General features: G+C 35.3%; 1 protein-coding gene and 4 long non-coding RNA genes across 11 annotated transcripts in view; 3 read left to right on the forward strand and 2 right to left on the reverse strand.

Annotated features, from left to right (window-relative positions):
• The first annotated feature begins 1241 nt into the window (after positions 1–1241).
• Positions 1242–2474, forward strand: LOC140021365 (uncharacterized). The gene is made up of 2 exons (XR_011825149.1): positions 1242–1377; positions 2236–2474. It is a non-coding gene; the product is annotated as an uncharacterized lncRNA (long non-coding RNA).
• Positions 2475–11699: 9225 nt separating this feature from the next.
• Positions 11700–16618, reverse strand: LOC140008936 (uncharacterized). The gene is made up of 3 exons (XR_011816268.1): positions 15877–16618; positions 14805–14846; positions 11700–12318 (listed from the first exon to the last, which is right to left on the reverse strand). It is a non-coding gene; the product is annotated as an uncharacterized lncRNA (long non-coding RNA).
• Positions 16619–20377: 3759 nt separating this feature from the next.
• On the reverse strand, positions 20378–23932 carry LOC140008937 (uncharacterized). 2 transcript variants are annotated; one of them, XR_011816270.1, is made up of 4 exons: positions 23422–23932; positions 22880–22955; positions 22416–22447; positions 20378–22336 (listed from the first exon to the last, which is right to left on the reverse strand). It is a non-coding gene; the product is annotated as an uncharacterized lncRNA (long non-coding RNA). The 2 variants fall into 2 exon arrangements; XR_011816269.1 differs by having other exon boundaries at positions 20378–22447.
• Positions 23933–24204: 272 nt separating this feature from the next.
• LOC113701645 (uncharacterized) lies at positions 24205–41800 on the forward strand. Of its 6 annotated transcripts, none has more exons than XR_011816280.1 (8): positions 24205–24515; positions 25343–25427; positions 26057–26341; positions 30110–30374; positions 33616–33926; positions 37447–40491; positions 41043–41100; positions 41515–41800. It is a non-coding gene; the product is annotated as an uncharacterized lncRNA (long non-coding RNA). The 6 variants fall into 6 exon arrangements; XR_011816278.1 differs by having other exon boundaries at positions 26106–26341; XR_011816272.1 differs by lacking the exon at positions 26057–26341 and having other exon boundaries at positions 33616–33674; positions 33787–33926.
• Positions 41801–67389: 25589 nt separating this feature from the next.
• Positions 67390–72089, forward strand: part of LOC113692636 (uncharacterized) — a 6056-nt gene continuing 1356 nt past the window's right edge. Inside the window, exons 1-2 of the mRNA XM_027211102.2 lie at positions 67390–69381; positions 69503–69859. Coding sequence (XP_027066903.2) covers positions 67506–69098 — 1593 coding nt within the window. The 5' untranslated portion in view covers positions 67390–67505 and the 3' untranslated portion in view covers positions 69099–69381; positions 69503–69859. The remainder of the gene's footprint in view (positions 69382–69502; positions 69860–72089) is intronic.

Below are 72089 nucleotides of genomic sequence, written 5' to 3' on the forward strand. Positions count from 1 at the left end.
TCAAGGCAAGAAAAGAAAGAAAACTCTTCAATTTTTTGGCTTCAATGTTGCTCAAGTTCAACAATCTAACCATTTAATCTTGCAATCTCTCCATAAAACCTCTTCACTTAGTGTTTGTGAATTGATTTGTGGAGTTATTTGGAAAGCTAAGAGGACCTATTGCTCCCTCTCTCTTGTTTCTAAGGTGAGTTGTGAAGAACCACCCTCCTCCCTTAATTGATGCTTAAATCATGGTTAGTGGTAGTATGAGATGCAAGTTTATGGATTATTTCTTGATTTGTGGTTGAAGTGATGAAGTTTTATAATTTTTGGGGATTTTTCTGTTTTAATATGAACATGTTTGTGTGGCTATCTATGATGATTGGAAATGGTATATAATGACTCTAGGAGGTGGGAAAAGTGGTTAATTGCAACCAATTTCTGTTTTGGAAGAAATTTTGAAAGTTAGGGTTATGATGAATACATTCTGCCCGAATTTATAGCTCCCAGTCAGAAGCCGAATTGGCCTTGGATTAAAACATGAAAGTTGTAGGGAATGACATTTTAGAGGTGCCTACAAAATTTCAGGTCAATCGGAGTAGCGTAGAATGAGAAAATTCGAAATTACCTTGCTGTCCTGGTTTTACCCGAATGTAAGAATTGCGCCTGTAATTGGTTGTTTTGGCTGGAATTGCTTCCGAATTGGTTGTTGAGGTCTTCTGATGAAATGTATCCCTGTTTATTAGCTTTCAGATGGTTTTGGAATTTCTGGATTTGGACTTAGGTAGCCTGATTTATGATGTTTCCGCTAGAATGCATTCTGTGAATCTATTTTTGCGGTTCTGGTGTAGTATCTTGTATTTTTTACCTGGTTACACTCGAAAATGGGTTGAGTGACCTTCTGCAATATTGTAGCCCTATCTCTTAGCTTCGAAACGGTGCATCTTGCACCTTCATCCGACAATCGTAGCGCCTTTGGTGCCATTACCGCAAAATGACGTCAAAAACTGTTTTTTTCAGGGTTAAAGCTAAATCATTTCCGGATTTTTCCTGGTTTACTCTAGTGCTTATACATTCTTATGGAGCCCTATTTTGGTGGTATTTGGAATTGGTTTATGACTTGTAATCGAGTCTTATTGTGCTTGATGGGATATTTTAGAGCTTGAATTGTACTTGTACTATTGGGAGCTATTGAACGGCCGTTGTGAAGAATTTATATTTCGTGTGACTTTGGGACTGGCTGAGGAAATAATGAAGCCATGATGGCTGAAAAAGTTAGCAAATTCAGGGGAAGTGCTGTCCGAACTTTGAAGGGATTTGTTTGCATTGAGTTTGTGATCTAAGACTTGGATTTGAGCAAGGCAATGTTATATGATGGATGATTTCTGAGCCATGGAGGTGAGTGACCTCAAACTATTCCTAAAGTTATTTATGAACCGTTTCCTGCATTATTTACTTTTGAACTGTTTCCAAAGTTACTTTTGAACTGTTTTCCTGCATTATTTACTTTTGAACTGTTTTCTTGCATATCATGCGTGCTTGCATGTGAGTGTTCCTGGTTTGTTATATTTCCTTGACTTATTGGCTTGTTATTATTGATTGATAATGTGTTAAGTGCTTTCAATGATTGTTAAAACGAGTTTTCTAGGCGAGTGTGTACTTTATCGCACTCGACCTAAATAAAAGTGAAATTTTCAATGATTAATGATTAAATGCTAGTTGCGCATGAATGTAAGCCTTTTGGTTGAACTGGCCACTGCCCCTTGTCACCGATCGACTCGAGCCAGAAGCGGACTCGGTCGGGGGATATGGTGACCTGGGTGAACGTTTTGGTATACTCGAGTATTACCTTTGTAGGTTGGTGGTGGTTGGTGAAGCCTGGACAATGTCCAGGAAAGGGTGAATGAAATGAACAAATGAACGAACAAACGAGGGTTTATTCACAAAATGAAATTTTCAAATAATTGGAGGAATAAGGGGAAATGACAGGAGAACGAGCGAGCGCGCGAATATTTGGCTCCATGTGGGCCCGTATCCTTTTAATGAATGTTACTATTGCTTTCCATTGTAAATGTTTCTTGAATTATTGATACTCCATATTTAATGTTTTGTAAATGTTGTAATTGTTTCTGGACTTATCATTTGAATTATGACATCATTGAAATGAACTATTGTTAAACCGATTTGATTACTGATTTTACTGGTTACTCGCTGAGCTTCTAGCTCACCCCAAAAATATTTTATTCCCCTCCACAGGGCTCAAGGCGAAGAAAGGCTTGTAATACTTATTCCTGTGATCGGATGAATTATCTCATGTGTACTTTGAATTTGGACTTCCTCTTGTATAATAGTTGGATCATGGATCAGAGTGGCGCAGTGGAAGCATGGACGCTTCGCTTTTGATATGTAATTATTTATTGGAGAATTTGATGTAATATTTGAGATTTATCTTGTAATTCATTTGAGTTATATTGAGATTTATCTTATATTTGTTTGAGGACTGTAGTGAGCGACTGAGTCCCGGCGAGAGCTGGGCAGGCGGCCCGCCGAACCCTCGGGTTCGCCTTAGGGGGAGGTGGGGCTATCACAGTTGGTATCAGAGCTTAGCCTTCAGATCTCTGTAGTGTATCCTAGGCTTGAAGTTTAGGATGCCGGACTGTGGGTTTGATTTGACTCTTAGTGTTTACTTGGAATGCTTGAGTGATTTTTGCGGGATGTCTTGACTTGATTGGTACAAGAGGGAATGTCGAGGACGACATTCTTTTAAGGAGGGGAGATTGTGACGCCCCGAAAAGTATAAGTGTGAGAGCCTGTAATTTTGTTTTAAAGTACTCGGTTTTATTTTTTTTTATAATTGCATGTTTTTCCACATTTTATTGATGTGAGAATTTGGGAAAATAATTTTTATGAGTAAATATAGTTTTTGGATGATTTTTCTAGTATCGGATAGTTTTTGAGAAATTAAGAGCATATACCGGACGTGGGACCCACTAGTGCGAAAAGTTCGGAAAAATTCGGCCAACTAGGTTAAGTTTTGGATACTGGAATTAATTTATCGGGTGTTAAGAGATAGGTAGAGGATGCTAAGTGGATTGGTATGAGAGAGACAAAAGTTAGGCAAGCATTAAATTAAGTGACAAGTGTCACTTGGCTATTGGGTGGACCATTTGACTACTATTCCATGTCTTACCAATTGACTTAAATAACTAAAAATTCACCAAAATTCCTCATTTTTGTCTTCCTCTTGGTCGACTTCTTCAAGGCAAGAAAAGAAAGAAAACTCTTCAATTTTTTGGCTTCAATGTTGCTCAAGTTCAACAATCTAACCATTTAATCTTGCAATCTCTCCATAAAACCTCTTCACTTAATGTTTGTGAGTTGATTTGTGGAGTTATTTGAAAAGCTAAGAGGACCTATTGCTCCCTCTCTCTTGTTTCTAAGGTGAGTTGTGAAGAATCACCCTCCTCCCTTAATTGATGCTTAAATCATGGTTAGTGGTAGTATGAGATGCAAGTTTATGGATTATTTCTTGATTTGTGGTTGAAGTGATGAAGTTTTATAATTTTTGGGGATTTTTCTGTTTTAATATGAACATGTTTGTGTGGCTATCTATGATGATTGGAAATGGTATATAATGACTCTAGGAGGTGGGAAAAGTGGTTAATTGCAACCAATTTCTGTTTTGGAAGAAATTTTGGAAAGTTAGGGTTATGATGAATACATTCTGCCCGAATTTATAGCTCCCAGTCAGAAGCCGAATTGGCCTTGGATTAAAACATGAAAGTTGTAGGGAATGACATTTTAGAGGTGCCTACAAAATTTCAGGTCAATCGGAGTAGCGTAAAATGAGAAAATTCGAAATTACCCTTGCTGTCCTGGTTTTACCCGAATGTAAGAATTGCGCCTGTAATTGGTTGTTTTGGCTGGAATTGCTTCCGAATTGGTTGTTGAGGTCTTCTGATGAAATGTATCCCTGTTTATTAGCTTTCAGATGGTTTTGGAATTTCTGGATTTGGACTTAGGTAGCCTGATTTATGATGTTTCCGCTAGAATGCATTCTGTGAATCTATTTTTGCGGTTCTGGTGTAGTATCTTGCAATTTTTACCTGGTTACACTCGAAAATGGGTTGAGTGACCTTCTGCAATATTGTAGCCCTATCTCTTAGCTTCGAAACGGTGTATCTTGCACCTTCATCCGACAATCGTAGCGCCTTTGGTGCCATTACCGTAAAATGACGTCAAAAACTGTTTTTTTCAGGGTTAAAGCTAAATCATTTCCGGATTTTTCCTGGTTTACTCTAGTGCTTATACATTCTTATGGAGCCCTATTTTGGTGGTATTTGGAATTGGTTTATGACTTGTAATCGAGTCTTATTGTGCTTGATGGGATATTTTAGAGCTTGAATTGTACTTGTACTATTGGGAGCCTATTGAACGGCCGTTGTGAAGAATTTATATTTCGTGTGACTTTGGGACTGGCTGAGGAAATAATGAAGCCATGATGGCTGGAAAAGTTAGCAAATTCAGGGGAAGTGCTGTCCGAACTTTGAAGGGATTTGTTTGCATTGAGTTTGTGATCTAAGACTTGGATTTGAGCAAGGCAATGTTATATGATGGATGATTTCTGAGCCATGGAGGTGAGTGACCTCAAACTATTCCTAAAGTTATTTATGAACCGTTTCCTGCATTATTTACTTTTGAACTGTTTCCAAAGTTACTTTTGAACTGTTTTCCTGCATTATTTACTTTTGAACTGTTTTCTTGCATATCATGCGTGCTTGCATGTAAGTGTTCCTAGTTTGTTATATTTCCTTGACTTATTGGCTTGTTATTATTGATTGATAATGTGTTAAGTGCTTTCAATGATTGTTAAAACGAGTTTTCTAGGCGAGTATGTACTTTATCGCACTCGACCTAAATAAATGTGAAATTTTCAATGATTAATGATTAAATGCTAGTTGCGCATGAATGTAAGCCTTTTGGCTGAACTGGCCACTGCCCCTTGTCACCGATCGACTCGAGCCAGAATCGGACTCGGTCGGGCGATATGGTGACCTGGGTGAACGTTTTGGTATACTCGAGTATTACCTTTGTAGGTTGGTGGAGGTTGGTGGAGCCTGGACAATGTCCAGGAAAGGGTGAATGAAATGAACAAATGATCGAACAAACGAGGGTTTATTCACAAAATGAAATTTTCAAATAATTGGAGGAATAAAGGGAAATGACAGGAGAACGAGCGAGCGCGCGAATATTTGGCTCCATGTGGGCCCGTATCCTTTTAATGAATGTTACTATTGCTTTCCATTGTAAATGTTTCTTGAATTATTGATACTCCATATTTAATATTTTGTAAATGTTGTAATTGTTTCTGGACTTATCATTTGAATTATGACATCATTGATTTATGACATCATTGAAATGAACTATTGTTAAACCGATTTGATTACTGATTTTACTGGTTACTCGCTGAGCTTCTAGCTCACCCCAAAAATATTTTATTCCCCTCCACAGGGCTCAAGGCGAAGAAAGGCTTGTAGTACTTATTCCTGTGATCGGATGAATTATCTCATGTGTACTTTGAATTTGGACTTCCTCTTGTATAATAGTTGGATCATGGATCAGAGTGGCGCAGTGGAAGCATGGACGCTTCGCTTTTGATATGTAATTATTTATTGGAGAATTTGATGTAATATTTGAGATTTATCTTGTAATTCATTTGAGTTATATTGAGATTTATCTTATATTTGTTTGAGGACTGTAGTGAGCGACTGAATCCCGGCGAGAGTTGGGCAGGCGGCCCGCCGAACCCTCGGGTTCGCCTTAAGGGGAGGTGGGGCTATCACAATGGCTAACTTGACAAGGGATGTCTTGAGATGCTATTCGACTAGGCAAATGCACTAATTCAAACTTACTGCGTACCCCTTCTGGAATCCCTTCATATTTCTTTTCCAATTCTATGTTCTGATGCAGTAGTTCAATTTTCTCCAAGTATTCTTGCTCCCTTGGTCCTTCCCAGTGCTCCTTTAATCCCTTTTGAAACTCTACTTCCTTTCGAATAATCTCTATTTTCTTATACAGATCAGTCACATTTATCGTCTCGTCGATTCACTTAACTCGATGATAGTTTGCCAGGCAAATCAAAGGAGCAGAATATGTAACTAATTGCAATTGAAAACTCTAGTCATATAACTTTTAAGTTCATTCTCTTCCAGTCCAATTACGAGGAATTAAACTTAGCTGTTCTCAAATGAGATAGACGCGAAAGTAGAGCACATGTGGGGCAATACTTCAAGATACTATGTCACTTATTCCTATTATGGGATCTTAACACAAGAAGTACCATTGCCATTTGTGTAGATAGTGAAACCCTAAAGCATACTTTATTTATCAAAAGTTCCACACCCTATCTCAAGTTTTTGCATACAGGTATAGAACCCAATTCTTTTCTCCAATCCCCATACATAATTTCAAAACTCTCGATCTCAACACTGTAATAATCAAGCCAAGTCCAGACTTTGACATTAGTGGATAGGTGTCAAGGAAATATAGGAAAGAATATCACAAGAGGGGTTGAAATATCCATATAGTTGCAATCAAACCGCCTCACATTCGAAATAAACACTTATCAAGTCTTCACAGTCATAGCAGAAGGAAATAGGTCTTCAGTGCAAATTTCTCGACGTACACTACAATCTAGCCACCGTTTATAGAAACCTTAACAGACTATTTCTAGGTTAATCCATGATAACTTCCGAGATCCATTCCTTCAATCAGTCCAATAACTAGGTCAAATGTTAGAATCTTCCGTGCCTTGACTTTTGCCATTTATACTTATCTCAAGTGCAATCAAGATACAGACCCTTATTCTAGGGCTCTCCACTTTTTGGTACTCAAGTACAGGAATCCACAATAAGGTAATTCACAACTCGAGCCGGCCGGTCCCAAGAGTAAATCACCCATATTAGAGATTCCTACCCGACGTACATATCTATTTCTCCCAAGTACCGTGATAAAGGGTTTATGCTTATAATAGTCATGATTCATAGCTTACGCCCAAAAACATCACTCGATCCCAAACTCACTCCGCGCAGAGACCACGCGAAACAACAAAAATATCTTCCATTCATTCAAACCAATTCTCGACAGCTTTGGGATCTGGTCCTCTAAGAAATTTAAGAGGAGCGAACTTTTGGATCTATTTCAGGGCCCTATCTTCATCTATTTCGGGGTCCTTTTGCTGGTTACCTGGTACTTGACCTTGCTGATCAACCAAACGGGCCAGTAAATCAGTCATACGATTGATAGCTGTAGCTACCTAGTCCCCTTCTCCACATTCGGGTCCTTGGTTCTAATTGACTACAACCCTTATTCCTCCTCTTAGTCCTGGACCTACCTAGATCCACACCCATGGCCCCAACCACATTTTCGTCTAGTCTCCATTATTACTCACTGGTCTAGGGCCCAAGTATTATAAGTAACGGGTAAGTATGTGTTGGTACATGACAGATACTTATTCGTTTTCAAAAGTCAAATAAAAATGAAATCGGAGTCACGATAAGTGAGTGAAAATGCAAAGCAGTTAAATGCCAATGACGAAATAAAGCCAAAGTCGAAGTCCATGCCAAGGTCAAAGTCAAAGTCAAAATCAAAGTCACAGTCACCGTCAAAGTCACAGTCACCGTCAAAGTCATAGTCACTGTCACAGTCAAAGTATTATACATTCAAAGGCTCATAGCAGTTGTTTACAAAATAACAAGACCAAAAGTATCAAGTACGAGCCTCAAAAATACCGATACAGCCCAACAGTCATATCAAGCAAAACCTTGTGTAAGTGGTCAAAAGAAAGCAATACAACTACCGAGTCACTACATCCTCTATCCTTTCTATGTATAGTAGGCAAAATCACCCAAAATAGTAGCCTAGAAGTGAAGGCTTAATCCGCCGCGAGACTAGCTGACCCCTCAGCCTGGGCAGGTTCTGCTCCTAACTCGCCTCCAATGTGGGAAGCCTCATCGCTCACATCTCCAAGTAAGTCATCACAAATGTTCAGAATCGATTCAACTCTATTCCACACTTTCATTGCCCCCTTAACCATACGCTCCTGAGTTTCTCCAAACTACGCACACAGATCATCAATCCTTTCATGGCCTTCAACCATATCATACTCGTGCTCCTTAATTCGATCGACTCGCATTTTAATAGTTTCCTTCAGTTGATTCACTTCAGCTTCAAGCCAAGCGTTGTCCCTTATGGCAACCTTCCGCCCCTTCACCACGGCCAACACTACTTCATCAGGGTAGATATAAGTATGACGGCACTTGCAACGCCTGTAGCGGTTAGATGGGCTTTAATAGGCTCTAACTTCTCCTGGCCTGATTTGATACTTAATCATCGGTAAGTCCCCACAGGAGGTCTCGCCAACCGGTCTATTGCTAAGGCCACTAGATCCGTCCACCCTACACAAAGTGTAAAGGAAACTTAAATACTCTTAAGGGGAAATTGTCAAATATAATCCTCAAATCAAAAATTTCTAATTCACTCCGGCCAATTCCAATCTAGGCCCTAATTTTTTTATCCCTACCAGCGGTCACTCAACTTTCAAACCAATCACGCAGTCCGGCATCCTAAACATTTAAGTTTAGGATACACTACAAAGATCTGAAACCTAAACTCTGATACGAACTGTGACAGCCCCACCTCTCCCTAGGGCGAACCCTAGGGTATCAGCGGATTGTCTGCCCAGCTCTCGCCGGGACTCAGTCGTTCAAAGTACTAATAACACAAATGAAACAGACGAGATATCTTCCAAGCAAGGGAATGAAACCCTGATTGAAACATAATCACTAATCCAACGTTCAGGCTTAGTATTTAGTTAACTAATTGTCTACTACCACTCCATACTCAAAATTACATAGTAGAAGTCGAACTTACGGATACAAGCTTACCAATCTGCATAAACAAAAGTTACAACCTCAAAACACAAGTACAAGTAAAATAAAGCTAAGAAAGCTCTTGATCAAGTTCCTTCCCGATCTGTTAAGGAAAACAAAGGGAGTGGAGTGAGCTAAAACCCAGTGAGGTTCCAAATAAAGCAAATAAACACATAGCCACATAAGGTCACAAAATAACCAAATAAACACCGGATAGTAGAATAACAGTTTAATCATAGTTCAATTCAAGGATACGGGTGACTTTCAAAAGCCAAAGATCCACTTGAGCTTGATCATAATTGCCTCCTGTTGACACTCCGTCAACACTTGTATGCACAGTATATAGGGTCCTTAGAACACCACTTTCACCAATTTCCATCCACCAATCAACCCCCTACCGGCCCTACCGGGCCCACACTCCATAAACAGTAGTTTGGTAATACTCGAGTATACCGATTTCCAGTGTACAGTAAACAGTCCTCAAGGTTTATCGGCCTTCTCGACCAAGCGCTTGCTGGCTCGATACAACCAACTCATCTATGAGGTTGGGTACCCAAACAGTAGCAGTAGTTGATGGGATATCGCCCAAACAACTCAATCATAGGCATTCATGGAGATATCACATCTCATAATAACATTATATAGAGCTCCAGTGAAAACAAGGGAGATCGAGTGCGATAAAGTACACACACGTCCCCATTTTATCAAAACAGTGTTTGGTTTAAACAGTAACAAATCAGGCATTTCAAGTATTCAAGTATATCACATAACAAGTGGTAGCAGGTAGTGGAACACTCACCTGACAAGCAAAGTAGTAATCAAACGTCAAGTGGCCTGGTTACGACCACCTTCGTTTCCCAATTCTAGGGCAACGAGTGAAATCGTTAACATTCAAGGTTCATTTCCACTCAAATGTAGGCTCATTAAGAGAGCAAGTGAGTGGTTAAAGTCATACAATTCATCATGTAAAGTTGGCCCAAAATACAGTAAAAGTTCATGAGAAACAAGTTTAACAAGTACAAGAAAGTTGGCCAAAAGAGAAATTTCATTTGAGCTTAAGAGTTCTTCACGGGTTGAACAGTCTTGCCCAAGCAGTCTCAGTAAAACAGTCATAACTCACTGTAGAAAAGTCAGAATTAGGTGCCGTCGGTGGCATTGGAAACTAGACTCAAAGGGCTTTCCAACGGTACCAAGCGCACACCATGGTTCGTCCCCCATCAAAAACAGTAGCTCAGACAAGTTGGCTATTTTTCCAACCCTGGATCAGTCTTGACCTTATTCCAAACTACTCTAGTTCTAGGTGCTAACTTCATTGGTTTTGATCCAAATTCACCCAAATCAGTCCTCAAATGTTTATATTCAAGAATTCAAGTCACCTAGGACCATAGGAGTTCAAGGTGTAACACATAAACATGATTAAGGGAACCATAACAATCCAATAATGAAAGGAACCCGAAAACAGTCCATACTTTTCCATGTTTGTTCAACCTTCATCCTTGCATGATTTTAACTTAACCCACATACCAAGTGTTAAATTGTACTCAAAAGAGGTTTAAAACATGTTAATACCTCATAAACAACTATGAACAAAGTGCAAACATTTCATCAAACACTTGGTAGGCATGCTAACCCAACTCATGCAAACATTTCATCAAACACTTGGTAGACATGCCAACCCAACTCATCTACTACTTGTTCTGATCCAAGAGATCAACCTCAAATTCAACCAAATCAACTTGTAGTTTGCCCAAAAGCTTAAGGCACATGTTAAAACACCATAAAATTATCTTTTAAAGTGTACTTACCTCTCTTGTAAGATGCTTGAACCACCAAGTCAACCCACCAAAATGAAGACTTCAAGCTTGAATCAAGCACCTATGTTGGAGTAAAATTTCTCACCAGTCCTAGATCTTTCTCCTTTGGTGTTTACTCTTACTCAACTAGGGTTGGAAGGCAAGACTATGGAGTTCTCTCTCTCCCTTACCAAGCCTCAAGAATTTCGGCCATAAGGAGGAAGAAAAAGGCCAAGTCTAATTTAAATTTGTCTCTCAACTCTTAGTCAACAAGATACTTGGCTAGGGTTTTGCCACACGGCCTCTTCTTGTCCACAATTTCTCTTCATTCTTTGAGTAGTGATATTTCAACCCTTCCAAATATACCAATACGTATTTAACCCCACCAACCTCTCACATAAAGTCCCTACCATAAATAAAAACCCCTTGGAAAAATGTAAGTGGTAGAAAAATGAAACTAACTCAAGAAAAAAACGTTTTACTTCAAATCAAAGGAAATGAAATGTAATGCATGGAAATTATTATAACACATAGGGAATATAATGTAAGAGCATATTATAAGTGATCTAAGTCTTAGAATAAGGCATGTAAATAAGGAAAAATTGTGTTTTTAAGTGAGGGTCAATACAAGGAAATTGTTGTAACACATGTAAAATACAATGCTCGGGCATATAATCATTGGTTTAAATCTTAAGACAAGTCATGTAGTTTAGAGAAATTATATTTTAAAGTGAGGGTTCTCACACAGTTTATTCTCAATTGAGGTTCTCTTTTCTTTCTTTTTTCCTTTTGCCTTTTGTCATTCCATTCATTTTTTGAAATTCTCCAAAATTTGTCGTAGTTTATTTTTAACTGAGACTTTCTTTTGTTCATTTCCTTTTCCTTCGGCCTTCCTTCAAACATTAAATTTGCCCCAATGTGAGGTTTTTCTATTTTCTTTTTCACAACTAAATTTGCCCTAATGTGGGATTTGCGATTCTCAGGGATTGACAAGCGAAATGATCCATTCTGCAAGTTCAAAAGGGATAACTAGGGATAGAATGTTTAATTGGAAAGGAAAAGGGCCTGACTTACATTCCATTCCTCGCATTAACCCTGAAAGAAAACTTTCATTTATCATATGATGAATTTCTTACGCTTATCCGATTTGATCGGTTGAGGAAAAACTTGTCCATCCATTTTTGCGAGAATAAGTGCTCCACCAGGCAATACCTTCTTAACAACAAAAGAACCTTGCCAATTTGGGACAAACTTTTTTTTTTGACCTCATCTTGCACCAACAGAAACTACCTTAACGCTTTGTCTTCTCGTCTGAATAGTCATGATTTGACCCTTTGATGGTAAGCATTGACCAATCCCTTTGATAATATTGACCATGACAGACTACATCTGCTTCTTATCAAGTGACCACTAATTTTTATTTCCTTAATCTTGATCCCAGTTCAACTTGAGTTTCTCTTTATACCATTCGGGTCTCTTTGAAACATTTTCGGATGTCTCTTTGCTGTTACTCTCATTTTAAAATCCAAATTCATATTCGTGAGATATCGAGATTGTTGCCATCAAATTTCGGAACAGTGATATCCAAGGGGTCAGAGGATTTTATTCTTGGCCATCTGAAAAGAATGCGTAAGTAACACAGTATATATAAAACTGTACAGTTTATTGAATTTCAAAATAAAGACCAAACTTAATAGCATGTTACTTGTTAAACAAGACGTGTTTTCAAAAGCCACTTGATTCAAAACTATTTACAAAAACATAGTTAAACAAAAGACACACGCATGAATGATTTTTATGAATTTTAACCAAAGAAAACTCCCCAAGGTTATCGAAACTCCCTTCAAGAGGGAGGGATCTCACTAGTTCGGGATTTTCAAATTTTCTCATTGGGGGTAAATGCCTCAAAGGTGCCCTTGTGTTCGGGAAAGAGATTCGTACTTATGCTCGGTCCTTGTTCTCCCCTTTTCCTTAACACTATATCTCCTGCTTCGATCATATCCTGAATTTTATGTTTCAACGCCCGGCAATTATTGATGGGATGCTTAGGAGCTCCAGAATGATAAGCGCAGACGGCTTGAGAGTCATAGTTAGAGGGAACATCCTTAGTATAGATCTTGGGAGGGATTACACCAATTTTTCCGGCAGTTTTGAGTTGTTCGTACAATTGATTGATGAATTGGCCCAAGTTGGTGAAGGTTCGATATGGTGGTTTTCGGATTTTACTATTTAGAGGATAAGCTTGGTTGTTTGGTTGAACAGATCTTGGATTATAAGGAGGACGAAGTTCTAGGGTGGCTATCCCCCCCCCTCAAGATGCAAGCGCGATAAACATAAACGAATGAAAGAAAATCACATACATTATCACATAAATGGATATCGAGACGATTATGTGTGTTAGATGCAAGAAACCCTAAAATAGGAAAAATGCAACCTAAATCCTCCAAATGTAATATATAAAAAGGTTAAAAGAAAAAAAATGTTTGATTAAATCAAATACTCGAACTCTCTAAGTCCCCAGTAGAGTAGCCAAGCAGTCGCGCCCCATTTTTAATGAAAAATAATAAAATTGCAGGTTTATCAAAATGAATTTTTGATTAAAAATGAGTGAAAATGAGTTTTTGATTTTTTTTAGAAAATAAATAAAGAAATGGGCCTAAATGGAACTTAAAGTGCGACGATTTTAACCCAAAAATAATAGTTTAAGAAAGGATTTTAATGAAAAAATAGGAGTCGCCACTTGGTATTGAGTTAAGGTGTACCAAGTCATCTAAAATGAATTTTTAAAGAAAAAATAGAGAAAACCCTTTTTAAACGACTCCAAATCTGCGAAAATCAAAAGAAAAGGGGTCGGGAGTTACATTTGAAAAAAGGAAAGATAAGAATAAAATCCAAGGCACCCTTTCAATCTAACCAAGGCTAGTTGCGTGATTTAGTAAAAAATTTTCTTAATTTAACCTAAGAATTTATCACATTTGGATGTCATTATATGGATGCAAAACCTAAATCTAGGAGGATATCGGAGGGTCGAAATATCTTTTCAAAATTTAATTGGTGCAAATCACATTAATTGTGATGCCCAAGAGTGACTCTTTGAAGAGGTCACGAATATGTAAAAATATGAGACTCGAAAAAAAGAAGAAGATAATAATTATACAAATATACATAATCTAAAGGAATGCATCATAACGGGTGCGGGGGACTAAGATTCATGACTCTATTTTCCTTTTTATAAAGGGAATACGAGCGTGCTAAGGTTAAGAAACCATATTCGTCCATATCCCATTTTTAAAGGGTTAATTCTCCTAATTTGTGGTCAAGCAAATGATCTAACCTATCTCTAATTTTTCTAAATGAGATGCAACTCTAACTGTTATATTTTATACATAAGGATAGGGGATATATAGGGAAATATTATGCAAAAGTGATAAGGATCCTAAAAAATGAAAAAATATGCATGAAATGTAATGATTTGACATACAAATATGATCTAACGTATGAACGGTTCCTAAGGGTTTAACATTGGACTAACCCTATGTCTATAAGGTCTCACTAGCATTGGACTAGTGAGAAATCGAAAAAAAACCCACAATTAGCGTTGGACTAGTGTGGTGGCGTCACACATTTATTACAATCAAATAAAACTTATAAAACATAATAAAGCAAAATAAATACATAAATCACATAAAACGCATAACACATAAGCATGATATCTAGATGCAAAATCCTAAGAAAACGAGTAACACGTAAACACACAAGCATGCAAAACACACAAAGCAAATAAAGCAAATAAAACCCTAACTATTACATTTGGGGGCCCTAACTACAATCTAAAGGGGGAAGGAATAAAATAAATAAATAAAATAAATACCTAACTATTACATTTTCTATTTAAATACATATCTTGAACCCCCCTAATTATTACAATTTGGCATTTAAATACCTTCCAAATAATTAAAAATTAAAATAATTATACAAAATTAAAACAAGTAAGGTGACTAAATAAATAAATGAAATAGCATAAAAACATTCAAAAAGCATGCAATTACACACATAGGAGCACATAAGTTCAAGTAAAATCAAAATAAAGAGTAAAGCATACCTCCCTTGAATTGGCGACCTAATGAAATGAAATTTCTCCTTTCTACCCTCCAACACACAAAACAAAATGATTAAGATACCACTTTAAATAACAAATAATCATAAGAGATGAAAATAAACATGAAATTGAACAATTAAACATTTAAATGAAAGTAAACAACCCATATTCAAAAAATTAAAACAAGCAAGGACCTAATTGAAACAATTAAAGAAGTGTGAGGGGTCAAATTATTATTACAAACATTAGAGGTCAAAAATTAAAATAAAAATTAAGGGTTTAAGATGAAGCCTATCAAAACTAAATGCTAAAATTCACAAAAATAAATCAAAACCCTCTCACCAAACCCCAATAAAAAAATATTACCCAAATCTAAACTATTTTTACAAAAATCCAAATAAAAAAACCATAAATCTATCAAAATTATTAAACCTTCAAATTTCATTCTAAAATTCAGAAATATTCTGTCCAAAGATCAAATTAAAGTCTGCCAAGGAAAAACAACATTTTAAAAGGGCAATATTGATTGATTTTTCTAATTTTTTGGGCCATAGTAGCATTAGGCAATAATTCGAGGGTCAAAATGTAATTTTTTGAAGATATTTCATGCAGCCTTTGAAGCTTCATCTTCTTTGTTAGGTTCTTTCTGTTGCAACTTTCTACCGCAACTTTGCGGCTTATCCAATTCAGATATCCAAAAACGAAATCAGCAAAACTCATCAATCAAAACCCACAATCACATTCCTACCATGAACGCGTAGCCATTGATGGACAAAGAAAATCATACGGAAACTGGCAAGGAAAAAAAAGAAAACACAAATCAGCTTCTGATGGAACCAACGATGGAACCATCAGGAGTCAAAACTTTCCAACTACGTCACCTAAACCACCAAACATCAAACCATTTCCAATCCCTGTGGGTAAGCTCGAACCATCACAGGCCAAAATTTTTTAACAACAGAGCTCACAAAAGAATAACTAGCAAACCCATATACAACCTAAGAAAATTCATGCGTTGGCTCAATAAAATCTCATAAAAAGTGTTAGATTAGCAAGTTTAAAAGGTATTCATTACCTGCAAGCAGTTACAGACTGAATTAACGTGAGGAAAATGAGGAGCTTGGGCCTGGAGTGTTGGATATGAAGCGGAAAATTTCGTCCGCAGTTCCTCTAGTCTGGTGAAGCAGGCAAGTTGAGGTCTCAATTTGAGGGTGCTACAATGTCTTTCTCTGAAAATTTATACCATGAAACTTCCTACCCAAACACCATAGATTATCCAGGAAAAGAAATTTTCCCAATAAAAGCACTATTGAGACCAGAAATAAGCAAGAAATAGGGCTCAATAATCAGCCCAGACACCGTAGATTATCCAGGAAAAGAAATTTTCCCAAAAAAAAACACTATTGAGACCAGAAATGAGCAAGAAATAGGGCTCAATAATCAGCCTTGGCTCACCAATTTTGCAGAAATTTTTCTACACTTTTCCTCTCTTCTCCCGCGATTTTCCTTTTGTATTTCTTCCTCTTTTCTTTTGTTTTTCTTCTTGTTTTTCCCTCTGATCTTCCCCAGACTTTCCCCCTCTCTCTTTCCTTTCTTTTTTTCCTCCTTTTTTCCTTCCTCTCTTTTTCTCTTTTCTTCTTCCCCGAAACCCTCTTTTCCTCCTCTGCCCGAAGCCTCTCTCTTTTCTCTCTCACCAGAATCTCTTCCTTGTTTCCCTTGCTTTTCCCTTTTTTTTTTGCCCATGACCTTTTCCCTTAGTTTTCTTCCTCCCCTCCTTTGTTTCTTTCCCCGATTTCCCCTTGTTGCCCGTAGCTTTTTTCTTGCTTATTTTCTTTTTTTCACCGCCAGCCCCTTTTTCCATTTTCTTTTGTTTGTTTTTTTCTTCAAATTTTCCTAGGCTCAACACTTGTCTTGCCACCTACCCCCCTCTTGCATGTGTTGTCAAAAGAAAGAGGCACTTGTCTCATGCTCCCCTAACACACTTGTCTAATGCTCCTCTAACACACTTGTCTACCATGCATACCCTCCACCTATCTTCTTATTTTTATTTATTTATTATATTTTTTTTTTAAAATCAATTTAGGTAAACAAAAATGTTAATTCTTAATTGCAAATGCATTGCAAAATTTTCATTTATTTTAAAGAAATTGAATCTAAAACAAATTTTTTTGAATTTTTGTGAGAATTTTTCCTTTTCAGAAATTTAATGCAAAAATATCTTAAAAATAAAAATGATGAATCTAATTTATAAAAATAAGCAAAAATTCACTAACAATCATTTTGCAAACTTAATTAATTAAAATAAAATAAAATAAAAATAGAATGAAAACAAGAATAAATAATAAGAAATAAAGCTAAAATTTAAATTAAATAAAATTGAAATTTTGGTGTCTACAGTACAAAAAACTGGATAAGAACCTCTATGAAGAGCTAACAAATTGAGAAGGACCGAACATAAGGACGATATTGGTAAGCTACCAGAATAGCTTAGTTCCTCATTTCTCTCCTCTCTATTACTCTCCTAAGCAAAGCTGCAATAACAGGAAAACTTATGCAGACACACAAACTAATATTGATAATACCCTGTATACTACTCCAAAACCGCCGCCTCCTATTCTGTTTTGAGGGGCGAAAGTGTCTTGTTGTTGACCTCAAAGAGTTGTATGAGAATAGCCTGACATTGCTGGTAGCAAGCTCCAACCATGCAGAAGCAGATAGAAAACCAGAGAATCAGAAGTGATCAAATACAAAATCATGGAAAAGAGTTGTAGATCAGTATACGCACTATTCAGATAAAACCAAAACGCCCATCCTAAAATATGCAGCAGGTTATAAATCTCGTAAAACAAATTTAGGTTCTTATATCTTTGAACTGAAACTGTTATCTAAGTTGTGAGGAGCTAAAGGCACTTATGTCCCGCTTAGATTAAGCTCAAACTGAAACCTGACTTTGGAGCTTTATTTCTTACCATGTATGCTAACTTTTTTCTGAACCAAACAACTCTAAACTGGGTAACATAGCTATCTTAAGAATACATGGATCGGCTCCACTTATCAAGTTAAAAAAAACAGATGTTTCCTAAAGACGCATAGTTATGATGAGAAGCTTGAAGGTTACGATTGCCTGGGGAATATCTAGAGTTGAAAATTGGAAATCAGGAAAGATAAATTCAAGTTCGATTGCTTATTCGTAAATTGTTAAAGTTTTGAGCATGATATTAACAGCCTAATTTGTAGTTCAAGTTTGGAGACATTTGCTTTAGAAGATGATAACTAATGAAAATTTTCATGGCAAATCCCTTTTCACTCATTAATACCTCTCCTTTTCATGCGGACAACACGAAAATCCCTGAAGAAAACAGAAATGGCCTATAGAGTATTTCACTTTCAACAAGAATGTTAAATCCAATCAACAAAATTATCACCATGCTCAAATTCAGCAATATTTGGAAAGAACCTCCATTCAAGCCTAAACCAAAAATTGAAATATTCTTGGTTCTTACCTCGTGGCACATGTGCTTTATTTGTTTCCTTGCAAGAACCAAATGCACTGAAACAGCTACTAAACCCCATCCCTCCGTTTACTCATCTGATGACAAGACCCCACCAAGAAAAATCTTACAATCATTGATGCACCTGCTTCAAATCCAGACCCATTACTTCGTAAGATAAGACAACAGAGTAGGAAAACCCCATTGAGGAAAAAAAAAATGGGCAAACCTTCACCCAACTTCCCGTAGGTTGTCTTGGACGGCAAAGGAGGATTTTACTAGAATTTGGGTGTTGGTGAATAAAGAATTGAACTATACCTAGGAAGATGGGATAGGGAAATGAAAGGGCAGAGAAGGGAGAGGAAGTGTGAGGAAGAGTGGCGGGGATGAAAGGCGGGTCAGCTTAGGGTTAGAAAAAAGGGAAAAGGAAGAGTGCTTTAATTGTTCCCTTTCTCTGTTTCCTCCAAGCAAGGATGGTCCGGAGATCTAGAGGAGTCGAGGCTATGAAGGGCGAGGGTCTGGGTCCGGACGGTTTGGAGATCTAGGGAGGAAAGGCAGTGAGAGATGCTGATGATAGCGAGGATCTTGCTACGGAATTGAAAGGCCTCCCAATGGCTGAGAGATAAACGAGAGGAAGAAGGTGTGGCGGTGGAGGAGAAATGGAGAAAAGAAAAGAAACAGCGAGGAAGACAAATGCAATGGAAAGTGAAGGATGCAAGGGTTGGAGGGTGATCTAACGAGGCTGAACTTGAAGCAGAAGGAGGCGAAAGAGGAATCCCAGGGCTGGTGGGAGAAAGCGGACCTGTGATGCTGGGTAGAAAAGGAGCCGATAGAGGAGAGGGAGACAGTCTGTTGGCGGAGGAGGAGGAGGAGCGAATAGACAAAGTATGAGGATGTATGTAACCCTAGAGGAAAGGACAGAGAAATGGAGAGAGGAGAAAAAGCTTGCCACGGAATAGGGAGGAGAGGAGGGAAAAACGGGAATGGAAGAGAAGAGAGGAAAGAAAGAAAGAGTCTGACCCATGCAATGCGCCAAAAAAAAAAAGGAACGAAATATGAGGTCACGTGAGGACGACGAAATCACGTGCAGAACGACCAGAGCTTGGCTCTTTTATTACTTACTAGGAGGGGATCACTGCGCGATGCGCGGTGTTAATTTCATGCTGCCCAGAAAATGCCCAGATTTTCAAGTGGAGATATCATAAATCGTATGCATTGCATTTAAGTTATTTGGTTATAAAATGATTAAGCTTTTAAATAAGCAATGTTGTAAGAAAATGTGAGTAAATAAAGGTTTGCATCTAACATGGTGTCAAGAAAAAGAGCGAAAAGAAAATAATTGAGGCGAATAAAATTGAAGCTCATAGTATGATTTTGCTTCATGTAGAGATGGGATGAAGTGTTGGGAGAAGTAAATGGGAGATTCAAAAATATTAAACAATGAGTAAACACTATTAATTTTTTCTATTATTCTGTGGAGGATTGATTATCCGTGGTGTTTTTAAATTTACAACGAGCATTAATATTGATGTTGTTCAATCGTTTCTATATTGTTTATCCAATTCTTTGCATGTAACATGAAAATCGGAACAACTAACGCAACAACTCTAGTCAGGAGAATGGAAGTGTGACACATGGTATGACGTAGGTGTACACTGAGAATGAAGGGGGTTCATATTTTTGAAAATGGATCCTCCGTGCAACAATCTATCTTCACAGTCAATAGAAACGTTCCCTAACCGAAGTTTATTGTTGGGAGAATGAAATAACCAGTTGACAAATAAAAAGGCGGAATTCTTGGCGCACTTGAGTTTCATGCCATAACAGGCCATTTATATGAAATTAATTACTGATTATGCGGAAAAAGGTAGCAGGAAAACGATGAAAGCATGCAAATTGCCCAATCCTAGCCATCTAACTTGCAAATTGTTGTGATGACAGATGTTGAATTATTTGAGGCCATACAATTAGGAGGCATATAATTAGTAAAAAGAATTATTGAATTAAAGAGGTAAGTGAAAATTGCAATTCAGTGTCATTGAGAATACAACACACCGTAATTGGACAAAATTAGGAAGTACATAATAGGTCCAATATACACAATATGATGCATTGAAACAAAAGTTGGTCACTATCTTTACAAACAAAACCTCTTATTTAAAATGTAAAAGGTACATAATGTCTACAATAATATGTATCCAAAAATGAGGCTAATAAATAATCACTGTAGATCCATGCAGGGCAGACATAGAAATAATTCCAATCTTGATTCTAGGGGTGCATGACACTTCAATCATGATAATGCAAGGGAAACGGTAAGAGTTCTTCCACTCTTCGGGCTTTGACTCATTGCTAAGCAAAACAAGCCAAACAAATCATTAAGCATTCTCTCAAATAATTTACTTAATTTGAACTCAAGCCACACAATCAAATAACAGTAAGTATAAAGATATCTGATTGGGCCTAGAACAACAAAGCCTAAAGAAGTGTCAGATGTTTTAAATGAGGTCCTTTAATCTCCATATCTTGACTAATAACCTGCACATAGAGCAGCAGAAACATATTCCAAGGAAAGTGAAGAAAATTCTCTTAACAAATTTAGCAAGTCAGCAAAATGTTGAACACAAAGTCATAGCTCAGGAAATCCTCATCAATCCATTTTAGCTGTGAGGAGTAAAGACAAGTTACATTAAATAGCTATCAATGATACAGTCAACCAAACACAGTAGCTCTAGTATGGTAAAAGAATATTGAAATGGTCAAATAATAGTGAATTTCCCAAAGAATAGGAAACTTAAATGACCAATGCCTATCTTAGGGCCAAGTAACCCAAGGGTCTTTTCTTGAAACTCAATCTCTAGCTTTTTCTTAACATTTTAATCATTACAGTAATGACCATAATGATTTCAGTATCAGTATTTCAACTTGCACTTCTTTGCACACCTTTCTTCTTTTCTTTTACGTCCCTGCTCATACTACCAATGCCTCTCATCCTTTTTTCAACAAGTTTATACCCATAAATATTGAAGTTCAAGAAATGAACCCAAAAGTTAAAGATGAAATATACAAATTTATTACCAAGTAAAACTTACTCTAACAACAAAAGTGTAATCAATCTATAAAATTCATCAATGAAAAGAAACTAATGATTCGTTATTCAAAAGCCCACCAAAAGAAGATGACATTTTCACACTACAAAATAGTCTATCTAGATTGCCAAATAAGGAAGCTGACATGCTATGGAGTTCCAAATATGGATGTGCATAATATCTGCTCAACCAACTCACCTAGTTTAAGATATTCTCACCTATCAATTAAATAGAAACTCAATTAATTTGAACTTATACTATCATTAAAACCCAAAAAAGGAAAAACAACAATAAAAGGTGAACAAACACCTACTTAAAGGCTATCTTCACCATTTGTTTATTCCTGGACCATAAATAAAGATTGCTTCTTCCTGTAGTGGATACTAGAAAAAGAAGAAAGAAGAAAGAAAAGGCCAGAGATAAAAATCTGATGGGGAAAAATTTATCCCTGAGAAATTTCAATGGCAAAGTACCTTCGGTTGTGTAGACAATCATCTCTCTAGTCTTACTCTCAAACATATACTACTTTAGAAATATTGACTTGTCCTAAAAGATGCAGAGACAGAAATTGCATGAAGACCAGGTCCCATAATCAATGAAAAAACAAGAAAAGAACAAAAGGATTCAACTTTTAACCATTGCAAAAAATGATTCCTGAACCAGCTTAGAGGTTTCTTCGGAAAATCTTTAAACTTCTCTGCAAAAGTGAAAGTGAAAAGTCTTAACCTCGACCCTTTTGTTCCATATTAGTTAATGTTATTTATCATTTAACTTCTGATTTAACAAATGCACTTGGTATAATTTTGGCAGATTTCATTTTGATAGGTAAAAGGATTCACTCAAAGCTAGTATTTAAAAGAAGAATATTAAAATCTAAAAAAAAAAGGCCCAAAGTACCGTGAAAAAAATAGGAGCAAGAGCTTTACCACAATTTTTTGCCATCCTCCACAAACCTCTGTCATAGAGGGAAAGGTCACAAATTGAAAAGGGAAACAAACCAAAGCAAAAAACTTGTGGGCTAAAAAGTTTCTTACCACAGAGGTTGTTCTTCCTTTTCTTCCTCACTCTGTAAAAATGCAAATTGTAATATGAGAGTATAAACGAAGTAAAAAGATGGGAAAAATCACAGATGAATGTGCGCCAAGAAAAGAAGCAATCAGTGTTTCTATAACAGGGGCTCTACAATGCATAGGTGTTTTAGGGATTAAATGCTTCTAGAATGCTTTAAGAAAACACTATAACTCGTACTTTCTGTCAAACAGCACTAGAAAAAATGTTTACAGAGGAAAATAGGAAATGTTCATGCCTATTTTTTAGTTAAAACCCAATAAATTCATCTTCCTTTCTATAAAAATAATAGTATAATCCAATAAAATAAAAAGACAAAATAAAAACTTCAAGTGATTTGAGAGTAGAGACCGAAATTAAAAGGACAAAGTTTTTATCGGCAAAAAATAAATAAACAAATAAATCAATAGATAAATAAAGTAGAACAGACCTTTGGAGGACAAAAAAGGATGGAATATATCCACAAGTACTTGCATTTGCATCCCATAAAACTTGTCATCTTTTTCCTGCAAAGATAATACTATAAAAATTAGGAAATCAGATAATAAAACATAAGACACATAAAATAAAATAAACAATCTTAAGATATAAAGATTAGAAGATCAAAGTTCTTATCGCTAAGAAAATAATTGAGTAACAGAGATATTAAACCAAGCGTTATTAATTTTTAAGCAAATAAAAACCATTGGAAGAACAGAGAAAAGTTGAGTAAATCTACAGGTTATTTGTAGCTCATCTCATCTAAAAAGATCAGAAACAAAAGCCAGAAAATTGAAGGTCATTTGTGGTTGTTGTTGACCTTAATTTTTTATTAAAAGAAACTTTAAATGGGGATTTGATAAGGAATCAAGAAAAAGCATTAGTACATCCGTTAGGAGAGGGTGTTAGCAAAACACCCTGACAAATAGTTGATGGCAATAAATAGAACGGGAAGTTGATGACAAATAGTTGAGCAAGCGAAAGGGAGATCACCTCTGACAGAGCAGGGACAGAAGAAATGGGGTGAATGGTTTTCCGATGAAAGGAAAGTGAAAGTGAAGATGAATAACCAAAGTTGGCATGCTTGTTCAGGTATCCAAGAAAACGAATTTCTGGTCTACTCCGGGCAGCAGCAGGTCTTGTTGTCGGAGCTTGGCACCAAAAACCGGTACTGGTATGCTCGTCTCTCGGACTCTGATTCTCCACCTATACAAGTAGCTTCGCGGATGAAGCTGCCAGAGTCTCATGCGTTTAGGAGCTTCATATCCAAACCAACTCTAACAAGGGAAAAAAATCAGTTAGAATCATATAATTGAAAAAAAAAAAAGGAAAGAGAAGAAAGGGAAAAGGTGGGAGGGGGGAAACGGGAAGGAAAAACAGAGGAAAAAGGACCAAATAAAAAACAACAAAAAGGAACAAAGGAACAAAGAAAAGAAAAGAAAAATGGAAGGGGAGAGGAGAGGAGCTCTGGAGAGCAACGAAGCGACGGAAATGAATGAGGGGAAAGAAAACAAGGGAAGCCCTAAAACAAAATTTTTGGCACGTGAGAAACACATGATGGACGACCACTATCCAGCCAATAAAACTTGGCCACGTCAGCACAACAACCACCATTTTTAAAAGATTCATTCGCGCTTTTACTATATAGGTTGATAATAATAATAATAATTAATGTAGATAAAATTACTATTTTTTATTAGCCAAAAAAAATTGAGGAACAGTGTTTTTAGGCCGGTTATAGTGCGATTGTTAGCAAGTTTTGGGGTGTTTCGGCCATTTGGCTGTAGGACTAATTGGGGTTTATGGCCTCTAGATTGGGGCCGGTACCCAGTCTAGACTCCACAGGCTGGATACCGATGCAGAGTTCTAATCTTCTCTCTGAATAGCCTGCGATCATTTTGTTCCTTACCCTGTTACCCATGCCCCTAGCCCTCCTTGCCCCTGCCCGGCTCCTCTCTTTCCCGACAAGGGCCAATCCCTTCTCCTCTCCCACAGACCAAGAAGAAGGCCAAAAATTGGCAAATGCAGCAAGTAAAGGGAGATTCAGACAAAGAAACCTCGCCACCATCAACACCTTCATATTCTAGGTTTTCTCTTTTCTTTTTTGGGTTTTAACCATCTTTCTGAATCCTTTTTTTCCCTTGTGCCGTTTAATTTCGATGTTGAAAATCAATTGCTCTCTCTCTCTCTCTCTCTCTCTCTCTCTCTCTGTCTGTCTCTCTAATAATTTCCTGCAATTTTCTATTTTTTCGTTTGTGCTCATTTGCTTAAATTAAGTGGTTAATTAGCTTCTGTAAATTTAATAATTACCATGGAACTTAACGTTTGTTAGTATTATGTGGTTGAATAGTTGGAGATTTTCTTGTAAGTTTGGAAATCAGGGAGGGGAATGCCCCCTTTCTTGCCTAAGATGCACTGGATTAGGCTTTTCAGAATTGGTCACTTAAGAGAAAGATTGAACTGGGTTGGGTGATGGGGAGTGCCTTGTATAAGATGTCACCCACTGAAGTAGCCTTCAACCCACTGAATTCGTTTAAGCGGATTCCATTACTTAACAATTTTCATTGCTTGACTGCTCATTGCTCCTGCTTTTTGTTGAATGACTTGGTGGTTTAATAGTTTTTTTCTAATCTAAAACTTAACACCCTAAAAAAGGCCAAATAAAAGGCTCAGGCACTAAAGATGGCTAAGTTTGTCAAATATGTGAGGACTGTCAGGAAGAAAGCCAAGAAGGTTCATACACAAATGACCTTCCAGGGTCCTAAGACATTGAAAAAGGATGAGAACCCAGAGTATCCATGCATTTGCGCTACTCAAAGGAATAAATTGGACCATTATCAGATTCTCTAATATCTTTTGACTTCAGAATTTGCCAAGAAGAAGATTGAAGATAACACTACATTGGTTTTGATAGTTGACATGCGTGCTAATGGGGAGATTAAAGATGCACTGAAGAAGATGTATGACATTTAGACCAAGGAATTGAACCCTTTGATCAGGTAACGATTGCAGGTCACAATGGCATTTTAGCTTGTTCCTTTTCAGAATGCTAAAAATAGTTTGTTGATTGGTCTTAAAATGGTGTGTTTGCACAGTGTTGCCCTTCTTATCTTGAAGACATTGTATTTAGCAATGTTTTGGCTATCCATTTTGAATATACAACCAAAGTGAAAATGTTTATGCCACGCTTATGTGCTTTAGAAGAACTAAAGCTCTAAACTAAGATCGCCAAACATTTTAGATATTGAGAGATTGAGCAGTGGAGTGTTATTGCGTGATACCTTTTGCCTGCACATGCCCCATCCGAGCCATTATATTTGCAACCCAAGCACGAATTAAGTTATGCCACTAAGGCTATTTTGAGGATTGTGTTTAAAAGTAGAAGTTATCAAATTGGAAGCCATTAAAGTCTCTCACACATATTTTAGGCATCAATTCAATTATATCTGCTTCATTTAAGTGCATTCTGTTCAAGTTTTGCTTCAAATTTCATGTAAATTATTTTTTGTAAATTGGAAAGTGAATATTGAGTTTTTAGTGCTCATTTCGTTTGCATTTTCAAGGTATAGAAGAGTTACAAGAAACCTTGACACATGATTAATTATCTTTTTGTGTTAGTACTTTGTAGAAATTGGCTGCAAGATTCAGACTAGGGGCCTAAACTCTTTCATTTTCAGTTTTTGTGATTGGGACTTTGATGCCACATATTGGGGAGCAATGGGTGGCCCTTGCTAGACTGCTTCCTCTAACTTTGGAGGGGTTACAAGAGTAGAACAGGGACTCAGGGAAGTGGACTACAAGCTATTAGTTCATGTGATGACCCCGCTTTCCCCCTAAGGCGTATCCCAAGGTTTAGCGGATCGCCTGCCCCGCTCTCGCCAGAACTCACTACAGCCCTCAAATAAATTACAATGTAAATCTCAAATACTATATCAAATACTCCATGAATTTACATACCAAAAGTGAATCGAAATTCAAAATATACATGAGATATTCCATCCAGTCACACTAATAAGTTAATACAAGTGCTTCCTTTGCCTCGAGTCCTGTGGAGATGAAATAAATATTTTGGGGTGAGCTAGAAGCTCAGCGAATGTCCAGTAAAAATCAATAATCAAATAAGTTTCACAATAGTGCATTTAGATGATATCATGAATCAGTGATCAAATGTAAGTTTATTGCTTTTGTGAGCCAGTGAAATCATTGTACTTAAACATTCAATGCTCAAATAGATCAAGTACCAGTTATGCAATACAAGGGAGCCATCGGTGCTCCAACATTCAAGGCAAGTCAAATGTCAATAAGGTGGAGACGTTAGTGTTAAGCACAAGGCTTCCAAGCACTCATTTGAGCCAAATCATTGTATGACACACACGCAAGCACACATGATATGCAATCGAGTAAACAGTGCAAGCAATAGTTCGAAAAGTAACTTTGGAAACAGTTTTGGAATCACTCACCAACCACAGCTCATGATCCTCATCTATCATAGATAGTTTCCCTGCTCAAGTCCAAGTCCTAGATCACAAATATCATGTCAATCAAAGGAAATTCTAAAATCATCAAGTTCCTTTCACCTTTTGGCATTTTAATCACAACTGAATCTACACTTATCGGATTGAGATGAATCTTATGGTGTTTCGAAACTAAGACATAGGCCTACATTTATTATGAAGACCTACAAAGCCAAATCATGTATTTTCATGGTAAAAAATTGAAATCTCAGAAAAAGTAAAAGCTGTCGGTTAAACAGGGCATTTGGGCAATTAGGGGTATTTTAGTCATTTTACAAGTTACAGTGCTCCGATTGAGCTGAAATTTTTTGGGTAGAAAGCTAACTCAAATTCCTACAACTTTCATGTTTTGAGCAAGAACTGATTTGGCGTTTATCATGGACGAATATGCAGTTCAAGTGGTGAGTGCAAATCTGGAATAATGCTGGCCGCAAAGAAATAATTGGGAAACAAGAGATGTCTTCAACAAAACTTAACTTCCATGGCTCAAATCCAACATACAATCATATAAACTCAAGTATCTTCAAAGATTAGTGGGTTGGTAATACTTTTACCTCATTTTTCCATCAAAACCCAAGAGGAAAGCCACCAAGAAGCTCAAGAAAATTCTTCCTCCAAGGCTCCTCTTCAAGCTTGATTCAAGAGTTTATGGAGCAAACATGTTTCCTCTCTTGTTTGAGTAAGAAATCATGGCTGGAAAATGAAGCTTTTCCTCTCTCTTCTCTCTCTATCATCCGGCCACCAAGAAGGAAAAATGGAAGAAGATGGAACAAGTTGGTAGCTTCTTTGGTTTATAAAGAAAATGGGTTGGCCAAACCTTGAATGGAATTTTGACAAATGTCAATTGGTAATTCCTTCCTTTCAAAATATCTTTGAAATCTTGCCAATAAACCTTTCATTTCCACTCAAATATAGTTTGCACATCCAAATAAGCTTGACTAGTTCAATTAACCCTTGCAAATGCTTTTAAAATTATTGAACGGAAACAAGAAGGTATAAAATTATATAAAAATCATTTTCCAATCACTAAGAAATACAATTCATTCAAAGTAGAAAATTTTAAAAATAATTTTGTTTTCGGGGCGTCACAGTTCAAAGACAAGGCTAGTGTTGCGATCCTTGATGTTTGTTGTGGATTTTATTTTGTGGGATAATCCAACTGACTAAGCCACACTCATAAGTTGTCTAGTATTTCTAAAAGTAGTAGGCCGACACTTGTTGGCACAGCTGCAGTTCGTGTCAAACTAGCAGCAACATTGCTTTTTGTAGACTTGGCAGTATTCCGAATGCATCATATAATGCATGTCACTGTGTTTCACTACAATCATTGGATAGCAGATATCATAGTGGACTTCTTCCAAGTTGGAACTCAAAGATTGCTAGGTTAATCAATTTTTTGTATTGAAACTTGATGAGCATAGAACCTATGAATATTAACTCTTTTTTCCCTCTAGAATGTACATTCAACGTGCATGCTATTCAGTGATTGTACTCGATATAAAGACCATTTATTTATTATTATTATTTTTTTGAAAAAAATTTCTTTTCAACATTTTTATTAATGTTAAAACTGTATTTGGGACGTCGTGGGGCTCCATCGTGTTTTAAGTAGCTAATACATTATGCATTTAGGTTTGATGGTACTTACAAATGTTACTAAATTTGTTCTTCTTTACAAATCTGGGCACCCCATGCTGTGCGTGGGGCTCCATATCTAGTTCTCCTTTAAGCCTCTAAAAATTGGAGTTCTTTCTCCTCCTCATCATCAAGAATCATTCTAAAAACTCAAAATCAAGATCATCATCATCAATGAACAATACTTGGTCTATGGAGAGCGAAGTGAGGGGGGTAGCATTCCTTTCTTCTAAACCTCTAAAAATTGGAATTCTCCTCGGATCAAGACATATGTTGGGCCACAACCAATATCAGTCGCTGGTACTCTCCTCTTTACATCTCTGTTTCGGTGCTGAAAATTTGCACACTCTGTTTCAAAATTTTGCTGAACAAAGAATTTTGGGGTTTTTTTTTTTGAGATTCTCAGGAAATGGATTCTGATTTTCGTTGAAGGGAGGAATTAAATGTTTTTTGTGGGTGTTTGATGAGCTTGCTCTCCTTTTTGCTAAAACTGAAATTTGGGTTTTTGGTGATTTTTGATGAAATCATTTGGTGTTTTGTTTTGTTTGGACAGAGGGAATTATATGGTTTTTTGTCGGTTTTTGATGAGATTGCTGTAGATTTTTTTTAATATAATTACTACAGACAGTCTTTTTAGTAAGTCTTTTTAGTAAGAATGAACTTTGGCTTGGGTTTGTGCTCAGATTGAATATAGATTTTCTTGTTCTTGGAAATGTGAACTTTGGGGCTTTTGTAGGTTCCTGATGAAATTTAATGTTTATTTGTTGTTATTGACAAAAAGAATTGTGGGTTATGGGGTTCCTGAGAAAATTGAACTTGCATTTTTATTATGGCTTTCCCACTTTGTTTGAGACTTTGGGGCTCATGAAATTGAATAAAAACTTTTTGGGTCTTGAAAGAAAGAATTCTTGGTTTTTTGGGATTTTCTCTACATTTATGTTATGGTTTCCCCACTTTTTTTTTGGTTTTTTGTTGGTTTGTGATGAATATGAGTGTATATTTGTTGTTCTTGAAAAATAGAATTGTGGGTTTTTGGGGTTTTCTAAGGAAATTGAACATGCACAATTATTTTATCTTTCCCACTTTGTTTCTTGGATAAATTTTGTATGATGAATTATGATTTTGGATATTGATATTAAGTGTTATTAAATTTGATTTTGCTAGACAATGCTTTTATTTAATATGAGGTATGTTATCATGCGGATATGCACCGAGTTATTCTTGGTATTTGGATATTTTTTTCAAGAAAACTTACAGCTACTAATTCTCTCACTTTATGTGTTAGAAGTGGAGCTATGGATATGTACTTCCATCCAAGTTTTTATCTTTCAATTGCAGATTGGCTTGTATTTGGTTATTTAACCAGAACAATGTTTTTGGCTTATTTACAGGATATTTAGGACAGACCTGAAAATTTGCATGATTCATTCATTTTGGTCATGTCTTATTCTCTTTCTCTAAGGACCCTTTTGTTTACATGTTACTTTCTCGAAATGCAAATTTTTTTAGCTACATACTGATTTTGCTTGTAGGAGGTCATAGTCAACTGGAGTATTTGAAACTTAAAGCACCTTATGAAGTGAGGCAAAGATGACAAAGATACTTCACTGCTGGAGGATGAGCTTCGTAGCTAGATTATGGATATGGATTAAAAATTTTGAAGGACAGTAGCATCAATTTCCTTTGCATTGTTCTGATGCTTGGAATCTCTTGGGTGAGGACCTTGGTCCTTTAAACAGCAGGAACTTGAATCATTGGAATTGTAGCTTGATGTGTCTCTGAAGTAGGCCTACTCAGGTAATGAACTATACCATTCTCCTTTTCTATTCAACTCCATACAATGCCTCTTTGAGTAAGTTTGCATGGTCCATTCACATTTGTCCTATCTCAATGCCTCTCCAATTATATTTACTTGTATTTATTTTGTTTGGGAAATGTTATGGTCTTATTTTAGTGTTTTAGGATTGACCTGAAAAGTTGCAAGGTTAAGTCTCGTGTTTTTTAGTGATTGTAAATTTTTTGAGTTCCTTATTATCTGTTGGGCAATGTGCCTAGTGCCTTATTTATATGTATGGTCCATTGATGAGATATCGAATTTGGCTTAGAATGATAAATAGATTCCTTGAAGGTTGGCATCTTGTCCATTAATTAATGATGTCATTGGTAGCAACAATGCTGGTAATTGAATGAAGAATTTTGTCAAGATTAAAACATTTAACTTAATCATTGGGAAAATGAATACACTATCTAACTGGTATCAGTATTGTTACTTACTTATCTGTTCCCTGTGGCTTGGTGTGGAATAATATAAACATTGAACTTGCATGGTTTCAGTTACTTTGGACATTTTTCATGCTTTCTAGTGATTGTGGAGTTTTTGAGTTCCTTATATTTATCAGGAAGGTGCTTAACATTTTAGTTATTTAGGTGTCACTGTTGAAATGGAAATTTTGTTTTGAAATGTTAAGTGCTTATCTCCTTCTCTTGTCTTCTTATTCTTCTTCTTCTTTTGCTTTCTTCTCTTGCTTTCATGTGCTTTCTTTCTTCTTCTAGCTTTTAAGGTATGAAAAGCCTATCAATTTCATTACTGCATTCAAAGGTCAACACAGAATCAATTCCACGAGTTTCTGTTTTGTTGAAAATTCTTGTTTTGTTTCTGAAAGTGGCTTTCAAAACAAATTTTGGAAGTTTCTTTTCAATTATTGTGCAATCTGAAATTCCTAGATGAATGCTTTGGTCTAAAATTGAAAGTATAAGTTCATCTTTGGGCTCAGATTGAGGTCAAAGTTAAACTAGCTTTTTGAAGAAATGAGAAGATGATTTTTGTTGAACATGGCAAACTGAACCCAAGAAATTGTTAGCAAAATCAGAAAAGAAAGCCAAGTTCTTGACACTCATGTCTCATGTTCAAACCGTTTTGGTGTTGATGACTTTTTGGCTCATGTTGTACATCTCTAAACCACGTACATTCTGATGTTCAGACCTTTTTGGTGTATGACTTTGTTGTACATATCTAAACCATCAAAATATGAAACCAGCAACATGACATGCCTCAGTTATTTACTTCTCTTAGGACCTGACATAAAAAGACCAATGTGATGTTGGCCTTCTTATTGCTACCATACACAATTGAAACGTTGTCAATTCTTTTTGCTACCTTCAGAGTTGAGAATTATTCAACCCCTTGTTGATCGCACCCCACTCTGGGGTTAATTTTTGAGGGAGATCAGATGGAAGCTTGAGTAGAGAACTTGCTGCTTATTGATGAAATCAAGAAGGCTTAAACTTGTTACAGCTTCAAATTTCAAGAGTTTGAAATGGTTATATCTCAATAGCCAAAATAAAAAAGAGACTTAGAAGAGCTCAAAAAAAAAAAAAAAAAGAGCTCAAAAGAAAAATAAAAAAAAAGATTGAGAAGAGCTCAATTCTCAAGGGCTGACAATGTTTACTTCTCCCAAAAAAAAAAAGGCAGATTGGGAAGAGGCTTAGATCTAAAAATCAGGAAGCCTTTCGAAGAAAGAGAGTCAACATTTTGGCAGAATGTAAGAGCCCCAGATTTTGGTGGGGGTAGGCATTCACAGGTTTGGAACCATTCAGAATATTTTATTTTTGGGCCTTCACTATCCTTTTCTTTGCTCACACTTGTCCCAAGCCTCATTACAAGCTGATAAAAGTCCAAATGTTGGCTAATTTTTGTGACAATTATGAGAAGGAACACTATTCTTTCACCACTTCAGCAGTTTAAATGAATCTGGTAGCACAACTGTTGTAAGGTGATCATGAGATGAACTTAACCAGAAAAATGAGTACTTTGAGCCTTAATCTCTCTTTTTTCTCAGTCCAGTAGCAAAGCCACGTTACAACCAGCACAAAAGTCCATGTGATTGGTTTCTTTATGGTCAGTTAATTTGACAAGATCTTCATTATCTAAACAGAACCCTAAGCCTAATTGTGTACAGAGCTTGATATAACAGTTTGCCATATTCTGTATAGCTCATTTTGATATTTCTTAGAAGGATGAAATACTTTTGATTATTGAGTCAAGCATTCATCCAAGAAAATCATTTTATACAGCAAGTGATTTTGTTGGTTTGTTTTGCATGCAGATTTCTTTATGATGAGTAAACTATAGAAGTTTCATGTATGAAAATACCAGTTTTCTTTGACATCATTGAAGTTTACATGTTTTTCTGGAAACTCTTGAAATTGGTCATGACAGGTGACCCTCTTGAACCAAAGTGTGTTGTTGATAGGTGCTCGTTGATTTCGTTGTCGGTTCTTTTTTGACTATTTTTTATTCTTCTTTTCTGGCATCATTTTCTCTACCATATTTTCCTTGTAGTTTACCTGTTTTGCTGGAAACTCTTGAAATTGGTCATGATAGGTGACCCTCTTGAACCAATGTGTGTTGTTGATAGGTGCTTGTTCATTTCGTAGTCTGTTCCTTTTGACTATTTTTTAATTCTTCTTTTCTGGCATCATTTTCTCTACCATATTTTCCTTGTAGTTTACCTGTTTTGCTGGAAACTCTTGAAATTGGTCATGATAGGTGACCCTCTTGAACCAATGTGTGTTGTTGATAGGTGCTTGTTCATTTCGAAGTCTGTTCCTTTTGACTATCTTTTAATTCTTCTTTTCTGTCATCATTTTCTCTACCATTTTTTCCTTGAGTTCTAATCTGCTGTGACTTTCTTTCTGTAGTTCTGAATCTGAGGAGAGATAAACATGAATATGATATTTAAGTAACATAAACTGCTGGATCTGTAAATTGCTATTTGGGCAGGAACTACTTTTGTTAACTATATTTTGAATCCTCTTGATGGTAACTTTTTCTTTGTTTTTCTTTTTGTTGGATTGGTTGTTTGTTTTTGATTGATTCTTTGCTAATGTTAAAATATTTTTCTTTGGATTTGCTGAGGTATCTCTCTCTGTAAAGAGAATTGCGGTATTTAAAACCATAGAGAACTTCAATTCCATTCAAGCATGGGCTTTCACTGTCCCAAATTTTAGGCTTAGAATCCCAATATCTGCTGTGCAGGTGATCATCTGGATTGCTTTATGATATTAAAGCACAGGATTTGCACCTAAAATCGGCACGTACGACTGCAAATCAAATTCATTATCCTGCCAGTCTTCACATCATACCGATATCAGGAGCTTTATGTATTTACCCTATCTTCAAGCTGTTAAGAGATTCTTCTCCTTTCAGGTCCTTCAAGAAATTACTGCTGGTCTTCTTGATTCAGCAAATGGCTCAGGGATTTTAGGTTTATTGCTAGAATATGCAGGACAATGATACTTGCTCATACTGGAGAAGCTCTCTATTTGCTGGTTGTTTTCTTGTTGAAGGTCAGTTTTATTTACTTTATTTTATTTTTTTATTGGTGCACAGCAGTTTCTAACTATTAGCATATAATAAGTGATTAGCCTGTGACAGTTAAATAAGATCAAGAGCCACCCTGTTCGGTTCATATTTTGATTTTGTCCTGCAATTTATACTTTGAGGGATCCCCTTCAGCTAATGCATGACTAGAGAGGGATTGTAGTGAATGGGACAGTTAGTGATACTTGTGATGTGTTATATGATTATGCCAATCTCACCCATTAAGTTGTATGCTGATATGTTACATGATTATGCCAATCTAGCCTGTTAAGTTGTGTGTCAATATATTTCATGAACTGTAGTAGTAGTTCAAGAAAAAGTGCTCATAAAGTCAAAACGTTTTCAACGTTAAAGATGTTGAGAATTCTCAAGATTTTGATGGAGCTTTGGTTGCACTCTTTTGTGGGAAGATGAAGTATTGCTGATATGGTAGCTCATAAGGATTTTTCCTGTACTATAGATCTTATAACTGGTGTTTCTATTCTTACTTCACTAGGATATGATGCAGAATAGCTGCAGGAATTTCCCAAATACTGGGATTGTGGTTTGGTTAACTGAGAGATAAAAAGAGGTATAGATATCAAAGCATCTCAAAGAGACTGGCTAGGGGACCCAACAATAAGGTTTAATGTGGAAATCTTGCTATCTAGCAGATTTAGTTGAGAAAAATAACTGCTGAAAAAAAATTCCCTATAAATACAATAAATGAACCAGAAGTTACATTCCTTCACATTTGTATGGTGAGCTTTGAACTTAATATGCAGAGAGCTAATAAGTTTTTGGTATACATAAGCATACACTAGGGAGATGTCTATAGTCAAAATCAATTTTAGCCCAAGTCCCAAATTACTTTCTGTAGGACACTGTACATGTTTAATCATGCTCTACTTCTGATACTTCCAAAATGTTTCTTTCTGATCTCAAATGGACAAAAACATGAGTATACCTTTTTGGCCTGTGAATTTCCAACTACTGCTTTATTAGAGTTCGTATGTAATATATTGGATTTTGTTAATGACTTTTGCTCGGGCTAGGGTGTCTCATCTGCCATTGACTTTCAGTGAACGTGAAAACAAAGCTGGTTCTTGAAGATATTCTTAGCAAGCATAGATTAACAGCTTCATTTTAAGAATGTCAGTGTCATGTCATTCAAGCCTTTTTGGTTTCAATTTGAAGTGGCTAATCCATCGATCATATTTTTCTTATGCCAAACTGCATGGATACATGTACTCATGTTCTTACATGCAAGCCAAAAATGCATATTTGGGTTTGGTTTGCAAGCTTCTAGATTGAGCATCTCCTTCAGCCACTCTCAAATTGCACTGAATGATGGAAAATTTTCACTTCCATTTTTCTCTTAGAATACCGTTGCTATGTTTTTCTTCAGCTAAGTCCTTCAGCTATTCCCATTAAAAACAGTACCATTAACCAATCTGTGCTTCATTTTAAGTCTCTCCGCACTTTTCTTGCCTAAATATGACTTCGGCCTTAATATTGACACGGAGTGTAGGAATACCCCCAAAATGTCATTTCACTATTCATTGTCTACGGGTACCCTTATCTCAAACTTTTTTTTTCTCCGGGATACACTCGATTCAGAATTGAATGTTGGTTGTTTCACAACTAGTTGTACAAAATATTGATATTAAAGATTTCATACTAATTGCGGGTATTGCAGTTGGTGCCTTACAAAATTATTATGGCATCAATTTTCCATGGCACAGTAAATCTACGATAAACTGAATGAAAAAAAGACATTATAAAAACCAAAGACAAGCATTCATCGACAACGGGAGTGACGGACGGAAGGTGACTCAAAGCTAATAATATGCCACCAACAACTCTAAAAAAAAAAAAATTAGAAAACCTTGAGAAAAATACAACTTGGAAGAGCAAATAGGTAGAGAGGAAACCCATGAGAAATTTTCAGTCTCTAATCAAGACTTTGCTAATAATAATACTCCAATTAAGTGTAAAATTTAGTTCTGTATTTTAAATTATACATCCATTTTGCTAGAAAGTGAGTAAATTTCCAAGATTGCTCAAATTAGAAATTCAAGTTGTTGCAGGACCGTCTGAAGGAAGGAAAATGTGTATAAATGTATATACACACACCCACACGCATGATAGTCATTGAAATTTTGGTTGTTATCTTGTTGAACTTCCAATGCCATTAGCGTAGCTTTCTTTATTAAGTAAATCATGCTAGATAATTTTCAGTTAGTTTATTATTAATATTGGTTTCTATTTTATATATTCAAAGAAAAAACTTAGGGTGCATTTGATAAAACTGAAATCTGAAAACCGAAGTTTGAAATCTAAAATCTGATGTCTGAATCTATTAAGTTATTAAATTATTAAGTATTAAATCTAATACATTTGAGTACATATCACATTCAGTGATAAGTGAATAGCTTATCACTTAATTTTGGAAGCAAGTTTTGAATAGGAAATTTAGTGCCACTTAATTAATTAGGATATTCAATTTTTCGTTATCAAACGGTCTGAATGTGTTAAGATCTAAATCCATTAAGTTTTAGTGTTGAATTGGGTTATAAAATAGGGTCTTAGTCAATTCCAGTGGTCAAAAAACTTAGTCAGTTCTATTGATCTTTAAACTTTGCGATTTATTCCTAATTGATTCTTAGGTCCTACTATGATTTTTTACCAAGGTTAAGAAAGTGTGTCTTGAATTGCAATGAATCTGCCAACTATTAAGATGCTGGTCAATTTAGTATCATAGAGAAAGCCGTGAAGTGGATGGAAAATGCTGATGCATCTTTAGTTTGAATTTACTGAAGGGGTAGGAAGCTTAAATTTGGGCACCGAAATGGTATCAGAGCCCAGAAATGATCTATATTCCCTTAAACAATAACGATGATTATTCTGGTTGGCTAACAAGATTACGATTCCCAAATTTAAGTCAAAATTTAAGTTTGGGTTGGCTAATAAGATATTTATATTTATGATTCTTGATATAAAGGATATTTTTATTTGTAAAGTATATTCAGGATGCATTATAATTATTGATAAGGTATTAAATGAGTTTGTGGAAGTTTCCATAAAATTTTTTCAAGAGAATAGAGTGCATACCGTATCAAGACTAGCAATTTCTTATTAACGAAAGAAAAGGGTCCATTATGCTTCCATAGCTTTATTTCTGATTTTTTATCGACAAAACTCCAGCTACCTCTCCTAGTACTTCTTACTTGGGCGTTTTAACCTCCAATCACAAGGGTGACTTCATTTAAGGGACGCTTCAGAGTTTTGCAGCACAATAGTTTCGTTTTTTACCTCTAAGCGTACTCAGATGCAAAAGATGAAAAGTTATGAAGAAAACTTCTTCTTTTATTAATGAAGAAATTGTAGTACAAGATAGATTTAGCACACCACTCTCTCTCTTTATTCACTAAACATGAACATGAGAGAAAATTTTATAAGGTAAAGTTGCTTCTTCGTGGACTCAATGAATGCCCTTTTGTACAGGCCATCTATCTATTTATAGAGGTTGGTGGACTTTAATGCCGGACTTGAATTGATTCCTTTCACGGACTTCAACTTACTTCAATTCCGTGGACTTGAACAAAATATTTTGGATTCCAGGAGTGACGTAAGTGCTTACGTCTTATTCTATACTTTGACTGCTTGATGCGGTGTTCTTATCTTTTTTTTTTTTCTCCTTGGTACAAGTCGAACACGTGTTATTTTTGTGTTTTCTCATCCTGCATAAAGTTTTGATTGTTTTATTGCTAGATTTTATTCGACTGCTTTCAAATAAACGTATTTTTCAATTTAGATAATTCATTGTTGCCTGCGGGGTCTTTTCTGCATAAGTAGTCATTATTGAAAAAAAATGCTCCATTTCCTCCATATATACGAAAATCTTGTTTGGGTGTATTTTCAAAATTTTGCAGAACAATTTTTATTCAAAGGGCTCTTTGATAATGTATCTTGTTTTCAGAAAAGTATTCATATTCCTTTCGTTGAGGGTAAACTTTTATGTCCAACTTTTTATATTTCATAATTGTGATATGATGAAAGATATCATATTTATTTGAATCTTCAAAGTCTAGTCCAACTGAAATAATCTTGAGCATCAAAATATCTTTGGGACTACATGTAAGATTATTTTGATAAATATGCTTTATTGCTTCTTGATTCTACTAAGGGAGTTTGAAAATTTCAGAAAACTTAGAAGTAGTCGTGTGTATAGCATTGATTACTCCAAAATTGTACCACTTTTGAATAAAATTGCTATCATATCCCTGCACACAATTCATCCGAGAATAAATTTTTATGAAATCTATATAATATATTTTCGTATTTTGTAAACCATATAATTCTCTCATAAAAGAATTGTATTTAGAAATGAGCGGATGTTCATTACTTATATTATCGAGTATGGGTATCTTTTGAGATGTCTGGTTCCAATTAAAATATGGTCGCAAGGATATTCCATTATTGAGAGAATTTATTCCAGATCTCTCAATCTGTTGACAATTTTCTTGTCCCGTTGAAGGGGGAAGATTTTTCATTTCATCCCTTTTGAATAGGTCATATAATAATGGTTCAATCTTGTTGTAAAGGCTGGTCATAATCTGATCTTGTTCGGCATGCTTGATAAGAAGTTCGAAAACTTTTTTATTTATTTCTTGATAATTCACAATATTCATTACGTCATTTATAGGACTAAATAAGTTATATAGAAAACCCTCTAAAATTTTGGGACAAAAATTAAGATTATGCAAAAATAAAACTTAAAGGTGAAAATAAAATAATTAGGGTAAAACTTATGAGGTATAATTCAATTGATGAATTCAAAAAATAAATTAAAGAATTATTAGAAATACTTTTAATAAGAGAGTAATTTTTCCTATTCTTCACATGCTTTTATGGTAAGAAACCATGGTGAAATAAGAAGAAACCATGGTGAAATAAGAAGAAATAAATCTAGAATGGTTGTAAAATAATGAACCATATTCGACGGATACTTTTTGTCACATAAAGAAACTCTCATCAACATGAGTAGAAGAAATAAAGTATATTCTAAATTTGATTGTAAGAGTGGGTTTTGACAAATAAAAATGCGTTCTGATAGTATTAGTTGCATAACGTTTAGTACTCCTCAAGGACAATATGAACGATTAGTTATACCGTTTGGATTAAAATATGCCTTCCAAATATATCAACGAAAAATGGATAAAATCTTTAAGGATTATCCTTTCGTATATGTATACGTTGATGATATCTTAATAATATCAAATTCAATAGATTAGAGCATTTAAATATATTTTCTGATCTATGTCTAAAACATGGAATTGGATTTTCAGAGAAGAAAGCAACGATATGATTAAAATAAATTGAATTTTTAACTCTAGAAATAAATGGTGAAGGAATAAAAATGCAACTACATGTTTTAGAAAAAATATAAGCATTTTCTGATAAACTAGAAGATAAAGAACAATTACAAAGATTTTTGGGAATATTAAATTATGCGTTAGATTTTATCTGCAATTTAGTAAAAAAAAAAGAACTAAAAAAATTGTTGAAGAAAAATAATAAATATGAATTCTCTGATAATCATATAACTCTAGTAAAGAAAATAAAAGAACAATGTAAAATTTATCATTTTTAACCCTATCATCGGATGAAAATAATCTTATTTTAGAAACTGGTGCTTTTGAGGAAGTATTGTGAGGATTCGAAAGTTTTTATTTATTTTATTTTTATTTTTATTAAGTTAATTTCTAATTTCTTTTATTGTAATTTACTTGCCTTAATTTCTTGGTTGCTTTAAGGGTTGAGTGTGACGCCCCGGAAAAAAAAAATTCAGGCTTTGGAGAGTAATTAAACTACAACTAAAAGACCAAACTAACCTTAAAATTTTAGACTAATTACCATGCGACCATCTCATAAACTATCAAAACCTATAACCAAACCAAGAGAGGAATGTTTCTGTGATAGAAACTGCATACAAGCAGCTGCTAGTCTAAGCGGTGGAAGGTTGGAAGCTAGCTGAGATTGGGGCGGTGATTGAAGGAAAAAAAAATCCAATGGAAACAGCTTCCAAAGTTGCTAAGCAGAAATGGTGCATTGAGAAAGTGAATAAGAGTAGGTTTGGGCAGTAGAACCGAGAGAAGCTCATCTTATATGCCTGTCTGCCACTTCCCACCGAAAAGAAAGACTGCTCCTCTTTAATCAATAAGGCCGAGAGAAAACAAGAAGAATACAACTACTTATTATTTTGCTTGTTATCACCATGAGATAAACAAGAGAGAGAGCCGCGGGAGTTGAGAAGAAACTGTCTTCCTGAGAGCAAAGTAAAACTTCAGTTACTCTCCTTACCAAGCCAACACCGAGAGTAAACAAAGAAAGTGAGAAAAGAGAGCAAAACTGAGAAAGTGTGAGCGAGAGTGGTTAGCTTCATAATCCATTAGCCAAAGCTAAGAAAGGTGCCGCAAGGAAGCAAGAGAAGTTGGAATAGCAGCTGGGCAGTCTGCAATTTTTCTAACGCTAGGAGGAAAGAAAGAGGTAAAAGTACTAGCAACCCACTAATCTTTGAAGATACTTGAATTTATATGATTGTATGTTGGATTTGAGCCATGGAAGTTAAGTTTTGTTGAAAACATCTCTTGTTTCTCAATTATTTCTTTGTTGCCAGCTTTATTCCAGATTTGCACTCACCACTTGAACTGCATATTCGTCCATGATAAATGTCAAATCAGTTCTTGCTCAAAACATGAAAGTTGTAGGGATTTGAGTTAGGTTTCTACCCAGAAAATTTCAGCTCAATCGGAGTACTGTAACTTGTGAAATGACTAAAATATCCCTGACTGCCCAAATGCCCTGTTTAACCGACAGCTTTCTGTTTTCTCTGAAATTTCATTTTTTGACCATGAAAATGCATGATCTGGCTTTGGAGGTCTTCATAATAAATGTAGGCCTATGTCGTAGCTTCGAAACGCCATAAGATTCATCTCAATCCGATAAGTGTAGTTTCAGTTGTGATTAAAATGCCAAAAGGTGAGAGGAACTTGATGATTTTAGAATTTCCTTTATTTGACATGATATTTGTGATCTAGGGCTTGGACTTGAGCAAGGAAACTATCTATGATGGATGAGGATCATGAGCTGTGGTTGGTGAGTAATTCTAAAATTGTTTCCAAAGTTACTTTTTGAACTATTTCTTGCACTGTTTACTCGATTGCATATCATGTGTGTTTGCATGTATGCCATGCAATGATTTGGCTCAAATGAGTGTTTGGAAGTTTTGTACTTAACACCAACGTCTCTACCTTAATGAAACTTGACTTGCCTTAAATGTTGGAGCACCGATGGCTCCCTTGTATTGCTTGACTATTACTTGATCTATTTGAGCGTTGGATGTTTAAGTACAATGATTTCACTGGCTCACAAGAGTAATAAACTTACATTTGATCACTGATTCATGACATCATCTAAAAGCACTATTATGAAACTTATTTGATTGTTGATTTTTACTGGACACTCGCTGATTTTCTAGCTCACCCCAAAATATTTATTTCCTCTCTACAGGGTTCGAGGCAAAGGAAGCACTTGTATTAACTTATTAGTATGACTTGATGGAATATCTCATGTATATTTTGAATTTCGATTCACTTGTGGTATGTAAATTCATGGAGTATTTGATGTAATATTGAAAATTTACATTGTAGTTTATTTGAGAACTGTAGTGAGTCCTGACGAGAGTTGAGCAGACGGTCCGTCGAACCCTTTTGGTTCGCCTTAGGGAGAGGTGGGGTCGTCACATTGAGTCGATATTAATCCTTTTACTTTATATAATTTGGTGCATGTTAAGTTTCGTAGTGCGTTATGCAAGTGTGATCAACTAGTAAAGTGTGTTGAATAAATTTGGTGGATATGAAAAAATTTTTTGCAAAAGAAATTATGTGACAAGAAATGTTAAGAGTTAATTGGAGGAGTACTAGATATGTTTGTGATTAGAGGTAAATAGAGAGACAAAGAGATAGGCATGAATCATGTTTTACCAAGTGTCGATCACTCAAAGGAGTTTTGACCAAGACTTTTCTTTCTTTATTATTTCTTTCTTATTTTCTTGTCTTAGCCAAAAATTTGAAGAGAAAAAAGAAAAGAAATTGTTGGAATTGAAGTATTGAAAGGTGATTGAATGAAAAGAGATATTTTAAAAAATAGATAGATAATAGTTGTTTGGTTGCCAAGTGTTGACAATCTAAGTCTTCTTTGACCAAGACAAGTCTTGTATTTATCTTCCATTTCACAACCAAAATTCCTTTATTTTTTTCCTTCTTGTGGCTGAGAGAGAGAGAACTCAAGTTCTAGCTTGATTCTTGCTTGATTAGTGAGAAACTCAACAGGAAATCCTAATCCACTTCGTAGATCTTAGAGGCAAGTGCGGAAAGGAACTCTTGGTGAAGTTTTGGAGGAAGAAAACTTTTGATTTGCATTCCATTATAGAATTTTAATGTATTTTGCTAGAAATTTCCTTTTTTTTCACTTATCTTGAAGTTTATTTGATTTATGAAGCAAAAGGAGTTAAAAGGAAGCATGTTTATGGAAGATTTCATGGTTTTGTTAAGCTTTATTGATATTTTTAGTTTTGATGCAAGATATATGTAGTTTAGTTTAGAACTTTATATATGTGAAATTTTGCTAGATTTCTTTGCTTAGAACATGTATTGTATACCTTATGATATGTTATCTTGATTGTTAGTAGTTTTGCCATGAAAATAGGGTTGAAATTGGAAGGTTAATTTGAGGAATTTGGGGGATAAGTTGCTGGAATTTTTCGTTGTTGATCAAGTGAGAGGGAGTGAGAGTTGAGGGGTAAGTTTAGGGTGATTTGGACCTACTTTGCTTGAAATTACTTGAGAACAGCTTAATTTTTACATATAGGTTGTATTTTAATCAGAACCAAGCAATTTAAAAGGAGGGAATTAATGGTTGCTTCAAATATGTTTTATAGTTGGATGTGTCCAACTTTAAACTCGTGATTGTGTCATTTTTCTTCAAAAAGTCGTACCTATACTTACCATGTGTTATCCCATCTTGTGTTTGTCGTCTTGAATTACATGAGTTATATTTACGTGATTTTTTCTTGATTTTCACAAGTATAAGTTATGAATTTGAAAATTTATGTTGGAAGTTTGATAGTTTCTTGCTCTATGATATCTAATCGCAGATTTCGAGAGTGGCCAGGAGGCAGAGATTGAATTTGATATTTTTAGACTTTAATTGGTTGGTGAGTGTTTCAAATCCTATGACGATCCCACTTCTTCCTAGGGCGTACTCCAAGGTTTGAAATACTCACCAACCAATTAAAGTCTAAAAATGTCAAGTTCAAGCTTTGCCTCCTGGCGGATGTGTCCAACTTTAAACTCGTGATTTGTGTCATTTTTTTTTAAAAAGTCGTACCTATACTTACCATATGTTACCCCATATTGTGCTTGTGGTTTTAAGTTACCTGAGTTATATTTACGTAGTTTTTTCTTGATTTTCACAAATATAAGTTATGAATTTGAAAACCTATGTTGGAAGTTTGATAACTTCTTGCTATACGATATCTAATCGTAGATTTCGAGAGTGGTCAGGAGGCAGAGTTTAAACTTGACATTTTTAAACTTTAATTAGTTGGTGAGTGTTTCAAATCCTATGATGATCTCACTTCTCCCTAGGGCGTATTTTAGGGTTTGACGTACTGTCCATCCAACTCTCGTCAGGTTTCACTTACAAGTCCTAATACAATACAAGAATCTCAATAACCAAAGCAATAACAATTTCGAAATTAAGATATATATACATTCGTGGCCTTCAAATTTTCATAAAGACTCATAATATAATAAGGGATTCATACTCAAGTCAAATTGCTAAAATAAAAAGAACACTAGAACAAAAGACAAGGAACTTAGACCAAAACGCCAGCCTTCTTTAACTTACTCGTTCACGTTCTCATCCTTTGGAAGGAAAACAAACTAATGTAGTGAGTTAATACCTAGTGAAGTTCTAAGGCAACATGCAAATGAAGTAGTAAGTTGGCAGTTATATATATCCCAATCTTAAACTGAAGAAAGTAAGCGTTCACAAGATAAGTCAGATAAACAATTAACACTTTCACGTATAAGGATATAGTTGGCTCTTACGAGCTAGTTCGACAATGGTTTGATCAGGATCCGTTGACACTTCGTCAATCATGAAAATATAGTAACAAATCCAATAGGGCACCGCTTATCTCTAATCTCCGTCTACCGATCAACCCCCTATCGGACTCGAATTCCAAAGATAATAATAAAGATAATACTTGAGCATACTAGATCCAGTGGAATAAACAGTAAACAGTACTCATAATTCGTCAATCTCTTCGATCAAATCCTTGTTGGTTCGATTCGACTAACTAGTGGATGGGATTTGGAATTCCTGACAATTATTTTTAAATCATGCACATGAATATTAATTCACTTGCAAATAGTACACAATACTTTAATCAAGTTAGGGCAAGTATGATAGAGTACACATTTGTTCAATCGAATAATTTAAGTATTATCCGATTACAACAAGAGAGCATTTCAATTAAGTGGCAAGTATTACGATGCAATTTAAAACACTCACCAACCAATTAAGGTATAGAAATGTCAAGTTCAGGTTCTGCCTCCTGACCACTCTCAAAATTTACGATCAGATATCGTATGGTAAGAAATTATCAAACTTTCAACATAGGTTTTCAAAATTCATAACTTATACTTGTGAAAATCAAGGAAAAATCAAGTAAATGTAACTCACGTTACTCAAGACCACAAGCACAAGATAGGGTAACATATATTTAGTATAGGGACGACTTTTTGAAAAAAATTGACCCAAATCACGAGTTTAAATTTGGACACATCCAACTATAAAATATGTTTGGGACAACCAATATTTCCCTCTTTTTAAATTGCTTGATTTTGACTAAAATCCAACCTATGTGAAAATCAAGGTACTCTCAAGTAATTTCGAGCAAAGTAGGTCCAAATCACACTAAATTTACCCCTCAACTCTCTCACTTGACCAATAATGAAAAATTTTCAGCAACTTGTCCCCCAAATTTCTCACATTAACCTTCCAATTTCAACCCTATTTTTATGGTAAAACTACTAATAATCAAGATAACATATTATAGGGTGTACGATATATATTCTAAATAAGGAAATCTAGCAAAATTTCACATATATAAATCTCTAAACTATATATATCTTGCATCAAAGTTGAAAATTTCAATAAAACTTAACAAAACCATGAAATCTTCCATAAGCATGTTTCCTTTAACTTCTTTTGCTTCATAAATCGGATAAATTTAGAAATAAGTGAAAAAAAGGAAATTTCCTAGCAAAGTATCTCAAAACCCAGGATGGAATGCAAACCAAAAGTTTTCTTCCTCCAAAATTTTACCAAGAGCTCCTTTCCGCACTTGCCTCTAAAATCTACGAAGTGGATTAGGGTTTCTTGTTGAGTTTCTATGAGGACCCGAAGATTTTCTTATTTATCGAATTTTACTTAAATATTTATTTACTCATTTTCTCCTAATTATTTATTTCGACCATTTAAAATCCATTTATATGGAACAACGCCTCTTTTATATTTTTAAAGCGTTTTGTTGGAAAAATTCATTTTTCAAAAATTCGTTTAGTTCGGAACAATGAGTGCACGTCTTTCGAGACTATACTTGAATCGGGAGTGTATTAATATTGGAGAGTTAAGAATGATCAATGACAGATTAAGAAAGGTTAATTGAGGAATTAATACTCGACTCATGTGAGGACTCACAAAATTCATCTATTTTAAACTCCTAATTCAAGCTCATTTAATTATTTATTTGGCCAATTGCCCCTGAATATTATTTCTAACCTCTTTAGACCTAATTACATGGGTCTATAGTTTCATTATATTTTTAAAGTGACTTGTTTCAAAATTTAATTTTTGGAAGCTCATTAAGTGAAAATAGTGAATACGCGATTTGGAATTTTAGCTGGTGTGGAAATACCATAAGTTGGGAAAATTGGAGAATCGTATAATGGATTTAAGATAGGTATTTTATGTTTAAATACTCAAGTGATAGTTATTAGTACCATCGTTATAAGAAATTCTTGGAGGTTTCGCTTTATCGTGCTTAATTTGGAGATACGCGTTTTTACACGCGCGATTTAATTGAGGGACTTTAGACCCTTATTTTGGGACAATTAAGAGTAAATAATATTAATATGATTATAAGTATATTGGAGGTTTAGTGCACTAGTGAAATAAACTCGAGAGAAATCGAGCACAAAATGCGCGCGTACGCGCACTATTGGAGAGTTGACTTTTGTACACTTGAAACCCACAATTGCTAAGCTTCTCACGGAAGCCTTACCATCAGCAAACACTCTCCATTTCTCACCTCAACACAACCGAACAGCAAGGGAAAGAAGAACCAGCCTTGCTCCATCACTTTCTACTCCAAATTCATGCACCAAATCTCAACCAAATCAAACCAAAATTGAACTACACCTAGTTGACCACTTGGGGATTGTATCTAGCTAAAAAGGGAAAGCTTTTGATGGTTCATTTTGAAGCAAGGAAGGGCCGAAAATTCTGTCTTGTTCACCCATACAAGTAAGTGACGATCAATCCTCAAATTCTTAGCCTATGGAAGTTGATTTACACTTATGAGCTTAGATATTCATGTGGGTGGCATGTTATTGTTGAAAAATTTTGAATGTGGGCTCTATGAACTCCCACTCTTGGATTGATAGCTGATGTGATGATTGATGACGGATTTAATGTTGGTTTAGTACTCAAATTGGTAGATTAATGGTGCATAGCTGGTATAAACTTCAAGGAGTGCATGGATGTAAAGTTTCCAATTCTGTCCCTGTTATGATCGTGCCTCTTTTTGCGGAATTTTGAGGTTTTAATGGCTTGTATATGATGTTTAGATGTTTTATAGATGGTGTATAAAGTTTCACCGAAAAATATTGAGGTTTGGTTGGTCAAATGGATCAATCTCACAAAGCTAGCAAACCTGGAAAAATTTTCCCGTAATGCTCAGACAGCCTTCTTGTTTCATCCATAACTTTGTGCTCCGACGTTGAAATCAAGTGCTGTCAGTGGTATTTGAAACTAGACATTCCCAGCTTTCCAACGGTATAAAATACAACTCCTAATTCCACCTGAATATTCCGTACCAACCGTTTAAAGATGGCTGTCCTGTTTCTCTGTTTTCCTGGAACGAAGTTCAGAAGCTACAACTTGAGGCTCGAATTTGAGATAGTTGTGTACTGAATTTCGTAACGATTTCTTCTGTGAAATTATAGTTTTATGAATTTATTTTCCAACGCCACCAACCATGCTCAATTCCGAGTTGAATTGATTGATTTGTGATGAAAATACGAAACCTGCCCTGTTCTTGAAAACCCTAAATTTTTTGCAGAATTGATGCTAGACTTGGTGTGGACTTGCCAATTGAATTTCTTGGAGTTGAAACACTTACCAAATGTACCATGAATGTTCCTTAGGTTTTTTCTACACAAATAAACCATGTTTGAAGGATTTTCCTTTGCCAAATATTTGGAATGGAAACAAAAAGTTCAAGGCAGTTTTGCCTTAGGATTTTTCGAAACTTTGGATGTTTGGTTGACTACCTTTCCGAAGGTATCTTTCCATGAAATTTGATAGAAGGATACCCTTTATATAGGAGTATTATATTGCCGAATTTGGTACTAATCCGAGTCCATTTCGTTGCTCAAATAAATTTCCAAAGTTCATGACTCGAGTTTGGAAAAACCCTTGTTTCACAAGGGAATTTTGGTAATTTTGAGTTGCCATATCTTAGTACTCAAAACTCCATTTCTCGTTCTACTTATTTTGTTGTAAACTTGGATTGCGACTCTAATAGAGTTCCAAATTTCAAAGGCTAGTTCCAATCAAGTGAATTTTGCCGAATTTTCAAAGTTGGCAAAAAATCAACTTAAATCTGCCTTATGAACCAAAACAGCGACTTTGAGCTCATTTTTGAATGTTTTCCATTTGGAATCTTAGAAAAGTGTATTCTAGGAACTTTTAGTACTTTGGAAGAGGTTTCCAACGGTACCAATTTTTCCAATTTTTGACATGTGGAATGTAAGATACGATTTTTCAAAATATCATATCAAAACTGAAATTTTCCGAATATCAAGGAAATGGAGTTTTCGAGTACTTCCTATTCCTACGGTAGTACTTGAACGTTTATGCTTGATTTCCAAGACAAAAGACTCGATTGCTCTTATACTTTAAGAAACTCCACTTAAACCTCGATTTACGAGTAATTGAGCTTCATTATGATGAAATTTCCCTAGATTGTACTCGTGCACGATCTTCCTTGATAATTGGGATGTGTGAATGATAATTCACTATTATTTGCTCAGGCGCACACGAGGACCTTCAAGAGGACCCCACGGTGGACGCTTGAACTTCAATTGAATCTACTTACTCTTGTTGCTTGGTGAGTGTCAAGTGTATGAATACTTGATACCTACTTAATTGTTGTAATTGTTTGGAGATTTTAAAAATGAAGGCGAGCGTGTACTTTACCGCGCTCGTTCTTATTTTAAATGAATGACTGAAATGTATTGAATGAATGAATGAAATGCAATGGTATGCTATGGCTGCATACGTCGCTGGAGTGAATCTCCTCGACTTATAAATGTTAACTGGGGGACGCCCAAACTCATAGGCAAACCTTGGACTCGAGCCAGCATGGGTTTGGTCGGGAACCTTGGCGAGCCATGAGAATTACCTGATAAACTTGATCTATTGGAGAGATCTTGCTTGGCATACTCGTTGAAGTATCGCCTTATAAATGACGTTCGGGCCCGGTGGGGGTATGTGTGGTGGACGGATGGAAGTAAGTGATGATCTACGGAATGAAAATATCGACCTGGTTGACGGAGTGTCATCGCGGGAAGGTATACGAATGACAGTGGCAAAGCAAGTGGAAATTAGCTCCTGAGAGCTCCGATATCCTTGAATTATTTCTGCTTATTTTCCGCTCGAATTGTTATTTATTGCAATATTGTTGCTTTACTTGTTAAATTGGGATTGTTACTTGAACAATGTGCTTGCATGTGTGTTCTTGGCCTCACGAGCGTTTTGCTCACCCTATAGATTTGTTTTCCTTAACAGGGTTGGACATGGAATGAACTTGGAGAAACCCCTTTGGATGCACTTCTGGTTTAGGGTTTCTAATGTAATTTGGGCTAGACTTCTTATTGGTTGTACTTTTTGGATTCTAACATATATTTTGGGTGTTGATGTAACTTTTGGGAATTTAGTATAAGGGTTGAATAAACGTTGTATATATTGTTAAGTTTGGAAGTTTTTCTCACTTTCTTATTTAGCCAGTGTTGCTGAATAGTTTTACATTAAGTTGGAACGGAAATTGCTTGAGTCCTGGCGAGAGTTGGGCAGACGTCCCGTGGATACCCTCTGGTTCGGCTTGGGAAGAAGTGGGGGCGTCACAGTTTCTTACTAATCAAGCAAGAATCAAAATAGAACTTGAGTTTTTTCTTTCTCTTTCTCAACCACAAGAAGGAAAAAAATGAAGGAGTTTTGGTTGTGAACTGGAAGATAAATACAAGACTTGTTTTGGTCAAAGAAGGCTTGGATCGTTGACACTTGGCAAACAAACAACTATTATCTATTTATTTTTTCAAATGTCTCTCTTCATCCAATCACCTTTTAACACCTCAATTCCAACAATTCCTTTTCTTTTTCTCTTCAAATTTTTGACCAAGACAAAAAAATGAGGAAAAAATAATGAAAAAAAAAGTCTTGGTCAAAACTCCATTGGGTGATTGACACTTGGTGAAGCATGGTTCATGCCCGATCTCTGTCTCTCTATTTGTCTATAATCACCAACATATCTAGTGCTCCTCTAATTAACTCTTAACACTTCTTATCACATAATTTTTTTTGCACAAAATTTCTTCGTAACTACCAAATTTATTGCATATATCTCACTAGTCGGTCATACTCACATAACGCACTACGAAACTTAACATGCACCAAATTATGTAAGTCAAAAGGATTAATATTGACTCAACTCTTAAAACAACCAAAAAATTAAGGCAGCTAAATTGTCAGGATCCGAATTTTTATTTTACTTACTTTTATTTTATATTACTGGCTTATTTAATTATTTATTTATCCGTTTACTCCGAATAATTTATTTCATCCATTTTAAATCCATTTGCATGGAACAATGTCTCATTTATATTTTTAAAACGTTTTGTTAGCGAATTTAATTTTTCTGCGGCTTGTTTAGCGAAAAATAGCGAATGCATGTTTTTTCGAGGCAAATTCGATCTGAAAGTACATTAATCTTGGGGAAATTAAGGATGATTAATAGTAGACTAAGAAAAGTTAACTGATGGATTAAAGGTGAGTGAATTAAATTAAGTTCAATTAGGAGCACTAATTGCTCACTAATCGATTATTGACTTTTGGGGCCAAGAACACTTTATGTCATTCTTCTTGTCACTCAATCAAATCACTAACTACCACCCAAAACCCTTCTCTTCTTCTCCTCACCTTGGCCAACTCCTCTCCCCCATTTCTCCACAAAATTGCAGCTAGTTTGTCTACCATTTTGCTCCAAGAAAACTCTCCAAATTTGCTTCTTTCTTTGGTTCTTCATACAAGCTTGGAAGGTGACTTGAACAAGGTAGAAACTTTGGTGATTTAAGAGCTTATACTAGTGGTTGTCCTTCAATCTTGGAAGCAAAGGTAAACCTCTAAGTTCTCATCTTTTTCCTCTTAACTATTAGTAGTAGTTAGTTATAGTTAGTTAGGTGTTGGGTTGTTGATGGGTTCACAAGAACCTTGACATTAGGTAGAGGACTTGAGGTGACTTTATAGGTAGAGGCCTTGAAGATTTTGTATGTTTACTTGCTTGTTTGTTGCTTATTTTGAGAAGATATGGTTTAGTTTTAGTTGGAAAGTTGGAAAAGAAAGCTAGAAGATGAAGAATGCTTGCTGTCCGAAATTTGGCTTGATGAAACCCTCATGTTAATTTTGAATTTTGATGTTATTTTGGTGCTACAATTTTTTTTATATGATGATGTTTATGTGTGTTAAATGTCTCCCAAAAAGCTTTACAATTGGTTGAGTTAAAGTAGGGTTTAAGTGAGGAAGAAATCTGAAAAAGTTTCTGACCAGGAGCACCAACCAGTGTTCACGTTTTGGGTCATAACTTTTTGTCTGGGAGTTGAAATCAAGTACTGTTTGTGGCATCTGAAACTAGACTCCAAGAGCTTTCCGTCGGTATAAAATACACCTCCTAATTCATTTCCTATGAGCCGTAGTGAACCAGCAAAAATGACTGAATTTTCTCATTGTTCTCATCCGAGAAACAGTCCTAACTGCAGTTTGTAGCTCAATTTTTACATATCTTGCAAAACGAATTTTAAGACAATTTCTTCTAGTGATTTGTAGCATTTTGAATCTAGTTTTCAACATCGCAAACCACACTAAATTTTGAGTTGTGTAACTTCAGTTATGATCAGACTTTGAAACTCTATCAAGTACTTCAGAACTGGAAATTTCGTAAACAGGTTCCAAAAATTAGTTTTCTTAAAACTGTTGTATTTTGGTGTAGGAAGGTCCGAATTGAGTTCCATTTATTGCATTTGAAACTAGATTTGGATTTATATTAGTGGTATAAATTTCAAGGGTTGATTCCATTTCTACAAATTTTGCCGAATTTCCAAACTTTGCTGAAATTGCAAGCCTGTTTTGCTCTGTCCTGTCTGGAACAGTGACTTTGAGCTAAATTTTGAATGATTTCGAATTGGAGTATGAGAAAAATGTCTTCTAGAGAGTTTTAGTGCATTGAGTCTAGTTTCCAACGGTATAAACTTTTCAATTTTTGGACTTGCGGAACTCGAGATACGATTTTTCAAGTAGTGTCACACCAAGCTGGAAATTTTCTGGTTTCAACCAAAGTGCTCTTTTAAACACTTTCAACCTCCCTTTGAGATTGTAGTCCGTTTAAGTTTAATTTCATGGTTGGACACAAGGTCACTTTAGAATTTTAAACCTTCGTTTTGAATCTTGGTTTCAAATGATTAAACCTCTCTCAATGCGTTTTCTTGGTTGTTCAACTTCATTGGTTGATAGCACCTCTTTTCATACTTGAAAAATGAACTTCAACCCCTAGTTTTATACCCTCAATTTCCAAGAGTTTGAACTTTAAAAAGGGAGCGTTTTAATTAGAGTAATTCTTGGAGAATTTCACTAATTTTATAATCAAAACTTGGAACCTTAGCTTTGACATTTACTATGAAAATTATTGGAATTTTGGATGAGTTTTGACTCCATTAGTTTGGAAATTGTGAATGCTCTTTATATTCAAAAGTTTTGACGTGAGATTCGAAGTTTTGGCAGATGAAAACCATCTACCTTTTTCTCGATTTTCTTGCCGAAAGTAAAAATGGTACTTTCTTTTGGAATTGAGATTTACTTACCACGATATGAATCAAAAACAACTTTTGAGTTCTCTTTGAACATTATTTCAATGATTTAGCGAGAAAAACTCCTTTAACTTGACTCGAACTTGTGACCTTAAACATTCATTTGTGAATCTCGATTTTCAATGAAATAAACCTTTTGATGCATTGTCCTAGTTCTAGGCAAACGAACTTTCTTCTTTGTATGCTCGATAACCTAGGGTATCCGTGAGTGATGGTTGGTTAATATTCTTCAGGTGCTCAAGAGGGATTCGAAAGGAATTCCGATGAGGAACTTTAAAGGAATTTCTTGCTCACTTGCTTTTGAAATTAGTGAGTGTCAAGTGAATGACTTGTTGCATAATACTTGAACTACTTCTTGTTGAATATGTGAATTGGACTTGTCGAGACAAGTGTATACTTTATCGCACTCGTTCTCTCTTGCTTGACTTGATAATTGACTTGCTCGTACTCAATAATCATACTCGTGCTTGTGCGTGACTTGGTGTCGATTTGAGAGAAATCTCATCGACTTATACTTGTACTTGTGGGGACGCCCAAATCCCATTGGCTAACCTTGTAACTCGAGCCGGTATGGGTTTGGTCGAGAAGCTTGGTGAACCGTGGAAAATCATAAAGTTTGATCTTTTGAGATTTTGTTTGCCAAACTCGAGTAGTATCGCCACTTCGTGCGTATTTGGTTCCAAATCCGAGAGGGTGAAATGGTGGATGGAGGAAGTAAGTGGGGTTCTACAAATTTGTGCATTTACTCGGTTGACGGAGTGTCACCACTTGGAAGTGTTGGATCAAGCCTTGGCAAAGCAATGAGAATTTAGCTCCTGAGAGCTCCCGTATCCTTTATTGAATATGTTTTGCTTTCTTCTTTGAGTTACCTGAATATTATGATTGCCTTCTTGTATAAGTTTTATTGCTAGTTGTACTTATTTGTTTGCCTGCTTTCTTGGCCTCACTGAGCGTTAGCTCACCCCTTAAGTTTGTTTTCCTTAGCAGGAACTTGAAGTGGAAAGATTTGGAGAAGCTGTCTTCGATTGTCTTTTGGTCCAATTGTGGATGTAAATGAATTAGTCAACTTTTGGTGGTTGTATTTTTTGGGGAAATTTGATGTAACTTTTGGAAATATTATGATGTAGAATTAGATGACTATTGAAGGAAGCGACTGTTCTTTATATTAGTTTTCTTACTGGTTGTTTAGTTCTAAGTTATAAATCTTGACTTGTACCGAGTCCTGGCAAGAGTTAGGCAGGCGGCCCGCTGATATCCTAGGGTTCTCCCTTGGGAGAGGTGGGGCGTCACATAAATTATATTAAAAGAAATTAGAAATAAACCGGGGTATTTCTTCTGCATGTCCTCTTCTAATTCTTAAGTTGCTACTTCTACTTCATGATTTTTTCATAGAACTTTGATGAAGGGAATTCGTTTGTTTCTTAGTTCCTTCACCTTTCGATCCAAGAGTCGAACAGGTTGTTTTTCACAAGTTAGAGACTTATCAATCTCGATATCCTCTGACTGAAATATATGAGTTGGATTTGGGTGATATTTGTTGAATAATGAAACATAAAATACATCATAAATCCGGGATAAATTTATTGGTAATTCTAATCGGTATGCCACTTTCCTTACTCGTTGGAGAATATTAAAGGGTCCTATACATCTCGGTTTTAGTTTCTTTTCTTTTCCTGTCTTGATATTTCCTTTCAATGGAGTGAATTTAAGAAATACTTTATCTCCAATTCCAAATTCCAAATCCTTTTTTTCATTTATCTGCATAGCTCTTTTGTAGACTTTGGATCGTTTAAAGTTTCTAACGGATTATCTTTACTTTTTTGTATGTTTTCTCAATTCATGGTATTGCTGTCGGATCCAAAACTTTTCTCTATCCTACTTTATCTCAGTAAATTGGTGAACGGCACTTTCGTCTATAAAGTGTTTTGTATGGTGTTATTTGAATAAAAGCTTTATAACTATTATTATAGATGAATTCAACCAATGTCATGTGTTGACCTCAATTTCCTCCAAAATTCATGATACATGATCTCAACTTATTTTCAAGAGTTTGAATGGTTCTTTTCGATTGTCCATTTGTTTGAAGATGATATGTTGTACTAAAATTCAGTTTAGTCCCTAAAGTCTTTTGTAACTTTTGCCAAAATCGGGTTACAAATCAAGAATCTCTATCAAACACTATACTCACTGGCATTTCATACAATTTTACAATCTCATCCATGTAGAGTTTAGCGGATTTCTCCAAAGAATACTTTATATTAATTGACAAGAAATGTGTTCTTATTTTTCAAGTCCCCATTTGAATTCATTTAATCCAAGTAAAGAAGTTCTTAGCATGTGTGACTCATTAGGTTCTCATATACATTAAAAATAAGTATGAGTTTAAGAATTTGGATAAATTAAAACTCCTTTTAATTTATCATTGATTCCACTAATCAATCAAGTCATATTTATAGATCAAGATTGGTATTTAGCAATACATTATGACCACCCAAGGAATGACAAATATCAAGTGGAAGACTTCATCTTTCAGTGAACGTTACCGTGTAATCAATATACTTTTACCACACTTAGGTTACATTAATTTTGGAATAAGTTGTGCCTAGTCCATTATGTGATTAATGCTCATTTCTTGTACCAAAATATAACTCCAATGAAGAAGTATTTATAAATACTTTCTAAGAATCTTCCACTTAACGCTAAAAATTTCGAGTTATATTTTACAAGTGGTTAGACATGAGATAACTTCTCTTTCATAAGAGGTAATAAATCCTTATAACTTATTCACCATCTTTTCATACTTCAAGTATATATCCATAAGCTAATGATGCGAGCATTCCCTATTACGGGAGCCGTCATATAGTAAACAAAGTATAACCGTCTGTACTCAAAATATTAAGATAAGCTTAAGTCTAAGGATCATTTACACAAACATTATTTAGAGATTAATCCTTTGGCACTTAAAGGATATTTGTATGTGGATCAATCTAGTGAACTTGATCATCCTATCTAGCATCCATATTCTAGCTTAGGTGTCTCACATGTTATAGTAGATGAGGTCTATTGCTTCTCATATAGAAGCGGCATAGTATATGCTAGTCTAATCGAATTAACAATGTTCTTTCTTGTTACTACTTTGACTAAACATATTTAGGAATAAACCTTGTTTATAATAGAATGAACTTCAGCATCAAAACTCTTATAATTTTATCGATTAGATTTACTCTAAGGACTTTATCATACTTAAGCAATCAATATGATAAAAATGTCATTTATTATAATATAATAGTTCAAGTGCATATTAAACCCTAAAAGTTGATTGACTTTAGGGTATATACACTTTCAACTACTTGATAGTTCTTCCTTTTTGTTTGAAATTCTGTACTTCCCAAGGTTACTCAACTTAGAAATTTACCTAGAGCCTTTGAACAAATTTTTTTCTTTTTTCTTTTTATCCTGCTTAACGTCCAAATATGAAAACTCATTATTTTGATTAAGCCTGGAACTTTGGTGAATTAGTTTTGATCATTGGTCTTTAGATTCCACTAAGATTCCGAGCAAGGCTAAGAAAAGATGCCTTGTTGAATTGCAATGAATCTTTAGTTCCCAATACCCTTTCCATGAAATCTTTTTTCTAACTAATTTGCATCAAGTTTACTTTTCATTGTTTCTTAAGGTACTAACCACTGAGTAATTCTTTTTTAACCGACTCTTGAACTATAAAAGCAACTTTTGCCATTGTTTTTGAAAGGTAACATGGTTGCTTATTTAGGCAAATTCTCTGCATAGAAGCAACAACAGATGCAAGTACCGCAAAACAATCACATAACATGAAAATACTATATCAAGCAAAGATTGATTATCTTAACTTCCAATTTGGCTAACGGGTGTAGAATGCACTCGTTAAGAGTGGTCTAGATATTAGTTTTTTTTAAGGTTTAGTTAATCTAGGAAAGTATATAAATACATGGAGTGCAATAATCGTGATTGTGTGTATTCACATGTAAGTTATGTGTAATTTAGGTGTGCTAATGAGTGTCTAGTGAGCCCCCATTGAAAACATCTATTAATAAAAGATGCTATTCAAGTGAATTCACTAATTCATAGTATGGTTTGTTTAACGGGTGTCCATTGGGTAATTTTAGGCGTTAAAGTTTTGGAAAAATAAAGTTAATTAGAAAAAGTATATAAATATAAGGGATGATAATAAGAGAAAGTGTATAAATGTAAGGGATGATAATGATTGTAATTAGAAAAAATATATAAATACAAGGGAGGATAATAATTACTAATGTATATTTGCATGATAGATTATGTGTGATTTGGATGAGTTAACGAGGACTTCTCTCATCCATTAATTGTAAAATGTGGATGAGTAGGAGCCATGTCCATTGTTCGTTTGTACTGACGGTATTGGCTTTTCCTTTCGTGAGATCATCAACGTTATTAACCGCTCTTGCATTTGTGGGGTTGAGGCATCATATTGATTTTCTAGCGTTTCTTGCACGGTAAGATAAAGTTCTATATCGTAAATTTTCTATCCAAAGTCATCGTTGAGAATAGTCAAGGAACAATCACTTTAGTTTCTTGCACAATGACCAAGACTTCAGGTGACAAAGAACTTTGTCCTGGAAAAAGTTTCAATCGTGTGCACTACTCATTAGTCTTCCTTTTTGTGAGAAATTTATGTACTTTTCAAGATTGCTCAACTTAGAAATTTACCAGGAGGCCTTTTTTGGTTCTGTCCTGTTCAACTTCAAATTGTTAAGACTTATCGTTTCGGATCATCCTTGAACCTTGGTAATTTAGTTTTGATTGGTCCTTAGATTCTACTAAATTCGTCCCATGGCTAAGACAGATGGCTAAATTTTTTTTTTCAAATAGTGCAAGTCGAATGTCTGAAATCCAAAATCTCTCACTTACACTCCTTTATTTTGTACCACCTAACTCATCTCTCCTCCCAAGCAATGTTTTAAAAATCGGACCGTTAATTGAACCGGTGAAGTGAAAGGGTCGAGGTTCAACCGGTCGGACCGGTTCAACCCCGATTTAATGAATTTTTTTAAAAATAATTTATATTAATATACATATGTACAAAATAAGACATGTAATGGACTAATTTAATACTTTATACGATAAAAAGTTTACTATTTTTTAATAACTTGGATTTTTAAAAATAAATTTTTTAATTATAAGTTAAAACAAATAAATTTCATCTCAATTTCAATTATATCTAAATCCAACCCAAAAATATCACAATATTTTGAAATTATACAAAATTCACGTCTATGAGAATTTAGATATTGTGAACTTAAATTTTAATTTACGTTTTGGGATTTAGAGATTGCAATTTAAAAAAGGAAGTTTGGAGTTCGAAAGAAGTCAAGAGAATCGAAAATAGAAATGTAAACTTGATAAGAAACAAAAAATGAGATAAAAGTGAGTGGTTGTGGCATTAAATAATTTGGGTTAAAGAAAAATAATTCTTTTTTAACTTTTTTCAATTTAATGGACAAAAATAAAATAAAAAGATGGAAGAAAATATCAATAAATTAAAAATAAAGAGGTTTGATTAAAAAGGGAGTAACAAAAGAAAAGAGGAAAGAAAGAGAGAGAGTTGAAGATTAAAAAGAAAGAGTCATGAGAGAATGAGATTTTGTAAGAAAATTGGAAGAAAGAAATATGAGTGCTTGTTTTATATAAATAAGTTATTAAAAAAACACTAATAAGATGTGATGGTGCAATGGTTAATACATTGGTCTTCTATTACTAAGATCTTGTGTTCAAATCTTGATAGCTGCATTTTGCAAAACTTTTAAAAAAAAAAAAGGGGAGGGGAAGTTGAAAACCGGAAACCACCGGTTCAATCTGGTTCAATGGTTTTCACGGTTCGACCGATTTTCTGACAAAGTCAACTATGACATAGAACCGGACCGGTGCCATGGCCGGTTCGCGGTTCAATCGGTCGAACCGCTGGTCCGGTTCGGTTTTCAAAACATTGCTTCTAAGACAAGATGCCTTGATTTGCAATGAATCTGCAAATCCCAATACCCATTTAATGAGATTTTGTTCGCCAATTAATTTGCATTAAAGAATTTCCCAAACTTCTAAGTCAACGATGGGCAAAAAAACAAAACTATTTTCAAGAGGTGGACCTTATATATATATAATATTCAAATCAGCATGAAAGTTTCTAAAATTTTTGCACGGAGATTAGGTTTAATTTGCAAGTAAAGTAAGACTCAATATTTCGGATCATCCTTGAATCTTGGCAATTTATCCTTAGATTCTACTAAATTCTTCCCATGGCTAAGACAAGTGGCTAAATTTGTTTTTTCAAATAGTGCAAGTAAAAGGTTTGAAATCCGAAATCTCTCATTTACATTCCTTTATTTTGTACCATTTAACTCATCTCTCCTCCTAAGACAATATGCCTTGATTTGCAATGAATCTGCAAATCCCAATACCTATTTAATGAGATTTTGTTCACTAATTAATTTGCATTAAAGAATTTCCCAAACTTCCAAGTCAACGATGGGCCAAAAAAAAAAAAAAACTATTTTCAAGAGGCGGACCTCATATATTTATAACATTCAAATCAGCATGAAAGTTTCTAAAATTTTTGCACGGAGATGAGGTTTAATTTGTCAGTAAAGTGTCTTGTCCAAAGGTGACTTATTTTCCTTCGGGTTTCTGATGGCCCAATTGAGCCTGTCCCCTCCCCGTAATCAATTATTATCAACAAAATTGATGTCTATAGTTTCAAAATTATGATGACCGAAATATATACAAGGACAAATCCCAACAACAAAATGTATGGTGAGAATTAGAGCTTAAAAAGCTGATTAACTAAGGATACTAATTTGATCAGTACCAGTAACGAACATTTTCATTCAGTTGAGAAGTTGGATTGCATTTCATTCAACCTTTTTATTTTGTTGAGAAGCAATATAAGAGATGTTTAGTTAGCATGGAAGAAGATCAAACTTCAGTTTTTTTTTTTTAATTTCATATAGCGGCCTCTGACAAGTATATGATATTCCCAATTTGAGAATGAGTCTAAATTTTAAAAAATTTGTGGTGTTGGTGGAATTGAGAAGCTTTCAGAAATCTCTATATGGTCACTCAGGACCTAAGGCGTAATGTGTATTTTGACCAAAACAATAATCTCAGTATATCCTGACAGATTCTCTTCTATAGTCCTCTATTTGGGATTAATCTTGTCATTTCAAAATGTAATAGCTTTCGGTAATTAGACTAACACAATATGTATTGTTTGTTTAAATATTCACATAACCCATTAACCACTCCAGGAATTCATTTTCTTTATTTATTTATTTATTTTTTTTGTTTTTTGTTACAAGAGAAGTGAAACTAGATGAGGCACAACCAGAGTAATGAATTGCACCCGAGCTCCCCGACCCTGCAATTCCCTCAAAATAGACCAAAAGAGACAAAAATAATAAAAGAAGACTGCTCACATCCCGTGTTTGATTCCAGGAAATGGGTTTCTTTCAACTATTTCTCTATGGGAATTCATTTTCATTTTTCTCAATGAATCCTAAGAATCAAACAGGGCCTCAATTGTAGTATTAAATCCTTCGCCAGTATTGCTCTATAGTCCATATAAGATGTCACTTCTTGAAAGTGCCAATGGCAGAGTTACATGCTGCGATAGCATCTTACGCACTATTTCTCCTTTTTTTTTTTTTTTTTTCTTGGCATGCAATCCAAAAAAAAAAAAAAATCATAATCTGAAGGAAGACTTATGATGAACAATGATGAATGGTCAAAATGGCCTCTGGAGTCAACATATACGAGCACTTCAGCTAAAACTGTAAGAGGCTAAACAGAATTTCCCCGAACTCACATCTCTGGAATTCAAGGGAGACAAAGAAATAGGTGAGGACTTGGCATGTCTCGATAGAAGATTATTTGGAAAAAATATTTAAAATAACACAGTAACACTTTTTGTAATATAATGTATGTGAGTTAAAAGATGGTTGGAATTTCTTTGAAACTACTTCTAAGGAAATTCATTTCCTTTTCCTCATAAATGGTAGGAAGACTTGTCAATAGTGAGAATGTTAGAATCCAAATTATATTGATTGGGAGATTAATGTCATACATTCAAGAATATAGATAACGGGAAGGCAATTTACACATGTACAAGTACTTGGCTTGATTAAAATACCGTTAAACAATAATATAAAATTTTATTTTTAAACCTTGATTTAATATGTCAATAGAGAATTGTCTTCTTTTTTTTTTGTGCTAGACACAATAGATTCTGATATACACATACTTCTACTCTATGTTAGGGGGAAGGGGGTGATCCAAAGGGGTCAAGAGGGAACTCGGGGGATTGTATCACCACCAGTTCAAACGAGTGTCTGCGCACCCGTTAGCGAAAATTTTCAGGAAATTTTGGATTACACCCAAGTAAAGCCTCAAAACTCTCTTAGTGGCCAACTACTCTGCACAAAAAATTTTAGTGTAGCTGTAAGAGGCCTAAGAAGTTTTTCCAAACTTGCTGTCTCTGCAAATTCAAGAACTGAAATTGGTTTGATTTTTATTTGTTCATTGCCGTAAAAACCACACTGATTTCCTTATTCAAAGCATCCTGCATTGGTAGAATTCATGTTAGGATTGGTCTTTGTCATATATATTATGTGGTTAACTAATTGTATTGCATTATTGCCACGAATGAACATCATCTAATGCAGTTTCATCAACACAATAGTTTTGGTTCAGTTTAGTTTTTACAATTAATTTCTAGTTGTTAAACTTAATTTGTTAATTTGAGTGTGTAAAATTTTTGGTTTAGAGGTTCCAATAAAAATGCTTAATTTTTTTGTCGCTGAAAAATATTACTTGAAGAAAAATGTGACAGGGTCATAGTTCTATAGTACCTCAAAACAATTGAAAGGTCCCAAAACCACCTAAAAGGAGGGGGGGATAAATTAGATTGATTAACAAACTAGATAAGTGATGACAAAATTTCATCCAATTTTAACTTTCCAAATTAACCTAGGTGAACACACACTTAAGCTAAGAAAAAGCAAGTAAAGATGGAGCAATTAAATTACACAATATAATTAAATGAAAAGAAAAGCAAATAAAATAAAAGATAGACAAACTAATTTATAGTGATTTGGCCGCCTATTTGGTGCCTACGTCCACCCTTAAGTTTGAAATTCAATCCACTAAGAGTTTTTTTCAATATTGGTGAAGCAAATCAACTTGTACAAAGAAGGACTCACCCTTTGTTCACACTAAATTTTCCTTAGTTAACCCTTTCTAATTTACAATTACATGCCTATTCAACCAATGAAGAACTTTTACGCTTTTCAACCTCACAAAGAGTACAAGTACACTCACACGCAAAAGTATATATATATTTTTTTTAATCAAAATCACTCCTACAAAACTTATAGTATATGTAAACAAAAGTCTGTAATGGCCTCATATTTTATGGTATTTATAGGAGTCCAAAAATTAGTCGAAAATGCCCTCCAATGGTTAAGCATTTTGTTTAAGTAAATCACTAATTCATTATTTGAACTACTACTGTTTCTATAATTTCCATACACATTTGTCATCTTTTGATTGGAAATTAATGTGGATGAGTAGTAGAAGTCATGTCTATTGATCGGTAGTACTAATGATATAGTAAAACCTCTATAAATTAATACTTGATAAACTAATAATCTTTTGGTCCCAACTTGTGCTAATGAGATAAATTAATAATTTCAATAAAATAATAAGATAATATTTTTTTTTCAAAACTTTGCATGACCCTTTGGTCCCATACATATCATAAACTAATAATTTATTAAAATTGCATATCATATTTTCCTAAAAATTAGTCTATTGTTGTTTTTTTTAAGATTTAAGTCTACCTGAATCTCATCCCTAATTTTTCTTATTGCATCTAAAATTTCTGGACTTGAATTCTCATATTGCAATAAGAAATTATTAAGAGTTGTTGATGTTTTGAGTTTTTTTTTTCTGCATAATAGAGTCTCCGAACCTACTGTATCATCCTTAGCTTCGTCATTAGCAGGATTTTTAGTTATGTTAGCAACAATTTCTTCTAACCTTGAGACATTTGAACTTAGATTAGTTTATATTCCTTACACTTTTAGCCTCCTTTTATTAATAGAATAATTCATATTTTTATAAAATAAAATAAGATTTTTGTTGATTAAATGAGTGTTTGCTTGAATTGTAAGTACACTCAGTAAATTAATAAATTATTAATTTATCGATTAATTAAAATCTCTTTAAATTAATAGAATTTGTATGGTTCCAAAATTATTAATTTTTAAAGATCTATCCTTGTTTTCTGGTTTCCTAGATTTCGTGAACCACCAACGTAATTAACCATGAATCCCATTATTCTTCCATATGTGGGGCTGAGGCATCCTTAATTTTCTAGCGTTTCCTGCACGATTGAGTGGGAAGATGTATAAATCACAAATTTTCTGTCCAAAGTCCTCGTTTTCAGTCCAAAGTCATCGTTCAGAAAAGTTGAGGAACAATCAATTTTGTTTCTAACATAATGACCAAGACTTAATACGTATTTTTGAAGGTCACCTCACCAGAGTCCAGTATGGAATCTTGGAGGAATTTTCCCAGGCCTCCCACTCATTCCAACATTATCAAATGAAGGGCAACACTCTGTCCTTGAAGAGTTTCTTCAATCATAAGTCATGACTACTACTTTGATAGATCTTCCTTTTTGTTAGAAATTCTGTACTTTCCAAGATTACTCAACTTGGAAATTTATCTGGTGGCCTTCGAACTATTCTTTTTTCTTTTTAAATCTTGTTTAATGTCCAAATGTGAAAACTCATCATTTTGATTAATCTTTGAACTTTGGTGAATTAGTCTTGATCATTGCTCTTTAGATTCTACTACGTTTCCCACCAAGGCTAAGAAAAGATGCCTTGGTTGAGTTGCAATGAATCTCCAATTCCCAGTACCCGTTGCATGATTTTTTATTTTTTTTTGCTGACTAATTTGCATAAAAGATTTTCTAAATTTCCAAGTTTAGTTTTCTTTGCTTCTTAAGCTACTAACTAATTCTTTATTTATGACTCTTGAACTATAAAGCAACCTTTGCCAGTATTTTTGTAAAATAACATGGTTACTAATTTAGGCAATCTCTCTACATGGAAACAATATCTTAAATACAGAATTAATAGGTGCAACCGTGCAAGTACCGTAAGACATGAAAAACTATATCAAGTAAAAACCAATCTTAACTTAACCAAATAATTTATCTAAAACTAATGGCTGTTCTTTTGCTTTTAGTCTGGTCAACAAAAAATGGAAAAAATTTTCGCGATCAAAGTTTACTGCTAATGCCATATGCAAAAATTATGTGGTCAGTAATTGGCCTATAATTCCTAACAAAGTTTACACTGTAAGTGCAACATCAGTAAAACGTATGTCAGGTTCACCTGAAGGAGGCTTGAACTGGGGTGCACCAATCTCAAACATGCTGCAAAGTGGAGAAAAACTTTGTTAATTTGTTCCTGTGAGTTTCATAGCCAACGTCCAACATCATAATTCTCACTGTTTTTCTTTACAAAATAAAATTGAAAGGCAAAATAAACACCTCGCTGATTCTAATTAAATTACCTCAATAAGTTACTCTCTGAAAGTTGACTTTAGTAGAATGCAGAAGCCATATAGTTTACGGGCTTATGGAATACTACTTGTATATAAAGAGCAAAATTTATCTCAAACGTATTACTTACGTTTTACTCATAACTTCCGAAGAAGTAATACGTTTTAGGGTTAAATGAAGAAAATTCCCATGAACTATTACACTAGTTGCACTTTATACTCTAAACTATTTTAATAGGCACTTTACACCTTTAATCAACTAGAAAATAATAAGAAAATTAACTCCATCCAAGTAATTGATGAAATGATCAATTTATCCTCCATTAAAAACTTATAAGTGACAATAATACTTTTTTGATAGAAAAAATTGTCACTTTAAATGGATTAATTTTCACTTCATAATAAAATTCTAATTAAAAACATATAACGATAAAATATATGATCAATTTGAATGACAATTAAAACAAAAGAAGTAGGAAAAAAAGAAGAAAGGGAATAAATTCAATTCAAGAATCTCAACAACCCTATTTTAATATATATTCCAAGTTAGCCTAGGTAAGAAAAGATTGTTATCAAGGAAAAGTCAATAATTTAGGTGTTTTTTTTAAACTTCTAAATCCAATGTTTCTGTTACTAATATGTAGGTTTTAATTTCGGTTCAGTATTGAATCTTTGTTGTAATTATTGTGCTAAATTCATATGAAATTTTTTGGGTTCTACTCCAATTTATTCTTGTGAAGATTTCAAGTGAAATTTTGTTGATTATATGAAGTTTTGGCATTATTATACGTTGAAAAAAAGTATGAGATTTTAAAAATTGTAACAATAATTACTCAATATTTCCATATTTTGCCTCCATTTTGGCTCAAATAGTCTTAATTCTTATTCAAAGCGAAGCAGTATATTCTTTTTTATGTGTTAAAATTAGACTTTTTGTTATAACGGAAAAATTAGTCTATTTAGGGTAGTAATCTTTCCCACCAAAGTGCTATTTTTGCCACTTAAGTTTTTAATGGAGATAAATTGGTCATTTTATCAATAACTAGGATGAAATTAATTTTTGTGTTATTTTTTAGTTGATCAAAGGTGTAAAGTGCCTATTAAAATATTTTAGGGTATAAAGTGCAACTAGTATAATAAATTTTTTTTTTTTCGACACAGGGGTGCAACTAGTATAATAGATGGTCAGGGTTTTCTACATTTAATCCCACTTTTTATGCCACTAAATTATATCATGTACAAATACGTGACATAGAAAATAGAAAACTAATCAAAAGTCTACTCTGCGTAGCAGTCACATCACCGGTCAATGTGTTCAATTGAAACTTATTTTTTTTGCCCCCCTCGGTTAGCTCGGGTGGCCTGTGTAGCCTCCTTAGGTGAGACAGGTCTGGGGTTCGACCCTGAGCTTGAGCAACCGGGGTAATACTCTCGGGGATCGGTGGGGTCCGCTCTCCCTGGGCGATGGGACTAGTGGCACATACGGTATTACCAGTCCGGAGTGTTCGATACCCAGCGACAAAAAAAAAAAAAAAATTGAAACTTATTTTTTGTAATAAAATGAAAGCAAGAAATTCACATCACTGAGACCACCATATAGATATAATGCGATCCTTCCCCTGCCTCCTCCGTGTAGCAAGCCATTAGTCATGGAGCAATTTAACCACCTTTTCCCTCTTGGACTTGTTTTGCTATGTTTTCTTTCAGCTTCCTCAGCCATGTCTGCGACCACTATTACCACTGATCAATCATCTCTTCTTACTTTGAGAGCTCACATCATAGAACCTCACCCAATCTTGGCAAAAAACTGGTCTGCTGGCTCTTTTGTGTGTGAGTGGATTGGAGTCACTTGTGGCTCTCGTCATCGGCGAGTGACTGCTTTGAATATTTCAAACATGGGTCTCACGGCATCATCCCTCCTCAGCTTGGAAATCTATCATTTCTGGTTTATCTTAACATGAGCATGAACAGCTTACACGGTGAACTGCCGCATGAATTTGTTCATTTGCGCCGGTTAAAAGTACTTGATTTGGGCGTCAACAATCTTAAGGGAGAATTGCCTCTGTGGATTGGTTCATTTTCTCAACTTCGATACTTCTCTCTTACGAACAATAGTTTCACTGGTCTTATCCCATCCTCCATCTCTAACATGTCGAACTTAGCAACTTCACGTCTTTCATACAACCCTCTTCAAGGAAACATTCCCCCTGGAATTTTCAACATTTCCTCACTGAAAAGGATTGCCCTTCTACGTAATGGCCTATCTGGATCTCTTTCAAGTGATATGTGTTTCCATCTTCCGCGACTAAGTTTCCTTCTTCTGTCACACAACAAGTTAAGTGGTCCATTACCATCAATTACTTTAGCTCAATGTTCAGAACTTCAGGCGCTGGGTTTGGCATACAACGAATTTAGAGGGCCTATACCGAAAGAAATTGGGGACCTGAAGAAGCTTAAGTGGCTATATTTGGATTACAACTATTTAGTAGGTAAGATCCTAATTAATGCTTCTGATTATAATTAGACAAAACAAAGGTAGATCATTTATTCTGGTCTTAAGTTTGAGCAGTTTCAGATGCAGAAATTGATTTGTTATGACTAAAAAACAACACTTTTCTCACAGAATTAGTAACTGTTACCTTTTTGTGTACCAACTGAAAGGAAAAATTAGTAGAAACTTTTTGAGCCAGAAATTTCAGAATTTTCCTTCACAGGCTTACAGCTATGAAGATAAGGGATATATGCAGTATGTAAGAATGTGGTCCTCATGGACTAGTTAAAGGACAAAAAACATTTTTTTGGTCTTAAGAATCTATGTAGCTAAATTGCGAGAAAGGTCTTGAAGAACAATTAGAGTTTGGGAAAGTATTTTCGTTAAAATATGTTTTTGATTGGGAAAGCAACTCATTTCAAATCTATGGTTTGCTCGAGAAGGTATTGCATGGTCAAAATATAATGCTACATGGAGTACCAATACCAATTGCATGCATCCCTCCAAATAAGTAAGATGGCTGCTTCGTCTATAGTACTCACCAGATAAAGAAAATTTACATGACTTGGGGAGATGTAAGTGACTTTGGTGCACTATGTGACACTGCCGTGACATATTTTGACCATCTAATAATCTTCCGGTTGTTGTGCCAAACTTTCCCTTTGGTTCATCATTTTTCTCATTTGTATTCGTTCTAAAATTAGAAATGAAAAGTTCTATAGGTTGATTCATATGTTTGCTCAATATAATTTTGACAGGTTTGATACCACGAGAGATTGGCAACTTATACTTTTTCTAAGTACTCAACTTAGACATCAATAGCTTAACTGGTCCTGTACCAACAGAGATCTTCAACCTCTCAAGATTAATTAGCTTGTCATTTTATGGAATTCAACTTTCTGGCAACCTTCCATCAACATTCGGTTATGGACTTCCCAATTTGGAAGCACTTTACGTCAACAATAATTCCTTTTTTGGAGCTTTACCTAACTCAATTTCAAATTGTTCTAAACTTCGTATTGCTGAACTTTCTCTCAACAAATTCATGGGGTCAAATTCCATCTTCCCTGGGGGACCTCAGGCTCCTTGAACTGCTGAATCTCGGCTTTAACTACTTCACTAGTGACTCCTCATCGGCAGAGTTGAGCTTCATCACCTCATTGACGAATTGCAAGAGTTTGACTCGATTGGCTTTGAGTAACAATCCAATAAATGGGATGCTTCCATATTCAATTGGTAATCTTTCAACTTCCCTTCAGTTATTAGAAGCAAGGGATTGTAAAATCAAGGGAACCATTCCAGATGGAATTGGAAACTTGAGCAGTTTGATTATCTTGAGCCTAACCAACAACGAGTTAAGTGGGCATTTGCCGGCTAGGATAAAAGATCTGCAAAAGCTTCAAGAAATGGATCTTGGTAACAACAAACTAAGCAAAGTCTCACTACATTTTCTTTGTGCTCTCCACAGACTGGGTGCAGTAAATCTAGGAGAAAATAAAATTCTGGGCTCAATTCCAAAGTGCTTGGGAAATCTTACTTCCCTAAGGTATCTTAACCTTAGTTACAATAGACTAACTTCCACCCCACCTGTAGAAATATGGAACCTAAAGGATCTCGTGGGGCTTGACCTTTACTCAAACTTGCTAAGTGGATCTCTGCCTGATGAGATTAAGAATATGAGGATGGCAAGCTGGATAGATTTGTCGATCAATCAGTTCTCAGGTGGCATTCCCAACACATTGGGAGAAATGCAGAACTTGAAATTTCTTTTTTTACAAAACAACAGATTGCAAGGATCAATCCCGGAGTCTATTGGTAAGATGTTAAGCTTGGATACATTGGACCCATCACATAACTTTCTTTCTGGATCAATTCCAATGTCAATGGAGAACCTTCAGTGTCTTACCTATCTCAATGTCTCTTTTAACAATTTAAGTGGTGAAATCCCTTCCAAGGGGCCTTTTGCAAACTTCACTGTTGAATCCTTCACTTCAAATGGAGCACTCTGTGGTGTTCAAAGGTTTCATGTGCCCCCCTGCCCAAGTATTTCAGCTCACAGATTGAGAACTAAAAAGGTGCATCGAATGATGTATATCTTACTAGGGGTAATTCTAACAGTGGGGGCCTTATCCTTTGGATATGTTTACCTAAGATACCGAAGGAAAGATGAGCTTTCTAGTAGAGCAAATTTACCCTTAGTTGCAATGCCAGAAAGAATTTCATATTTTGAGCTTCTAAAAGCAGCTAATGGGTACAATGAAAGCAATTTGTTGGGGACTGGAAGCTTTGGATCTGTTTATAGAGGGGTTCTTGAAGATGGAAGGGTTGTGGCCGTAAAAGTTTTTAATTTACAAATTCAAGGAGAATTCAAGAGTTTTGATGTAGAATGTGAAGTATTGCGTAATTTTCGTCATCGAAACCTCACAAAAGTCATCAGCAGTTGCTCTAATCCTGAGTTTAAGGCATTAGTGCTTTAGTTCATGCCAAATGGGAGTCTTGAGAAGTGGTTGTATTCCCACAACTATTTTCTGGATCTAATTCAAAGATTGGACATATTGATTGATGTGGCAAGTGCATTGCATTATCTCCATTGTGAATATGGAACTACGATAATTCACTGCGATTTGAAGCCAAGTAATGTCTTACTAGATCAAGATATAGTTGCCCATCTAAGTGATGTTGGCCTTACTAAGTTGTTGGGCGAGGAGAACAGCATTACGTACACCAGAACACTAGCTACACTTGGCTATCTTGCACCAGGTGAAAGTTTTTCTTAGACACCTTATAAATTACAATCTCCTCAATAGTTATCTGGCAAATTCCTAAGATTAAACATGTGAATAAATTTAAGAATAAATGATGAATAGATATTTTCTTGCAGAGTATTGATTGGAAGGATTAGTATCGACAAAATGTGATATTTATAGTTTTGGAAACATGATGATGGAAGTTTTCACAAGAACAAATCCCAGCAGTGAAATGTTTGGTGAAAACTTGAGCCTGAGGAGCTGGGTTACTGATGCTATACCTGATAAATTAGCTTGTATTATAGATGCTAATTTGCTAAAGCAAAGTGAAGAGTACTTTCTTGAAAAGCTCAACTGCATATCTCAAATCATGAAAGTGGCTCTGGATTGCACTAGTGATTCTCCAAGGGACAGAAGCAACATACAAGATGTTCTTGTTGTACTGAAAAAATATAGCTTCAATACAGTCCCCAGTATTCAAGGACTTAAAGGTGCGTGTTCTCTCTGAAACTTATAGATTGTAAGCTTCTACTTAATTATCTAATTGGGTAACAGTTTCGTTGTGTTGTTGTATCTGGCAGGGCTTGGAAGAATCCCAGCCAGAACTAGTTATGTCCTTTTATCAGTAGAGCTGTTAAGTCAATCGAGTAGCTCGAAAGCTCGTTAGAGCTCGACTCGTTAAGGTTCGAGCTCGGCTCGTTAATTTTGGTTAACGAGTCGAGCTCGAGCTCGAAACATGCTCGTTTAGTTAACGAGCCGAGTAAGCTCGGCTCGTTTGATACTCGAGTAGCTCGTTAGAGCTCGTTAATGAAGGGCATATTTGTCATTTTAGAAATCAAAATTATAAAAATTAAAAATTATAGGTTTTTATTAAGATTAATTTGCACGAGCTCGAGCTCGAGCTCGTGAAACTCGACTCGTTTGTGATAAACGAGTCAAGCTCGAGCTCGAGTTCGAGCCACATGTACATTTAACGAGCCGAGTTCGAACACATTTTAAAACTGATTTTCCTAACGAGCTCGAGTAGAGCTCGGCTCGAATTAAACTCGAGTCGAGCTCGGCAGCCAAATACTCGGCTCGACTCGGCTCGATTAACAGCTCTAGTCACTTGGTGTTCTGTTTGTGTGGATCAAGCTTCAAAATTTTGGACCAATCTTTTTGTGTTTTCCGAACTTTTTATATCATCACCAGAACAATCGTGAGGGTTTTTGGATTTTTGTTGAAATTTGGAGATGACTTTAGTAAGTTACGATGTTCTTGAAGTATCTATCCTTTGAAACGACAAAAAGTAATTAAAATCTTAAAAGTGTATTTCAGGAGTTTGTATAAAATTTTATCATAACTTACTTTAGAATTTTTATAAAAATTTTTGCATATTTAATAGTTTTTAGTAGGTGGTTGTAAAACTCCTTCACTCTCACACCCTTCCCCAGCCGCCACCACCCCGTCTTCCTTTCTCCTCCCTCCTTCACTCACCTTCCCCGCTGCTTGCCTCTCCCCTCATCCCCCCTTCACCCTACCACATCCCTTCCCTTTTCTCCTCTCTCTTTCCCAGCCACCATTACCACCTCAACCATTCCCTTCTCCTCCCTCCCTCTCCCACCTTTCCCTCTGCCCCTCTCCTCCCTATTTCCCCCTTCACCCGCCAGTGCCACCCATCTTCCCCTCTCTCCTCTCTCTCCCTCAACTGCCACCCCTTCCCTCCCCTTCTTTTTTCTCCTTTCTCACTCCTACTCTTCCTCCCTCTTCTCATTTTCCCTTATCGGGCGAGGGAGGGGGGGTGGAGGTCATGGCAAAGGGAAGGGAGGAAGAAGAATGAAAGGGAGGGAAATAGAGGAACAGGGGAGGAAGGAAAAAGGGAGAGACATAAGAGGAGGGAGAGGGTGGCATGTGGAGGAAGAGAGGGGAATGGGAGGAGGGAGAGTGGCAGTGGTGGCAATGATGGTTAGGGATGTGGCAGTGGTGGCAGTTGTAGGGAACGGTGGCAGTGGAATGGTGTGAATGTGTGTGTGTGCGCATTTTTCTTTATTAGAATTTTCCTAAAACTTATGGGTGTCCTATAGCTAAAGTTGGAAAAAAACTTTATTTAAAACAAACAAACAAAAAAATAGGGGTCCCAAACAAACCCATGATTAATGGGAAAAACAGCCATTGGAAGTGGACACAAGTATAAAACGTCTAGTTTACTTTACTTTACTCGTCGGATAAAGCTCTTCCTTTGTCGATAAGGAGAAACAAAATCACCGGAATTGGCCTAATGACCAGGGAAGGCTCGTAGCATTTTTCTTCTTGTCAAGTTTAAAGTTCCAATTTTCGGTCGGGCAGTTGAGAGTGAAAAAGATATGGGGAAGGGTGGGAGGTAAAAAAAGCAGAAACGACATAAAGAAATTGATGCGAGACGCTACAGGACAAATGTTAGCCATCAACAATAATCGTTTGCCAATCAGATTGGACCTCAAGTTTTCTTCTAGTAAATAGCTAGTTAAAGTGGGCCCTCAAGAGCTGCCCAAGTCTCCGTTTACTTGTTAAGCAGGAATATTTAGTTTCAATGAAGAATTGCATACTCGATACACGGTTGAAAGACCACAATTCAAAATCTTTACTCATATGTTTTTGTCAAGGAGGATGCTGGTCTTAAACTCCCTATAAATGATAATTGCATTGCATCCAGCATTAAGGTACTCAATCTCTGAGACAAGTAAAACCAAACGTGGAAGCAAT

This window comes from Coffea arabica, chromosome 1e, assembly GCF_036785885.1.
Source record: "Coffea arabica cultivar ET-39 chromosome 1e, Coffea Arabica ET-39 HiFi, whole genome shotgun sequence".
Lineage (NCBI taxonomy): Eukaryota > Viridiplantae > Streptophyta > Magnoliopsida > Gentianales > Rubiaceae > Coffea > Coffea arabica.